Consider the following 72089-nt stretch of genomic DNA (forward strand, 5'->3'; position numbering starts at 1 on the left):
CATTATGAATAATGATAAACATATGTTTAAGATTAAAAGACGGTTGCTAAATAATGTTCTTCATAATGTTCTACACCACTATTGTGCTTAAAATCATCAAACACACATGGCAATTTCCCAGGAAGTTATGTGAAAAACAAAATGCACCACATCTAAAGGAACAATGGGGGCATATTTATGACACGTGGCGCTGCACCTAGTGCAATGCCACTTTTCTTGTGCCCCTTAGCGCCCCATAGCACCACCATCATAGCACTATATTTATAATACAGTGCACCATGGCGGTAGTTATGGTGACTAGTGTCATAATTTGTGACACTAGTTTGGCGCTTTGCAGGACTAGCATCACAAATGATGACGCTAATCCTGCAAAGCACGCAGAGGCCCAGTGTAATCAATGCACTTAGCAGGCATTAAAAAATGCAGATATAAAGGGCACAAAGGAATCTCGTAGATTCCTTTGTGACATTTTTACAGCCCTCCCGGTGCCAGAATGTCCCCCTTGCGTATATTATGCCTGACGCAGGCATAATGTGGTGCAAGGGGTTACAAAGTGGCACAATGCAAGCTTTGCGCCACTTTGTAAATAGGGTGTATGGGAAATGCCACCTTAATGGCACATTTGCATTGAAATAAGTGCCATAAATGTGGCGCAAGGTAGAGCTAGGAGTTCATAAGTATTCCCCTATGTGTACAGTCTCTTAATTGCACTTCATTTGGGCATATCAGATATACAGACAGCCACAGGTATATATGTAGCGTCTTTGGGTTGGCTGGCGCTATGTCCTAGATTCTACAAGATGAGTGTAAACACATGATGTTGTGAAAAGTATAAGTAATGGGGCATTATTATTACTCCCCATAAGTAAACCCATGTGGAGACCTCTATGCCCTTTCATATGAACATAAGAAAAAAGCCAGTTAAGAAGTCCTTTTTAAGCTAAAGCTCCAGTTGTTCACAGGCATACGTGAGCTTTGTGTTAAGGTGAATTACATCAGGTTCATCTCCGCAAGGGTTGTTGGGAATGGTATTACTCCAGGGCCGCCTGTGTTGTTTTCCAGAGATATGCTTTTTGTATACACTCTACATTTATAGTGTTAAAGAGTGGTATGTAGTAACGCTATGGGGTATTTTTAGAGCTACAGAGCTATATTTACAGCGGTTGCATCACTCTTATGCCACACAACATGGTGCAAGAGCAATGCAAACCCTAAGTGAAATTTTTGAAGCCATGCAAATCCATTTTGAGGGACTCTGAGTGGCTTCAAAAATCTGGAAAAAGGCTATGCAGTGCAAATCTCTGCATTGCCTTACTCCACGCTAAGGAGGCATTCCATGGGTGTTCTGATGCAACTCCCATGGATTTCGATGCATCATCAGTTTTACAAGAACTTGTACTTGTACTTAAATACTGCGCCTCCCCAGGCAAGGAGTAAGACAACGACATTTCTCTATTTCTCCCTGTTTCTTCTTCTTTCTCTGCATGCTGAACACATAGAAAGAGGAATGTGCCTTCCAGAATTGTTTTTTTGCAAGAAGGTGTCCCTTCTTGTACAAGAACAATCCTGAATGCAACACAAGCACCCTTGCACCATGGCACTAGGCAGCCCATTGTGCACCAGCACAGAGGAAAAAGTCAGGAATTCACTATGGGGGTCATTCCAACTTTGACGGGCGGCGGAGGCTGCCCGCCAAAGTTCCCCCAACAGAATACCGTTACGCGGTCAGAAGACCGCCGCGGTTATTCTGTGTTTCCCGCTGGGCTGGCGGGCGACTGCCAGAAGGCTGCCCGCCAGCCCAGCGGGAAACCCCTTCCCACAAGGAAGCCGGCTCCGAATGGAGCCGGCGGAGTGGGAAGGGTGCGACGGGTGCAGTAGCACCCGTCGCGATTTTCAGTGTCTGCAAGGCAGACACTGAAAATCTTAGTGGGGCCCCACGACACCCCTCACCGCCATCCTGTTCCTGGCGGTCAAAACCGCCAGGAACAGGATGGCGGTGAGGGGGTCGGAATCCCCATGGCGGCGCAGCAAGCAAGGAGGATTCCTCAGGGCAGCGGGTTTTCCCTTTCTGACCGCGGCCATACCGCCGCGGTCAGAATGCCCTTGGGAGCACCGCCAGCCTGTTGGCGGTGCTCCCGCGGTCGTTGACCCTGGCGGTCATTCAGAATGACCCCCTATATGCCTTAAATATGGTAGATTACTGCCCTTTCCCTCTCACACAGTGCAGTGCAGCACAGCACAGCAAGGTTAGTTGCTGTGCTGCACTGCATGACTATCTGATTAATATGTCCCTTAGGCCCATATTTATACTTTTTGACTCAAAACTGTGCAAATACAGTCTTGCATCAAAAGGTATAGTGCCAGGTTGTGTCATTCCAGAGCACCAGCCGGGCGCCACATTTACGGAACCCCGCAAGCCGACGCAAAGGGTGGACTAGCGTAAAAAACATGACATTAGCCGGGTCGGGATGTCAATATGGGAGAAGGGGGTTTTGCACCAAAAAATTGAAATATGCTGGTTAGAGGCAAACAAATGCCTTTAACCAGTCTAGCGTCATTTTCTGACGCAAAACCATCCATACCACATGACTCCTGTCTTTTAAAAGGGGCCCCTGTACCTGGCCATTGCACCCAGTGCCATGTAGAGGGTCCCATTTCAGGGCCCCAATGGCACTTTAAAAAAGTAAAAAATATACTTACCTCTACTTACCGTACTTACCTGGGATGGGGTCCCTCATCCTCCAATGTCCCTCTGGAGGGGGTGGGAGTGATCCTGAGGTTTGGAGAGGGCACCTATGGACCCATCCCATGCTCTCTTACCATGGAAATGGGTCCACAGTTCCCCTAACGCCTGGTCTGACCAGGTGCTAAAAATGGTGCAAGGCAAGTTTTGCACAATTATTTGGCCCCTCCTCCCACCCATGCGTCATTTTAGCATGGGTGATAAATATGGGGCTATCTCATTGACACAAGGTAGGTTCACGCATCTACAAAATGGTGCAGACTCCAATATTTTGACGTTAGATGTGCCTAACATCAAAATATAAATATGGAGTTAAGTTTGCACCACATTTGCAACCACATTTGCAACCAAAAAGTATAAATATGGGCCTTAATCTCTTTATGCAATTCAATGTGGGATGGGAACGGAGAGCCTCACTAAATGCTTGGACCACCTTGTAAATCAATCCATTCAACCTATTCCATGAGCAGCATATCATACTTGGCAGCTACATGAAGGTATTCCCAAAAAATTATAAAAATTATATTTATTGTTCCATCATGGAGAGTTTGTTAGGCTACAAATCACTGTTCATTGTGTGAGTATTCAAAAGATTTGAAATTAATAATTTAATGACAGAGACCCACCACAACTTCTTAAGTCAAAAATGTGGGGTTGGTTTACTAAACACTTATATGTCACCTTACTGTTTGCTGAGGTGACATATAAGTGTTGTATCAAACAATGTAGAGCTCATTTCATCACAACGTTCTAGGAGTATTTCAGCAAACAATTCCAGTTGGTTTTCACAATGATTATGGTAAGCAAAGTGTACAGTGAACTAAGCATTTTATATTTACATCTTATAGTGCTCCTGTGTTTATTGATTTGTGTTTTAATCTTTATTGCTGTCTATAGGCAAATGCTTATTTTTGAGTTCACCCCTATTTTCTGTGGACTGATGTTTTAGAAAATTGCCTGTTCCCTACCTAATGCCTCTGGAGGCTAATTAGCCTCCAATTACAACCCTTACGTCCTGAACACTTCTCCCAGAGCAGGAACAAACACCTAGATATGGGGAGATATAACTATTGTAACTGTTTCTCTGGCAGGATTAGAATTTGGGCAGTGCCCAGGAATTTGATTAACTTCAAAGAGGCCTTCCCTGTCACATGCAAAGATCATCTGACACATAGGCAGGCACATTTCTTCCCTTCCCCAGACAGTCAGGCTCCAATTCCAGTGGAGAATGAGCTGCTACCATAACTGGTGTGAAGTGAAAAAAGAGGAGGGGTTGCTCATTTCCCTTTCCACATTACTGGTGTGGGCACACAGCCTCTTCCCAAGAGGAGAAAGATTAGATTTAGGCAGAGAGGGGCACTGCAGGATTGTTTGCAGTAGGACACACAGAAACCGCAGCAAAAGTGGGTAGAGTTACTCCTGGGAACTAGTTTCCTCTTAGTTAGGAAGGAACCAGTACTCATTTACGCCTGCAATCTACTAATAGGCATAAATGGAGAATTCCCTGGCACCCTCTCCAGGACAGTCTGAACTTGTGGAAGAACCTGCTGTTTGAGATCGATTAGTAGCCCTGAAGGGTCGGGCCTGCTCCCACCTGTAGCCAGGACAAAGATGTGGACTTCAGCGGTCAGTTGAATGATCACTTGTAAATTGCAGGACCACAACAAGCTGCAAGAAGCCTTTTCCTGAAGAGCCCAGCTGGTTAGTTTCTATTTAACCTGCTGATGGCTTTTTGCTGGAGTGAGTCTTAACCCCCATGTGCTGATCCTGACGTCTGGGACCCTGCATGTATAAAAGTGTACTCTACCTAACATCCTGAAGAACCTAGGACTTTTTTTGGCTTGAAAGATCTGTGGAGGACGGGGACAAATCTGACAAATGGATCTGACCAAGGTGCGTTGTTCCTGAGATGAAGATTCAGGTTTCTGTTACTTGAAGTTTTCAGCAACAGTAAATCAATTTCAGTAGTTCCTAGCAGAGAAGGTGTTGGGCCTCATAGACCCCTCTTCAGCTACAGACTAGCCCCTCTAGAAGAATCAGAGCTCTAAAAAAGTGACTAAGTATGAATGTAGAAAACATGACTGGGTGCAGGTATCGAGCTAACGAGAGGACCTCAGAGGCACAATTTAGAATTTTTCCACTCAGAGCTCTTTCTGTCTAAACCAATGGCTTCACCAAGCCCACCTCCAATGCATATCAGGTGTTCCGGTGTCCTTTCCAGATACAGCATGCTGCCTTGCTCCACTGCAGTGTTTTGACTTCCATAAAAATCCCTGACAGCCCCATTTAGACTTTGGCAGAGAGGGTAATTTTTGGACTACCCTGTCCACCAAAGTGAAGTTCCTCCTGCATCATTCAGATTCGTGTAGAACTTTAGTTTGCAGACGTCGGAGATTACTCCATCTCCACTACCTACATACACCTTTAACAGCCAAACAGGGTAAGGGCCACCAAAGGTCTGGGAACATGTTTGCACGCTCTATTTATACATATATATATATATATATATATATATATATATATATATATATATATATATATATATATATATATATATATATATATATATATATATGTATATATATATATATAGATATATATATATATATACAGTTGATCCAGTTATACATTGTTATTATTATTATTATGATGATAATGATGATTATTATTATTATTATTATTATTATCATTATTATCATTATAATACATATCCAATTTCCACTGTCTGTCACTATCAGATGCAATTTGGCGGTAATGGCCAGTAAACCTCCAAAATGACCCCATAGTGAGGAGTAATTATTATTATTTTTTTCAAAAAGAAAATCCCACTTTAAGAATTTATTTTTGAAAATTAAACAAAAAGTTAAGAATTTGAAGTCCGGCTCCATCACAGAGCCATCTTTCAAACTTAATGCAATTACTTGGGCCACCATAACAATGGTCCCCGTAATTGCAAGAGATGTCCACTTTGTTGGTGGCTATAACTAAATTTGTTGGGCGGGAACTTTCTCAGGGCATGGAGAACCTTACTTTGTTGCCCTGATGCAGTAAATTCACATCCACCAAATAATAAATCAGTCTACCACCACCATTGACTACCATGGTGCTCTGTGCACCTTGGCACTATTTTTACTTACATTTTTAAAAATTCATATTGCCTATTCCCTTTATTTAATTTTTATTGATTTGGTATCATTTTCCGGGGCTGGAATTTTTATTATGTTCTTTTCAACTTTGTAACTGTTTTGGTACTTCTAAATACTTTAAACATTTTCTTTAGTTAAGCCTCTTTGCTCTGTGCCATAGCTACCATGGTTTGAGCTCAGGTTTAAATGATTGAACTCCTTACTGGACCTAACAATACAGTGACATTATTACTTGTGGTAGACTATCATTAACCCTAACTAATAATTCACTTTCACAAACAGTCATACAAATGTACTTAGGGTGGCAGGGACAGTGGATGACATAATTTACATTGATTGAGTTACAGTTCTTTACCACACATGAGCCCATATTTATCAAGTTTTTGTGTCACCCTTGTGTCACACAGTGAAGTGCAAGGGCAATACAAAACCCAAGTGAGATTTATCAAGCTATGCAAAACCACCTCGTGTGGCCCTGATAAACCTAGAGTAATGCAAGGCAGTGCTCCCTTGCGTTAGTTGCCCCAGGGAGGTAGTGGTAGACCTTGGAATGCCTCAAAAGGCTGCACCCTGCCCAGGTGAGTCATAGGTGGTCATTACAACCCTGGCGGTCAGTGTTAAAGCGGCGGTAAGACGCCTAACAAGCCGGCGGAAAAAAAATGGAACCACGACCGTGGCAGAAACCGCCAACAAAGACAGCCACTTTAACACTCCGACCGCCACGGCTGTACAAACAAACAGCTTGCCAGTCACCGCCAACAGACAGGCGGAGGACAATGTACCACCCACAGTATCACAACCTACCAATCCGCCACCTTTTCTGGGGCGGATTCACCGCGAACAAAAACACGGTGGAAACTGGACTTCGAAGGGAAAACGCTCACCTCAACACACCCCACGAGGAATCCGGATGCTATGGAACCCGAACTCCAGATCCTGCCAGCCCTCATCTTCCTGCTGCTCTAACAGGAGCACAAACGCCGGCGGTGAAGACCATGGTGAGTACTGCACCTATGACACAGGGGAGGGGTCACACACATGCAATACCCCCACCCTCACCCACGACAACACACACACTAATACTGCATGATACATTACAGTTACACCCCCCAACCCTCACTGGAAGAATGCAAGGACAAAAGGAAATGAGTATAACCATTGTAATATATTAGAATCCGGTACGCAAAAATATATATATACACTATAAACAAAATATACACCAAGAATAGTAGTCCAGGTAGTGCTCCATTTAAGTCAGTGGAACACTGGGCCCACACAGTATGGGCGAAGCCCACACTCAATCCCCGAACATGACAGAGAGAACACTGCAGGGGCATCAGATAGCAATAAAATAGGTACCTCAGGGGGAAGGGAAAGGGGGGCACCTCAGCCAGTTGAGTGCACAACGCCAAATCCACGAGGGGGCCACATGCCCACTGTTCCATCCTGGAGAGTGCAAAGCCACAGTCTCTCAAGTCTCTACAGTGGGTGGTTTGCCAACTGCTATATCCTGGGGAGTGCAAAGCCACAGTCTCTCAAGTCTCTACAGTGGGTGGTTTGCCCACTGTTCCATCCTGGGGAGTGCAAAGCCACAATCTCTCAAGTCTCTACAGTGGGTGGTTTTCCCACTGTTCAATCCTGGGGAGTGCAAATCCACAGTCTCTCAAGTGGATAACAGTCTCCACTGGTTCTGGAGGGGGCTTTGTGCCCAGAGTGCTTCATCCTGCCAAGGACAGAGGTAGTGGATGTGAATCTCTACTGGTTCTGAAGGGGGCTTTGTGCCCAGAGTGCTTCATCCTGCCAAGGACAGAGGTAGTGGATGTGATACTCCACTGGTTCTGGAGGGGGCTTTGTGCCCAGAGTACTTCATCCTGCCAAGGACTGAGGTAGTGGATGTCTTTCTCCACTGGTTCTGGAGGGGGCTTTGTGCCCAGAGCGCTTTATCCTGCCAAGGACTGAGGTAGTGGATGTGATACTCCACTGGTTCTGGAGGGGGCTTTGTGCCCAGAGTGCTTCATCCTGCCAAGGACTGAGGTAGTGGATGTCTTTCTCCACTGGTTCTGGAGGGGGCTTTGTGCCCAGAGTGCTTCATCCTGCTCGTGGCGGCCGCAGTAGTGTCTGAATCTTTGGCGCTCACTGGCCTGCCGTGCTGGTGGCGGTGGGGTCCTGGGCAGCGGTGCTGGTGGTGGCGGTGTCCTGGGCAGCGGTGCTGGTGGCGGCAGTGTCCTGGGCAGCGGTGCTGGTGTCGGCAGTGTCCTGGGCAGCGGGGCTGGTGGCAGCGGTGTCCTGGGCAGTGGAGCTGGTGGGTATATAGTCTTGTCCGCCGTGCAGATTTTCCCAGACTTGCCGGTTTTACTGTGCCCCTTCCCCACCTTGGATGGTGGCGCAGCTGTCTCCACACTCCCAACTATACCCCTGGGAGCGGCTTTGGTGGCTGATTTCTTTCCTCTCTCCCACCGGGCACTGGGCAACTTTTTGTGCTTTACAGGTGGGGACTGTCCGTGCTCTGGCTCTTTGCCACACTGGCTGCCCTGCTGCCTGGCGCACTCCAGAAGCTGGTTACTACTGGCACCACTGGTCCCGCAGATGTTGTCGCTGAGGTGCTGGGTTGGGACCTGGAGAGGTGGGCCGTAGGAGACTGAAAGGGTGGGGGAGGTGAGGGGAAGAGGTTAAGGTTGGACATTATAAGTTTTTGGGGAACGCTGGGACGGGTAGATGGAGGGGGTTTGTGAGTGGAGGAAGAGGTAGTGGTTGTAGGAGGTGTACGTTTGCTGACTTTGGGTGAAGGTGCATGGGTTGGAGGCTGTGAGGTAGATGGCTGTTGGGTGGGTGTGTGGCTGCGTTTGTGTACCTTGGGAATAGGGCTCACAGACACACTGGTACAGGACACAAGGGATGTGTGAATGGTAGTGGGGGTGGTGAGTACACGTGAGCGGGGTGTGGTGGTGGGTGTGCTGGTGATGGACGTAGTGGCTGAGGATGTAGTGCATGCAGGTATGAGTGGAGACGAGACAGGGAGGGAGGAGGGAGACATGGAGGAGGGGGACACAGTGGAGGCAGTGGATGTTGGTGTGTCTGCATGTGTATGATGCTTGCATGAGTGCCTATGGGATGTGTGGTGCTTATGTTTGCCTGAGCTTCCCTTGTGTGTTGAGGTGTGTGCATGCAGGTCTGATGGTGTGCTTGGGATAGGCTGAGGTACAGGGATTTGGGTCTGGGTGGAGGAAGTTGGAGGGGGAGGCTAGAGACAGGAACAATGGCTGCCATCAGTGTTGAGGCCAGAGTCTGAAAAGCTTGCTGATTGGCTGCTTGACCAGAACGAATGCCCTCCAGGTATGCATTGGTTTGTTGCAACTGCCTCTGTACACCCTGGATGGCATTCAAAATGATAGACTGCCCAACAGTGAGGGACCTGAGGATGTCAATGGCCTCCTCACTGAGGGCAGCAGGGGTGACTGGGGCCGGGGCTGAGGTGCCTGGGGCGAAGGAGATGCCCACCCTCCTGGGTGACTGGGCACGGAACACACGCTGAGGGGCTGCTGGGAGGGCGGTGCTGGTAGGGGGGGTGGCAGCTGTACCTGTAGATGCGGTGGGCACAGAGGTGCCCGCCACCGCAAGGGAGCTCCCATCAGAGGAGGAGTCCGTATCGCTGGTCTTAGCTCGTGTCCCCGCCGTGAAGCTCCCCTCGCCCTCTGTCCCACTGGTGAATTCAGACTCCATTGTGTCACCCTCCAGGGCCATGTGGGACGCAGCTCCCTCCTGCTCCAGTGCCACTGCTCCCCTGCCTGATGATGCTAATGCACACAAGAATAGGGAGACCACAAAAAGGGGGGAGGACAGAAGAAAGACATGTTGAGTGCATGCAATACCGCTACTGTTGGTGGGCACTACAGACACAAAAGCCCCCTGCACTATACCCTGCACTTCGAGTTCCCTAATCAATCTCAGGGAGATGGGTTACAAGGCTTTGCCCGATTGCTGCACACATTGATGTCACAGGAGCCTGACTAGGTGTAGTTGGCACTGTACATAGGTGGGGTGCCACACGGCCTGCCTTAAGAAGGGACCTTGCCCACTCAACTTGCCCTGGCCCACATCCCCCACCCAGACACCTCCACTGCGCGCTGAATCAGCACAATGAGAGTGTACTCACCCCCTTGTGCCCTCAAGCGCCCATCCAACTCCGAGTACGCCACCGCCAGGATCCTGAACATTAGGGGGGTCATGGTGCGACGGGCACCCCTTCCATGTTGGGAGGCCATCCCGAGCTGGGCCTCCGCTGTCTTCTTGCTCCAGCGGCGAATGTCCTCCCATCTTTTCTGGCAGTGGGTGCTCCGTCTGTGGTAGACCCCCAGGGTCCGGACTTCCTTAGCGATGGCATGCCAAATGCCCTTCTTCTGGTGGGTGCTGACCTACAGGAATAGTACAGGGGAAAAGGAGAAGACATTACCGTCCCCACCGTCACAGTCATTGGCCCGCATCCCTACCCTTGCCATGACGCACATGCACTCACCGTCGTTTCATGCACGCCTCATTCTCACCCCCACCCTATCTTTCATCCACACCACTCCACACAGGCATTGCCCATACAGCATGCTCACAGTGTACTTACCTGTTTGTCTGGAAGACCGTAGAGTAGCGTGTACTGGGGGAGGACCCCATCCACTAGTTTGTCCAACTCCACCGTGCTGAAGCCAAGGGGCCTTTCCCCAGACACACGAGGCATTGTCTCTTCCAGACTGAGGTCACAGCAGCACTTGCAGTGTAGGTCCTCTCCTGTTGAAGATCAGGTATTGAGTGATTGAACAGATAGAAAATGGTGGTCACGTCCACGGAAGTGCGTACCGTCACCGCCGGCGTACATCGTCATTGGCTCGTGGGACCCATAGGGTCCAACGTTAACCAATGTAGGATTGAGCCGCTGTCTTCGACCACCTACCGCAACAGTGTACAACGCCAGCGCAGTTACCTCATATCCCGTTGTCCCACTTTACAGGTGAGGCAGCCACCATTTCAGGGGGCCACATGGCATTATTTTTCACTGCTTCACATATATCTAGGCCTTGCTTAAACACTAATACAGGCATATGTGGATATGCTAATATTTTCCAATTAAGCTTTGTTTACGTACCTCAGAGTTGGTTGACTCTCTGCTCGCTGTTCTCCTCCATATGCACCGTCCGCTGGGGCATGTGAGGAGATGGCGGCATCCTCCGGTGTACAGACCGCTGGTGGACCTGTCGACAATGGAGGAGTGACATGTGATCATCACCTATAGACTTGATTGTACCACAATCCAGGAACTGTGTGCCCAGTTGGAGCTAGACCTGATGTTAGCTATCTACCATTCCACATGAATCCCTCCTCAAGTGCAGGTGCTGTCAGTTCTCGATTTCCTAGCAAGTGGGTTTTTTCAAACTACAGTGGCTATAGCATCAGGGATGTCCCAGCCTATGTTTTCCAGCGTGTTATCCAAAGTGTTGTCTGCCCTGCTGAAACACATGCAGAGCTACATCGTTTTCCTCAGATGGAGGATTTGCCTCCAGTGAAAGGTGATTTCTAGGCCCTGGGACATATCCCCAACATCATAGGTGCCATTGATGGGACACATGTGGCCTTGGTCTCACCATGCAGGAGTGAACAGGTGTACAGAAACCGGAAGATTTACCATTTGATGAATGTGTAGATGGTGTGTTTGGCAGACCAGTACATCTCCCATGTGAATGCCAAATTTCCTGGCTCAGTGCATGACGCTTACATTTTGAGGAATAGCAGCATCCCTTATGTGATGGGGCAACTACAGAGGCACCGTGTGTGGCTATTAGGTGAGGATATGGACCCAATATAGTGTGACTAGGTGTCTGCGTCTGGGGATGTCCCTATGAGTTAGTGTATGTCTAACAGTTGTCCCTCAACATTTGCAGGTGACTCTGGTTACACCAATCTGTCATGGGTACTGACCCCAGTGAGGAATCACAGGACAAGGGCAGAGGAACGCTACAATGAGGTCCATGAGCAAACTAGGAGGATTATAGAGCCGAACTTTGGCCTCCTGAAGGCCAGGTTCCGGTGCCTCCATATGACAGGTGGATCCCTATTCTACTCACCAAAGAAGGTGTGCCAGATCATCGTGGCCTGCTGTATGCTTCACAACTTAGCTTTGCGATGACAGGTGCCTTTTCTGCAGGAGGATGGTCCAGATGGCTGTGTTGTTGCAGCTGTGGAGCCTGTCGACAGTGAAGACAAGGAGGCAGAAGAAGAGGACATCGACAACAGGAACTCGGTGATCCTGCAATATTTCCCGTGAGACACAGGTAAGAATACAAACCTGCCTACTACATGTACTTTAACACTACTCCCTCTCTAATGTCTGTCATTTTCACTCAGTGTATGGTCACTGAGTTGTCACTTTCCCTTACGATTTCACAGATGTGGGTGCCACTGTGTGACATCTGCTTTGTTTCTGAATGGACTAGAGCTGTGTGACATAGGTATGTTGACATTACATTTGATATAGCATTTTGCCACTGTTATTGCTAATACACATTTTTGAAAGCACAAACAGACTCCTGATTGTTTTGTGAATAAAGGGTGTTTATTTAGGTGGTCAATAGTGGAGGGGGTTGTAAAATGGTCAGGGGTGATGGTGGAGAAACGTCCATGGCAGAGTCCAGTCTATTAGTCTCACAGGTGCATTGTCCAAAGGGGCATAGGAAGTGGAGCTGGGGCAGTTCAAGTATGGACAGGGTGACAAAGTGGGACAGAAGGACACAAAACCAATCCATAACAAAAAGGCAAGCAATGTCAGAGATATCCACGGATAATACTATGGATAAACCAAATAGTTATCTTTAAGCCATATATACAGCTCACGATTATTTTAAACAGTTTCAGTTGTAGGTGCAGATGAAGTTGAAGAAAAGTCATCTAGATCAATGAAATGACCAGAAGCAGTCTCTGTGAAAACAGGAGCCGGCGTATTACTGGTAGATAGATCCACTTCGCATGGAGGTTCATAGTAGAAGGTGTCGTCAATTTGGGTTGAATTGGATTAGAGACAGCCACATCTTGGACAGTTCTTGTTGGTAAGGTGGTAACAGGAATACGCAGAAGCTCATTCTTCGCCCTCCCCATGCTCAAGGAGGCATATGTAGGATTGTTGAACATGCTGGCATATTCAGAAGTGTTGTTGTTTCTTCTTTGAAGAGGAATGTCCTGTTGGGTAGTGAGAGGGAACCAGTGACTACCCAAGAGACCTCTGGGTCTACTGTGCCGGATCGGTCACATGATGCAATTTGATGTTGTCGATGGACACAAATCTGTTTCCTTTGGAACCTGGCAGCGGTGGTAGGATGACAGTTCTTGTTCCTTGTATTCCCAGGACGGGAACCAGTGCTCTGTAGGATGGGCCAAATTCCTTCTTCACAGCAATCTTCTCACAAACCAGATCCCCAAATTTAGGAATCCAGTCTGTAGAAGTTGTTGGCAAATCCCTTATTCCTAAGGTGGCAGCATTGGCAGATGAATTATCACAAAATTGATGATGCTCCAGTAAGACAGTGAGATGTTCATTTATTTCAAAAGGTGTGTCTGCTGCCACCATACCAGTGCCATCTAGATCTGGGACATACACATGTATCCCAAAGAAGACCTCATAAGGAGAGTGTCCTCCCAAGGACTGTCTTGGCAGATTATTCAGTGCTCTCTGGACCCCATATAGGTGATGAACCCAACTGCAGCCTGAACCTAATACTCTATCTGGTAAGGACTGCTTTAGTTCGTGATTCTTCTTCTCCGCAACAGAATTACCCTCAGGATGTTACAGGGAAGAGTAATGGAGTTCTTTACTCAGCATCTCAGCATCCTCATGGTGTCCCTGACTGCCCTAGAGGCAAAAGCAGGGCCCTGGCCCGAGTGGAATTCTGCAACCGCATATGTACCAATAAAGACCATAAAAATTATTTTGTAAGAATTTGTGCGTCAGCCAACCTCTGTGGCCATAACCACAGGAATCTAGAACAAGAATCTACTGTGACTGAGATGTATTGGTATGCACCATCAGGTTGTAAGGGACCACAATGATCCAGGTACATCCATTGTAGTGGCCTATTGACATTAAGAGAGATGTCTGCAGTGGGCGTTTGATGTTTGAGCCCTTTATTTGCTGGTAAATGTAGCAGCAAAGGAAATATTGCTTGGTTTGTTTGTATAGACCTGCCCACCAGAAGCGTTTCGTTAAGACTAATATTGTGACTGCGACACCAGCCTGAGCAGATGCAACACCCTCATGTGCTGCTATAATGAGATTGAATATCTGGTCCTGGTTGGGGATCACATGATCTCCAACCCCAGAATTGTCACAAGGGCAATAGTCTGTGCACTGACATGGTATGAATACGTAGTAGGGTATGCTTTTGGAAGAGGCTTGCCTTCAGCCAAAGCTTTCCCTGCAGACTGCATTTCATTATCCAGTCTTGTGTGGCAATGAGTCACTGCAGCAACAGAAGCTGTAGCTACTGCGAATTTGGCTGCTTCATCAGCCAAGGTGTTTCCAATATCGTGTACTTCTACACATTGATAGTCCAATGTATGAACTACATGAGCCTCAGGTAGCTTATTCTTAAGATGTGCCATCCTCCCCCACAGTGTTCTATGCTTTATGGTGTTCCCCTTTGAGTCTTTGAACCCGTTCAACCACCAATGATTGAGATAATCATTCTAGGACTGGACACAGTAGTACGAATCACACACAATCAATGTGAGCTGTTCTGGATCCGTGTGTTCTAGTGCAAGGTGAGAGCTTTAAGTTCAGCAATTGTGCTGTGCAGTCCCCCACGGTCTGCGTGTAAGTATTCTGAGTATGGAGTACACTATCCTTCATCACTCCGCTCATAGTTGTGCAAGCGGCTGAGTATTGATGTTTTGTACCTACAGCTGCTTGTTCTGAACCATCAGTGTAGATGACAGAATGATATCTGTCAAGTGGCAAGATGCTAAGAGGTGCAGGGTACTCCTGTTTGTATTGGAGAAATTCTTGTGTTTAAAGTTTTGGGTCAGAAATGTAATCAACATCAGTGGCAGTCAGGGAAGTTGCCTATTGAATCAAGCTTGAGTGTAATGCTTTTACATTAGGAACACTTGCTTTGGTGATAGCCTCTAAGGCTGGAACCTGGGTAACAACAATAATGTATTTCCCTTGAGCAACTGGCCTCTCAATGATGGCAGCAATCTGTACAGTAGTCAGAATTATTTTGGTGGGTGCAAAATGTTGTTCTGCATTAGAATATAAAATGTTATTTGTATGGTATGGGCACTGTGTAGCACTCATTAAAGGTGACATAGGTGAACGTGATGGTACCAGAATTATTCTGATGACCAAATTTGCTTGCTTTGTTGTCATGTATGTGGAAGTGTTTTGCTTCTAGCATGTCTTGTTACAATCCTCTAAGGATGCACATGTTTAACTGTCCAATGTCTTCTTGAGAAATCTTGGCAAGTTAAATCATAAAGGGGTTTGATGCATTGGGCAGACTCTGGAATGTAAGATCTGCCAAAATAAAGAAACCAAGTAAGACAGCAGTTTCTTCATAATGTTTGGTGGTTGGATTTTAGAACATTTTTCTAAAAAGTGCGGTTCCAGGCTCTTGCCCTCATTTAATAGCTCGTATCCCAGGAACAACACACTGAGAAAGGCTATTTTAGTTTTCCTAAAATTGAATTTGTAGCCAAGGGTTGTGAATCCTAGAGTGATCCCATCGATCCTAGCAAGCTGAATGTTGAGATTGTCATCTGTGAGATAGATATCATCCACATAGGACAACACCTTGGGATCAGTATCATGCAATATTGATGTTACACAGGCAGAAAAAACCCTGGACTGTTCTCATAACCCTGCGTCAAACAAAAGAAGCATATGTTTGAGCCAAATGAGAATATACTCTATTACGGACTTTCATGTGCTGAGTTTTGGCAGAAAAATGTTGGATAAATCCAAGTTTGTTTTGTATTTTGTTGTTGTTAATTAGTGCAGTGCTCTGTGGGTTTTGCATTGCATATGTGTGTACATAATTGTTTAAGTGTCTGTAATCTAAGACTATTCAATATGAATGGCCTCGTTTTGCAGCGGGGAATAACTAGTTATTAATTGCAGATTCACAGGGCTCTATTACTCCCTGGTACTCGAGCTGAGTGAGGATCTCTCTCACTGGAGCTTTAGCCTTGTGTTTAAGATGATATTGGGGCTGAGGCAAGGGGGTGTGGACCTAATTTGTGTTGCATGGTAGGGGGAATCCTTATCCCACCCGTTATGGTTGATGTATAGTGCCAAAGCCAAGTCGAAAGCATTGGCTTATTTTCTGCTTCCGGAACAAGATCAGAGAAAGAAGGCAAAATTACATCGCCCTTATGTAGGAGCTTACAGATGTGTTCCGGCGGCCAGTTTCTTTCTGCCAATAGGATATCACAATTAAGTTCATCCCAAAAAATTACACTAATAGTGCGCTCTATGTCTCCCTCAATCTGGATATTTAAATTATAAACCCTTCAGGTAGGAGAATGTGCCTGTCTGCAGTCTCAACTGCAAAAATGTCATTAGTTGCTGTCGCATCCAGATGATCTTTCAGACTCTGATGACATATCCTGACTTATGCTACGCTGTCTAGCAGGGTCACTGCCCACATCGTGTTCTTCAGTAATGCTCTCAAGTTTGCTGGCATGTTTAATTGAAGTTGCTGCCACCCTCTTCTTTTTAAAATGGGGCTTTTGTTGTGGGAATTTATCTTCTTTCTTGTCTGAAGGCTGCTGGAATTCTTTCTTCTGTTTCATGTAGTCAAGAGGTTTCTCTGACTGGCTCATTCTCTTACTACCTCTATCCTGTGTGTTCTGAAAGGAACGACAGGGATGTGAATCAGCATCCCTGTAAGGAGCCTCTAATGTGTCTCTGTTTTTGAAACTATGGCCCTCATTATGACATTGCTGGAAAATCCCACGTACCGCCATGCCAACTGCCGCCAACATACCGCTGCTGCGGCGGATATCCGCCAACCATATTATGACACACACATACCAATCCATCACTATAGAGCCACACACACAAGTCCACCAGCCCAAAGGTCAGTGATTAATCTGCGGTACCAAAACCAACACTGTTACGCCAACAGAACAACGCCCACAACATTATGACCCACGAATCACCATGTCGGACATTCAATGGTGGTAAACCATTGGCGGTACATACCGCTGCGCTCAAAATAGGCACACACATACAAAACAACACCTCATTGGACAATTCAAATTACACACATCTGACACCCGTACACACAAAACACCCACACACCCACACCACTATAAAACACACACCCACATTACCCACAACCCTTTACGACTACAAACAATTGCCACCAGAAAGAGAGACAGCAAGAGCATTCACACAACCAAAGACACATACCACCGTCACTTATACACCACCCATGCACCTCACAACACACCCCAACACATCACCCTACACACCCTCACCCACACCACTCACACCACACTCATGGCACCACAACAACACCCCAGGTTCTCTGAGGAGGAGCTAAGGGCCATGGTGGAGAAAATCATCAGAGAAGAGCCACAACTATTTGGATCACAGGTGCAGCAGATATCCATTGCTAGGAAGATGGAGCTATGGCAGAGAATCGTGGACAGGGTCAATGCCGTGGGACAGCACCACAGAACAAGGGATGACATGAGGAAGAGGTGGAACGACCTACAGGGGAAGGTGCGTTCCATAGCAGCAAAACACCAACTAATTGTACAGAGGACTGGCTCCCCCTACCTCCTCCCCCACAACTAACAACATGGGAGGAGCAAGTCTTGGCAATCATGCATCCTGAGGGACTGACTGGAGTAGGAGGAGGACTGGACTCTGTTAAGTCAATTCTCTATTACTATCACCTTCCCTACCTGCATGCCATCACATATCCCCACCCTCACCCTCACACCCATCACTCTACCACCTCCCACACACCCCAACATCATAACCCACTCATCGCAATGCCAAGCCCTGCATGCACCGGCAATGCATGGGCAGCCCTTACAGACCTGCATGGACACCTATCACCACAGCATGCACACTAGAGAGAATCACCTAGCCCACCAAATAACAACTCACACAAGCCAAAGCTGGCAGGGCAATAACAACCATAGAGGGCAACACACCCATGCGCAATATGTCACACGCAGAAATAATAATACTGCATTTACATCCTCACAGGTAACCTACCCAATGTTACTGGTGAAGAGGTGCCAGCAACATCCAGTCCCCCCACAGAAGAGGCCCACAGTGACAGCAGCAGCTCTGGTCGCCTGGATCTGGATGACCAACCTGGCCCATCAGGGACCTCCGGATAGTCGGTTACCCAGGCACACTCTCACACCACCACAGAGCCTCCCCCCTCAGGAAACACCAGCACAGCACCCACCCAGCGGGCCCATACCTCTGTCCCAGGACACGTAAATCAGCAGTGTGTCCACCACTACAGGGATCCCAGGACACCCCACAAACACAGGACAATCAGGGACCTGGTGTCAGTGGCAGTGGGCACACGGTCAGGGGACAGAGGCCCGGGACGACAGGGAAGCTGGGAGGACTGCTGTGCAGCAGGGGTAGGACAGGCCCAGGGAACCGAGCACTCACCGTGATCATCGGAGCATACCAACATTCCCAGGATATGCTGGGCCAGATCCTGGACAAGTTGCAGGAGAACATGCAGCTACAGGAGGGACAGTAACTGGGGATCAGGGAGGACTTGAAGGCCATCAACACCACCCTGGTCTCCATTGCAGGGGTACTGGCAGACATGGGCAACAGTATGAGGGAGGCAGTGGCACACCACCGGGCCCCTGACACTAGCCAAACCCCTGAATAGTCGTCCACCTCTACTCCCACTAGTGGACAGGAGGCCCCACCACAGGACCAACAGGCCACCAGCACCCCTCCCCCTGCAGAATGAGAACCACCCTGCAAATGTTCCCTGCGATCCAGGCAGAAGCCAGAGACTATTGCCAAGACCCCCGCCAAGAAATAAGACTCTCCTGATGGTCACCCTTGTCTCCCACTCTGTCACCCTGTTCACCCTGAACTGCCATTGCTCCCCTTCCTATGTCCAATTGGACAATGCATCAGTGATACAAATAGACTGGACTCTAACCTGGACCTTCCTCCATCATCACCCCAGCCCATTGCACTACCCCCTCTTCTTCAGAGCACTGCAATAAACACACTTTATTAAAATACAAGTATGCTGTATGTCGAATGTTTTAAAAATGTATTCGTTTAACCAGGTTCAAACATTGCAATTGAACTGTACAGTAATGTTTACATAGGAAAGACCTGTAGATGGCTGAACTGAGCACACCAGAAGCAATAGTGGGGCAACAACTTCTGCAGAAAGAGGTGCCAAATGGTAAAGTGAGTGGGCATAGAAGTAGGAATACACAGCCTGCCAGTGACAATGTCACACATCAAACTGTCAATTATATGTGTATTAACACTGTCTTACCTGTCTCTCATTGGAAGTATTGACAAATAATTGCACTTCTGTTTTCCTCATCCTCACCCTCTGCCTCCTCATCTTCACTTTCCACAGGGTCCACTGCTGCCACAAGGCCATCTCCAGCCTCCTCCTCCTTCAGAAAAGGCACATGACATTGCAAGGCAAGGTGGTCCAACATACAGCATGCCACGATGTTCTGGCAGACCTTCTTGAGTGTGTAGCACAGGGATCCACCTGTTAGATGGAGGTACCGAAACCTGGCCTTCAGGGGGCGAAGGTCCTTTCTATAATACTTCTTGTTCGCCCATGTGCCTCATTGTAACGTTCCTCTGCCCTAGTCCTGAGATTCCTCCTAGGGGTCAGTAGCCATGAGAGGTTGGGGTAACCAGAGTCACCTGCAAATATCGATGGACAACTGTTAGCTACACACTCACCCTTAGGGCCCACACCATACCCATACACCAACATCCACTGGGTAGGATCCAGGGCTCACCTATTAGCCACACCCTGTGCCTTTGGAGTTGGGCCATCACATTTGGGATGCTGCTATTCCTCAGGATAAAGGCATCATGCACAGTCCCAGGATACTTAGCATTGACGTGGGAGATGTACTTGTCCGCCAGGCACACTGTCTGCACATTCATGGAGTGAAAACTCTTTAGATTTCTGAACACCTGTTCTCTTCACCCGGGGGAGGGGGACAAATGCAATATGTGTTCCATCTATAGCCTCAATGATTTTGGGGATATGTTCCATTGCATAGAAGTCAGCTTTCACTGTGGTCAAAACCTCCACCTGGGGGAAAACTGATGTAGCTGCACATGTGTTTAATCAGGGCAGACAACACTCTGGTCAGCACTAATGAGAATATTGGCTGTGACATTCCTGATGCCAAGCTCACTGTCATTTGGAAAGAACCAGTTGCCAGGAAATGGAGCACTGATAGCACTTGCACAAGAGGGGGGATCCTGGTGGGGTGACGGATAGCAGATATTAGGTCAGGCTCCAATTGGGCACACAGCTCTGTGATTGTGGCCCTGTCAATTCTATAGGTGAGGATGATGTTCCTGTCCTCCATTGTTGCCAAGATCACCAGGGGTCTGTTCACGGGGGAATGTCTCCATCTCTTATTTATCCGCAGCAAGTACAATCTATGGGGCAAAAAAGTGAGCAGCTGGTCATTATCTCTACATTCCAACCACTACAGTTTAATACATATTGTGATTGTTTCATTATTTTGGTGGGATATGTCCAAACAGTGCATTTGTGAACTGTGATGCAGTTAGGATCCATGGCTCTCACCCCCCCTGAAATGGCATCTGCCTGTCCTGTATGGAGGGACAGGTGGAAATGAGGTAATTCCGCTGACGTTGTGCGCCATTGCGGGAAGCAGTCGAGAAATCCTCATTGGTTATCAATAGACCCTAAGGGGTACAGTGGCCAATGGTGATGTACGCCGGAGGTGACGGTATGCACCGCCGCAGACGTGACCGCAAATTTCTATCTGTTCTATCTGTTCACTCACTTACTAATTGACCTTCAACAGGAGAGGACCTACACAGCAAGTGCTGCTTTGACCAGTGTCCGGAACCAACCATGGCTCTTGTCACTGGGCAAAAGGGCCCCTGCCTTCACCACTGTGGAGCAGGAGATACTGGTGGATGGGGTCCTACCCCAGTACCGACTGCTGTTTGGGCCTCCAGACCAACAGGTGAGTACACTGTGAGCACGATGCATGGGGCATGAATGCATGGAGTGCTGTATGCGAGGGCCTCGTGTAAGGGGGGGTTGAAGGGTCTTGGGCAGTGTGCTGCATGTATGGTGGGCAACGTCTGTGCAAAAGGGGATGGGGAGGATATGGTGGGCCATGAGTGTAACAGGCTGGACGGTATGACTTATACATTTTTACTATGTTTATTTCTCTGCAGGTCGGCGCCCATCAGAAAAAGGGTATATGGCGTGCCATCGCCAAGGATGTGCAGACCCTGGGGGTCTAAGGCAGGTGAAGAACCCACTGTCGGAAACAGAGGGAGGACCTGAGACGCTGTGCAGGGAAGATGGTGGAGGCCCAGCTGGGGATGACCTCCCAATGAGGAAGGGGTGCGTGTCGAACCCTGACCCCCCTGATGGCCCACATACTGGCGGTGGCCTATCCGGAGCTAGATGGGCGATTGGGGGCATCACAGCAGCAACAAGGGGGTGAATACAGTGGCCTAATTCACAACTTACACCTGGTGGGGTGGTACCTGGGTGGGGGGCCTGGGCCCTGTCGGTGCCCCTAGGCCAGGCCTGGCATTGCAGAGTAGGTCCCATTTTGGGCAGGGTTCTGACGTGAAAGTCCTCCAACCAAGCTAGTAGGCATCCACTACTGGGCAGGGCTCTCTGGGTCTCAGGTATGCTGCAATTTGAATTAGGTATCTCTATCCATGGGCTGTTGACTAGCATTGGGACTGGTAGTGCTTTGCCTAATGCATAGGGCGGTTCCCTGTGTGTGTGTGTGTGTGTGTGTGTGTGTGTGTTGTGTACGTCAACAGTGGTGTTGTTGCCGCCATTGACCAAGTGTATCCTTTGTCTCTTCCCCCCTTTTTGTTTTGTCACCATGTCCTTATGTGGCACTGGCGACGGATGGAGCTACATCCCACAGGACCCAGGAGGCTTAATCCTCTGATGGTGAGGGCACCAGTGGGTTGGACGGCGATGGAAGCTCCCTGGTGGTGGCGGACACCTCTGTGCCCACCCCAGCTACAGGTACAGCCGCCATCCCCGTACCAGCACTACCCTCCCAGCAGCCCCTCAGCGAGTTTCCTATGCCCGCTCACCCAGGAGGGCGGCATCTCCTTTGCCTCAGGCACTTCAGGCCCTGCACCAGTTAGCCCTGCTGCCTGAATGAGGAGGCTATTGACCTCCTGTGATCCATCTCTGTTGGGCAGTCAACCACTGTGAATGCCATCCAGGGGCTGGCAGCCCAAATGCAACAGTCTAATGTATTTCTGGAGGGCATTCACACTGGCCTGGCAGCCCAACAGGGATCAATCCAGACTCTGGCCTCCTCTCTAATGGCAGCCATTGTCCCTGTTTCCACCCCTCCTCCAACTTCCTCTTCCCAATCCCATTCTCCTAAACCCCAACATATCCCAAGCACACAGTCAGACGAGCAGGCACCCAGGACAACACACAAAAGTGGGCATGGCAAACACAAGCACCACACTTCATCCCACAGGCACTCACACAAACACCATCCAGAAGCAGACATACCAACATCCACTGCCTCCACTGTGGCCCTCTCCTCCTCGTCATCCATCTCCCTCCCACTTGTGCCTCCATTCACACTTGCATGCACTACATCCTCATCCACTACCACCATCACCAGCACACATATCAGTACACACCCCTCACTGGCAGTCACCACCACCACATCCATGCACACGTCTCCTGTGTCCTCTCCCACTGTGTCTGTGCCCCCTCCTCCCAAGGTACACAAACACAAGCACTCAGACACCCAACAGCCATCCACCTCATAACAGCATCCAGTCCATGCACTTGCACCCAAACAAAGCAGACTGACACCTCCTACCACCACTCCCTCTTCCTCCAATCCCAAACCATCTCCCTCTTCCTACCCCAATGTCCCTAACAAGCTTTTCCTTGCCACCTTTGACCTCTTCCCTAGCCCTCCCACCGTCCCTCACATCAAGCCAGGGTGATCAAAACTCAGGCAAGCACCTCAATCACCCAGTCCATGGGTACCTTAGTGTCCCCAGCAATTCCAGGTGGGAAAGGATCCTGGCCATCAGCCAGCCAGACGGAAAGGGTCCCTGACACAAGTGCTTCAAAGAAGGGCGAGAAGCGAGTCCCAGCTGCAGGAAGGAAGGCAAAGGGGTCAGACCCAGCTGCAGGAGGGAAGGGCAAGGATCCAGACCCACTGCAGGGAGGAAAGGCAAGGGGCCAGACCATGCTGCCAGAAGAAATGGCAAGGAGCCAGCCTCACATGCAGGAAGGAAGGGCAAAAAGACAGCCCCAGCTGCAGGAAGGAAGGGCAAGGGGCCTGCAAGAGCAGGCAGTAGAGACAAGGAGCCTGGCGCTGAGACTCAGTCGGAGCCCCCACCACCAACCATGGTGGTGCACCTGTCCGAGGCTACAGGGCATGGGCTGGAGCCTCCCCCACCACTACAAGCACCGCCACCAGCATTGCTACCAGCACCGCCACCTTCCCCAGTGGGCAGCCATCAGAGGCTACAGGGGATGGGCTAGAGCCTCCCCCCACCAATATCAGCTCCAGTAGCAGCACCACACCTGCCACCACTGAGCAGTCATCACCGCCGGCGAACAGTGTATATTCCTGCATCCACTGGCTGTTGTGTGGCTTGGACCCTGCAAATCCTGTGGGTCTGACACCCAGCTGAGAGATTGTGACCTTGCACTCCCCAAGATCTGCATCAGCACAATGCCCTCTCCATAACCAGTGGAGATGACATCCACTCACCCCATCCTCCTTAGGATGAAGCTCACTGGGCACAATGCCCCCTCCAGAGGATGTGGGCAAGTCACCCACTTGAGAGACTGTGACCTTGCACTCCCCAGGACAGAGCACAGGGAATGTTGCCCCCTCCAGAGAAAGTGGGCAAGTCACCCACTTGGGAGACTGTGGTCTTCCACTCCCCAGGACAGAGTACAGGGCTTGTTGCCCCCTCCAGAACAAGTGAGCAAGTCACCCACTTGAGTGTCTGTGGCCTTGCACTCCCCAGGACAGAGCACAGGGCATGTTGACCCCTCCAGAGCAAGTGGGCAAGTCACCCTCTTGAGTGACTTTGGCCTTGCACTCCTCAGGACCAAGCACAAGGCATGTTGCCCCCTCCAGGACCTGTGGCGTTTTACCGTCTTCCGGCTGGTGACTGTGGCCTTGCACTCCCCAGGACCAAGCACAGGGCATGTTGCCCCCTCCAGGACCTGTGGCGTTGTACCATCTTCCGGCTGAGGTGACCCCCCATTCTCTGTTCCCCTGAGGGGGCTGGCTATTTTCAACCAGTTGCCCCTGCAGTGCTCTGTCCGTGTTGTTGCAGTGAGGTGGGGCCTTGGACTTTGTGATGTGGCACTGTGGCCCACGATCATTGAGGACTGGGCATTATCCCTTGATTTGTAAATATTTATATACCTTTGGTTTGGATGCACGTATTACTACTATAATTATCTTACCACACTCTTTTTACTCTATTTTTAGTTGTCCTTGAATTATTCCTAAGGGGTATGGGGTGAATATGTTATGTTACTGCATCTGCTTATGTGTATGGTGTTGGGGATGGGGGTGTTGCGTGTGTGTATCACTCTCTTTTTCCTCCCCCCTCCCCTGTGTGCTAGGCGGCAGTACTCACTGTGTTCGTCTTCGCCATCATTGGTGTTCGTAGTGGAGCAGGGCGTAGAAGAGTATGGGCAAAACATGCAACTCGGGCTCCATGGCTTCATGGTTGTTCCCTGAGTCTCCAGAGGTGAGTTCTTTCCCTTCTGTGCAGTGTTTCCACCAGTCTTTTGATGTTGTTGGTACCGCAACGGAAAAGGTGGCAAATTTGTGTCTCATAATACAGTGGGCGGAACATTGACTTCAGCGTGGCTGTAGGCAGGTACTGCCGTGGTGCCTGTTGATTCCACCCTGGCGGTCGGTGTGTTAAAGTGGCTGTCTGTCTGACCGGGATCCGCTGTGGTCATAATTTTGCAGTTATTACCGTCGGCCTGTTGGTGGTATTACCGCCACTTTATCACGACCACCAAAGTTGTAATGAGGGCCTATATCTCCTTTCGGAGTTTTCCGGATGCAGAGAGTCTGCTCTCTGACCATCTGTCTTTATTTTGTTTTTGGTTATCCCAGTGTTTTTTAGAACCCTCTTGTGCTTGTTTTGTACATTACTTAGGGGTAGTACTCTGAATTTCAGGCTTTTTCAGCTTGACTTCCAAACTATCCTGTTCTATGCTCGTATAGGTGTTGGAAATCATTTTCGATAGTTGATGTTCTGGTTCCAGCTGTGGAATCTCCCGGAGCCGCTGACGGATAGCCAACGCTACCACTTCCCCTTGTTACTTAGTATTATTGAGGAGACTGTGTCGAAGATGCACATCAGTTTCAACCCCAAATCTTGGAATGGAGAAGTCCCATGCTCATTTTGTATTTGTTCTAACATTTCTGGTAATTTGGGAAGTGTTGAGGTTCCATGCGTGGTGGTGTAAATTGCAAAAAAGACTGTACCCCGTGTGGTGCAGTTATCCACTGAGGGAACCATTTTGAATAGCAAGCACAATGTGATAATTCTATATTTATCTTGAGCTCTCATATGGGGAAACAGTGCTTCCAGCTGGTTAGTTTTTTGTGCTATCAAGAACAGAATCTTCTCATTTTCTTTAGGCACTTTGCCTATGATAGAATGCATCATTTGTGGGTTAATCCCACTAATGGCCAATTGGTGACCAGCTAGTGCAGCCCGTGCTGGGGCGGTGTTCAAGGTCCGCATAACAAATTGTATTAATCGTGTGTATAATTGTACAGCTCATTGTAAAGTGCACGTATGTCAGATACTTGCAGTGCGTGTACACTAGGATGTTGTGTGTATGTGGCATACATGGGCCATATTGGTCGGTCATTACTTAAGGGACCTAATCTCTTGGGTTGTATTACATGTGGTAGGGCGCCCTTGAACCAATTTTGAAGTTATTTCTAGATACTGATATGCTCCGTACCGCTGTGGTATGTTTGCTATTTTATATGTATGAAATGTATATGTTGTCTCATCTTCTTCAGGAAAGGTGACCCAGGAATAGAATGTTTTTGTTTGGTAAGCTTCATGAGCTTCCACGATAAATGTGACATCCCCACCCTCATCTGTTAAGCCATGGGCTATTAAATCTTGTGTTAAAGTATGTCTGACATATTTCAGAATGTCTGTGGCGCTAGCTATGTTGAATAATTGGTACAGAGATTGAACACCAAATGCGGAGAAAGTATTTTTAAGAGTTCAAACTTGAACAACCTACAGTCTAGGTAGGTGCTCCCTGTTCAGCTGAGGACTATTATCCTTGTTAGCCCTGGCATCCTTGGCGTGGTCTCCCCTAACATTTTGCCTCTACTTCCCAGGTTGTTGCTGTGTGCTGGACTCTGTGCTGTTTTTGTCACTAGTAGAGTGCTCTGGGAGTGTCCAGGTCCTGTAAAGCAAATGCTACTAGTGGGCCTGTAGCACTGATTGTGACACCCACATGAGTAGCCCTGTAAACAGGGCTTAGACCTGCCACAGCAGTGTCTGTGTGGGCAGTGTTAAACTGCCAATTCGACCTGGCAAGAGTACCTTCTTGACTGGTCCTAACCTTCCCTTTTTGTGCATGTAGGAAACCCCTAAGGTAGGCCCTAGGTAGTCCTAAGGGCAGGGTGCATTGTATGTTAAAGGTGGGACAAGTACCACTGTGTTTTATATGTCTTAACAGTCAAAAACTGCCAAATTCTGTTTCACTGTTGCAAGGCCCATCTCTATCATAGGTTAATATGGGGGCTGCCTTTAAATATCCTTAAAGTGCAGTTTCCCTTTGAGAGCAGATAGAAATAGAGAGTTTGGGATTTCTGAACTCACAATTTAAAAATGCATCTTTTAGTGAAGGTAGTTTTTAGATTGTTAGTTTGAAAATGCTACTTTTAGAATGTGGACAGTTTCTTGCTTAAACCATTCTGTGACTCTGCCTGTTTGTGGATTCCTTGTCTGGGTCAGACTGACAGTTGGGCTGTTTGTGCATCTCCACTAGACAGTGACACAAAGGGACCTGGGATGAAACCTGCATATCCTAATGGGGCATCTAGGCTAGAGTGGAGAAGGGAGTGGCCACGTACACTTCAATGAGCTGTGCCTGCCCTCACACAATGTAGTCGCCAAGCCCCTTGTCTGTCCGGAGCCAGGCATGGGAAAAGCAGGATCCTGTGAACAACAGAGACTTTTCTTTGAAATTGGGCATCTTCAAAAGCAGAAATAGTTATAAGTATTAGACCTAAAACCCCAGACCTCAGATTACTTCAAGGATTCAAGAGGAACCTCTCCCAGGAGAAGACCTGAAGAGCTGAGGAGAAGTGCTGCCCCTGCCTGTGACTGTGGTTTGTTGGGCTATCCTGCAGTTGCTGCTGCGGCCTGTGAAAGGGGACAAAGACTGGAGTTTGTAGTATATTCCTGCTTGAGAGGAACCTCCAAGGGCTTAGATTGAGTGTGCTTCCTGTTTTTGAAGCCTCAGGGACAGCAAAGGCTTCAACAACCAGTCTCTGAGTCTGCATGCTGTGGCCTCTATCTTGCTAGAGGGTGCCATTCCAGTTCCTGGGCCCCTCTAAGTGAATTTCTGGTGAAAATCCTGCGAAACAGTGCCAGATGACTCAATGCGGCTTCGTGAGGGACATCGCTGCACGAAGCCTGCAGCACCACCTACACCTAGATCAGTGGACCTCTCTGAGGCGCAAGGACCCCACCGTCAACGTAGGCCCAATGTGGCTGCAGCCGCTGACATCTGAATGAACTCGTGAATTGGAGTGTCATACCCCCGACGTTCATGACACCCAACTCAATCGCAGCGACTGTGACCCTGCAACGTGTTTGCAACCCTGTGAGGTCGCCCAGCAGCATCGGACTTAGGGGGTTATTACAACATTGGTGGTAAAAGCCACTTACCGCCGTGCAGAAGACCGCCAATCCACCGCTGCGGCCGCGGAATTCCGCCACAGCTATTATGACCCACAGCTCGGAATCCACCAAAATTCAGACACCCACACAAATCCGCCACACCAAAGGTCAGTGATAAACTGGCGAAAACAAAACCTCCACCGTCACACCAACAGAAATACGCCCACACTATCATGACACACGAATCCACGCGGCGGTCTTTCAACTGCGGTATTCCATTGGCGGTACACACCACCGTGCTCAAAATACACACACTTCTACAAAACACTGCCACATTGGACAATTTGAAATACACACACCTAATACACATACACACACCACTCCCACACACCCAATACAATATAAAACACACACCCACATCACCCACAAACCCCTACAACAAAAATTGAGAACGAAGCACAGAGAGAGACACCAGCATCCACAAACTACCATCCACAGGCACTCAACACCATCACCCACACAACTTCCACGCACAAAACACCACACACCACTACATATCACCACACATATCACCACACACACAACCCAACATATCACCCACACCACCCCATGGCACGGCAAAGACACCCCAGGTTCTCAGAGGAGGAGCTCAGGGTCATGGTGGAGGAAATCGTCCAGGTAGAGCCACAGCTATTCGGATCACAGGTGCAGCACACCTCAATTGCAAGGAAGATGGAGCTATGGCGAAGAATAGTCGACAGGGTCAACGCAGTGGGACAGCACCCAAGAAATCGGGACAACATCAGGAAGAGATGGAACGACCTACGGGGAAAGGTGCGTTCCGTGGTCTCCAGACACCACCTGGCAGTACAGCGGACTGGCGGCGGACCCCCACCTCCTCAACCACAACTAACAACATGGGAGGAGCAGGACTTGGCGATTCTGCATCCTGAAGGCCTCGCAGGAGTCGGTGGAGGAATGGACTCTGGTAAGTCAAAGCTTTAACTACCATATCCCCCACCCTACCTGCATGCTATCAGAGACCCCCACCCTCACCCCCTCCCCTATCACTCCAACTCCTCCCAAATGTACTAATAACACAAACCTCACATCCCAACACCAAGCCCTGCATGACACAACAAATCATAGACACCCATCACTAAAGCCTGCCCACTGCACATACCCATAATACCCCCCTCAACCATCATCACACAAGCCCCCACACAGGAATGCTAGCACTGGGGTACACGTCACCCACCTATTGCACACCATGACACATACAGATGCAATAATCATGTTTTTCCACCCCTGCAGGACCCCTACCCAACGTCACCAGACAGGAAGGAGGGTCCAGACATCTCCACCCCACCCACAGAAGAGGCCCACAGTGATGACAGCAGCTCTGTCCAACTGGATCCAGATGACCAGCCCGGACCATAGTGGGCCTCGGGACAGTCGGTTCCCCTCACACAGGCACAGCCCACCACAGACCTTCCACCCTCTGGTAACACCAGCACAGCACCCACCCAGTGGGCCCATACTCCGTCCCCAGGACACGTCAATCAGCTGTGTGTCCACCACTACAGGGAACCCAGGATAACCCACCACCCCAACAACAACAGGGACCTGGGGGCAGTGGCAGTGGGCACACGGTCCAGGGGACGGAGGCACAGGAACACAGGGGAACTGGGAGGGCTGCCGTGCGACAGGGGGTGGACAGGCCAAGGGAACCCACTCTCCACGAGGCCCTCTCCTCCATCATGGGAGCATACCACCTCTCCCAGGAGACGATGGCAACGGTCCCGGCCAAGTTTCAGGAGACCCAGCGCATGCAAGAGGAACAGTATTTGGGCCTCAGGGAGGAACTCAGAACCATCAGCTCCGCCCTGGGCACCATCATAGGGGTGCTGAAGGAAATACTTAACACCAGGAGGGACACTGTGGCACTCCAAGGGGCCCCTGACACTAGCATGGACGATGAACAGCCCACCACCTCCGCTGGCGCTAGTGGACAGGACGCCCCACCACAGGACCACCACACCAGCACCCCACCCCCTGCAGACGGAGAACCACCCCGCAAGCGGTCCCTGAGATCCAGGAAGAAGACAGAGCACGATGCCAAGACCCCCGCCAAGAAATGAGACCACCCTGATTGTCATCCCACTGTCCCACTTTGTCACCCTGTCCATATTTAAACTACCCCAGCTCCACTTCCTTTGCCCATATGGGCAATGCACCTGAGAGACTAATAGACTGGACTCTGCCATGGACATTCCTCCACCATCACCCCTCACCATGTTACAACCCCCCTCCAATATTTAGCACTTTAATAAACACCCTTGAAGCACAAAACAATCTGGAGTCAGTCTGTGATTTCGAAAATGTGTATTAGCAATGAGTGACAAAATGCGTTTTCAAATGTAATGTCAACATACCTATGTCACACATCTCAAGTCCATGAGGAATCTAAGAAGATGACACACATTGGAAACCACACCAGTGAAACCGTAAGGGAAATGTACAACTCAGTTACCATATACTGGTTGAAATCGACAGACAGGAGAGAGGTAGAAGTGTGAAAGTACTTGTTGTAGGCAGGAATGTGTTCTCACCTGTGTGTCACTGGAAATATTGCTGGATAACTGAGTCCCTGTTGTCAATGTTTTCTTCGTCTGCTTCCTCCTCATCACTGTCCGCAGGCTCCACAGCTGCCACAACACCGTCATCTGGACCATCCACCTGCAGAAAAGGCACCTGTTGTCGCAAAGCCAAGTTGTGAAGCATACAGCAGGCCACGATGATCTGGCACACCTACTTTGGTGAGTAGAATAGGGATCCAGGCACCTGAACCTGGCATTCAGGAGGCCGAAGGTGCGTTCGATCACCCTCCTAGTCCGCCCATGGGCCTCATTGTAGCGTTCCTCTGCCCTGATCATGGGATTCCTCACTGGGGTCAGTAGACATGACAGGTTGGGGTAACCAGAGTCCCCTAATAACCACACCCGGTGCCTCTGGAGTTGACCCATCGTAAGGGACGCTGTTACTCCGCAGGATGTAGGCGTCATGCACAGAGCCAGGGAACATAGCATTTACCTGGGAGATGTACTGGTCTGCCAAACATACCATCTGTACATTCATCGAATGATAACTCTTCCGATTCCTGTACACCTGTTCACTCCTGTGGGGGGGGGGACCAGAGCTACATGGGTCCCATCAGAGGCACCTATGATGTTGGGGATATGTCCAAGGGCATAGAAGTCACCTTTAACTGTAGGCAAATCCTTCACCTGAGGGAAAACGATGTAGCTCCGCATGTGTTTCAGATGGGCAGACAACAATCTGGACAACACGTTGGAAAAATAGGCTGGGACATCCCTGATGCCATGGCCACTGTAGTTTGAAATCGGCCAGAAATGACAAGGAAATGGAGCACTGATAGCACCTGCACTTGAGGGGGGATCCCTGTGGGATGGCGGATTGCTGACATCAGGTCAGCCTCCAACTGGGCACACAGTTCCTGGATTGTGGCACGGTCAAACCTGTAGGTGATGATCAAATGTCTTTCTTCCATTGTCGACAGGTCCACCAGCGGTTGGTACACCGGAGGATTCCGCCATCTCCTCACATGTCCCAGCAGACGGTGTCTAGGAATGACAACAGCGACCACAGTCCACAGAGAACACCATTCATACACAAAATGTGGCCTGTATTTGTGTTGTGCGACAAGGCCTAGGTCTGTGTGACGCAGTTGGTAATTAGGGCATGTGGGCCCCTAAAATGGAGGCTGCCTGACCTCTAAAGTGGGACAATGGGATGTGAGGTAACTGCGCTGGCGTTGTACACTGTTGCAGTAGGCGGTCAAAGACCGCGGCGCAATGCTGCATTGGTTAACATTGGACCATATGGGTCCCAGGAGCCAATGACGATGTACGCCGGCGGTGACGATACGCACCGCAACGGACGTGACCGCCATTTTCTATCTGTTCAATCACTCGATACCTGATCTTCGACAGGAGAGGACCTACACTGCGAGTGCTGCTGTGACCTCGGTCTGGAAGAGACAATGGCAGGTGCATCTGGGGAAAGGGCCCCTGCCTTCACTGCAGAGGAGTTGGAGAAGCTCGTGGACGGGGTCCTCCCCCAGTACACGCTACTCTACGGTCCTCCAGACCAACAGGTAAGTACTCAGGGAGCATGTTGTATGGGCTATGCCTGTGTGGAGAGGGCTGGTTGTAAGAAAGAAGGGGGCACAGTTCTGCGTGCATGAAGGACTGTGAATGCATGTGCCAGATGGCTAGGGTAGGGATGTGGGCCACTCATTTAGACGGTACAGTGGGTAATGACTTCTCTTCTTCCCCTGTACATGTCATGTAGGTAAGCACCCACCAGAAGAAGGATATTTGGCGTGCCATCACCAAGGACGTCCGGATCATGGGGGTCCACCACAGATGGAGCACCCACTACCGGGAAAGATGGAAGGACATTCGCCGCTGGAGCAAGAAGACGGCGTAGGCTCAGCTGGGGATGGCCTCCCAATGTGGGAGGGGTGCCGGTCGAACCATGACCCCCCTGATGTTCCAGATCCTAGCGGTGGCCTACCCTGAGTTGGATGGGCACTTGAGGGCATCACAGCAGACACAAGGGGGTGAGTATAACATCATTCAGCGGACTTTGTATGCAGTGAAGGTGTCTGGGTGGGGGAGGAGGGTTGTGGGTTTCCCAAGGCCAGGGCGAGTTCCTTAGGCTAGGCCCCTCCGTAATGCAGGCCATGTGGCACCCCACCCCACCTCTGATGAGTGCCAAGTACAGGTATTTATGCCCCTGTGTCATCTATGTGTGCAGATGTCGACCATAGCCATGTAGGCCATATCCCAGGAATTGCATCTGTAGAGCCCAACAGCCCGACGTAGTGCAGGGGGCTGCTGTGTCTGTATTGTCCGCCAACGGTAGCGGTAAGCCATGCACTCAACCTGTCTTTCTTCTGTCGTCTCCCCCCTTTTTGTGGTCTCCCTGTTCTTGTGTGCATCAGCATCATCGGGCGGAGGTACAGTGGCACCGGAGCACGAGGGAGCTGCATCCCACATGGCCATGGAGGCCCACACCACAGACTCAGAACACACCAGTGGGACGGAGGGCGAGGGGAGCACCATGGCGGTCACAGGATCTGCAACCAGCGACACAGACTTGTCTTCCGATGGGAGCTCCCTTGTGGTGGCGGCAAAATCTGTGCCCCCCACTTTTACAGGTACAGCTTCCACCCCCCCTTCCAGCACCGCCCTCCCAGCAGCCCTTCAGCCTTCGCCCCGTGCCCGCTCGCCCAGGAGGGTGGCCATCACCTTCGCCCCAGGCACCTCAGCCCCTGCCCCTGTCACCTCTGCTGCCCTCAGTGAGGAAGCCATTGACCTCCGCAGGTCCCTCACTGTTGGGCAGTCTACCATTTTGAATGCCATCCAGGGTGTAGAAAGGGAATTGCAACACACAAATGCATTCCTGGAGGGCATTAATTCTGGTCAGGCTGCCCTTCATCGAACCCTGCAAACTCTGGCCTCAGCACTGATGGCAGCCATTGTCCCTGTGTCTAGCCTCCCCCTCCAACTTCCTCCAACTTCCTCCACCCTGACCCAATCCCCTGTACCTCAGCCTATCCCAAGCACACCTACAGACCAGCATGCACACACGTCAACACCCAAGGGAAGCTCAGGCAAACATAAGCATCACACACTCACGCAAGCATCACACACATACAGACACACCAACATCCACTGCCTCCACTGTGTCCCCCTCCTCGTCGTCTCCCTCCTCCCTCCCAGTCTCGTCTACACTCACACCTGCATGTACTACAACTACAGCCACTACGTCCCACACCAGCACACCCACCACCACACCCCGCTCACGTGCAGTCACCACCCCCACTCCCATTTACACGTCCCGTGTGTCCTCTCCCAGTGTGTTTGTGACGCCCCCTCCGAAGATACACAAACGCAGGCACACACCCATCGAATAGCCATCCACCTCACGACAGCCTCCAGCCCATGCACCTGCAACCAAATCCACAAAACTTACACCTCCTACAACCACCACCTCTTCCTCCACTCCCAAACCACCTCCATCTACCCGTCCCAGTGTCTCCCAAAAACATATCCTGGCCCCCCTTAACCTATTTCCCACCACCATTGTCCAACTCATAGGTCCCGTACTGGGAACAGTGGTGCCTGTTGATCCAGGTATGTGGAGTGCACCGGCCACCAGGACAGCCAGTGTGGCACGGAGCCACGGCACAGCCAGTCCCCCCCCCTGTGAAGCACCAGAAGTTGGACAGTGCCCGGCGGGAGAGGGTGAAGACTCCAGGCAGCAAAGCCGCTCACAAGGGTCCCGGGGGGAGTGTCGACTCAGCTGTGACTCCTCCCAAGGTGGGGAAGGGGCAGAAGAAATCTCCAAAGTCTGGGAGGAGCAGCACGCCGGAGAGGACCGCCATCATCCCCGCTGCCCAGGAGGCCACCGCCAGCCCCATCGTCACTGGCCAGGAGGCCACTGCCAGAGACACTGGCTAGGAGGCCAGCCCCATCGTCACTGGCCAGGAGGCCACCACCAGAGTCACTGCCCAGGAGGCCAACCCCATTGTCACTGGCCAGGAGGCCACCGCCAGCCCCATCGTCACTGCCCAGGAGGCCAGCACCATCGTCACTGGCCAGGAAGCCACCGCCAGCCCCAGAGTCACTGGCCAGGAGGCCACCGCCAGACACAGCCCAGCTGGCCAGGAGGGCCCCGCAAGCCACAGCCCAGCTGACCCATGAAGGACCGCCAGCCACAGCCCTGCTGGGCAATGAAGGGCCGCCTTGGCAAGCACCGCTGAACAGGCCAGGGACTGCTGAACAAGGCAAAAACAGCCATGGAATGTACCGCTGAACAGGTCTGACACTGGCAACGCAAGCACCGCTGAACAGGCCAGGGACCGCTGAACAGGGCAAAGACCGCTATGGAATGCACCGCTGAACAGGTCTGACACTGGCAACGCAAGAACCGCTGAACAGGCCAGGGACCGCTGAACAGGGCAAAGACCGCCATGGAATGCACCGCTGAACAGGTCTGACACTGTCAACGCAAGCACCGCTGAACAGGCCAGGGACCGCTGAACAGGGCAAAGACTGCCATGGAATGCACCGCTAGCCCATTTGCGGCAGGGGCAGAGACGCAACTGGGACCGTCACGGGGTGTGTGCTGCACTCTGGGCACCAGTCCCCCTCCAGAACCAGTGGAGACTGTTATCCACTTGAGAGACTGTGGCTTTGCACTCCACAGGATTGAACAGTCGGCAACCCACCCACTGCAGAGACTTGAGAGACTGTGGCTTGGCAGTCCCCAGTATTGAACAGTGGGCAAACCACCCACTGCAGAGACTTGAGAGACTCTGGTTTTGCACTCCCCAGGATACAACAATGGGCAAGGAGCCCCCTCGTGGATCTGGCGTGGTGCACTCATCTGGCTGAGGTGCCTGTTGTATTTCTATCTGATGCCCCTGCAGTGTTCTCTCCGTTTTGATCAGGTATCTTGAGTGGGCCTCGCCCATGCATTTTGGGCCCAGTGGTCCACGGACAATGAATGGTGCATTACCTGCACTACTAATCGTGGTGTATATTTTGTTAATGTGTATATATATATGCTAGATAAACAGACATTTGAGGTGAGCAAATCTAGAGTGTCGCTGGTGTTGCAGGGTGCTCCTTACTAGAGCTGCTCTCCACCTAAACTTGGGAACTACCCAGAGTTCTCTATTCTCTTTTTTGCATAATTTATGCGTCACTCTAACCCTGAAAGGGATTTGTTTTGATATATATATATATGTATATATTTGCTTCCTGTATTTTGATATATTAGAATGGTTCAACTCATTTCCTTTTGTCTGTGCATTCTTCCAGGGGTTTGGGGGGTGTTACTGTAATGTATAGATATGCATTGGTGTGTGTGTTATAGTGGGTGAGGTTCGGGGTGGGGGTTGGGATATTGGTTGTGTGGGTCCCTGTGTTTTTGGCTCCCCCCTCCCCTATGTCGTAGGTGCAGTACTCACTGTGGTCTGCGCCGCCGACGTTGATGATCCTCGTATAGGAGCAGGAAGACTATCGCTGGCAGAATATGGAGTTCCGGCTCCATGGTGTCGTCGTTCCTCATGGAGTGTGTAGAGGTGAGCGCTTTCCCTTTGAAATGCCTGTTTCCCCCGTGTTTTTATCCGTGGTGAATCCGCCTCGGAAAAGGTGGCAGATTGATAGGTTGTGATACTGTGGGCGGTACATTGTCCTCTGCCTGTCTGTTGGCGGTGACCGCTGCGCTGTTTGTCTGTGCCGCCGTGGCGGTCAGAGTGTTAAAGTGCCTGTTGTTGGCAGTTTCCGCCACGGTCATAATTCATTTTTTTTTTACACCGTACTTAATTTGCGCTTGTTGTGTCCGGTGCGGAGCACCGGCACTTATTTCTGAGGACAGGTGCTTAATTTTCTGTCTCAAGCACTTACTGCGAGCAAACAACACTTGGGAAAGACGGAGGAAGAGAAAAACAAAAAAGCGACAGAAAGGGGAAAGGCAGGAAGCTGCAAGAGTGAGCTGAAAGGTCAGGGAGTGGCTGTAAATGGATTGAAGGGGATCGAGGAGGCTTCAGGATTACGCTGTCTCAGTATTATGTGTTCACAATTTTAATTGCAGCTCCCGAGTGTTTAAGAGGAGAGCTTTGAGCACCAGCACCTTTTTATTGATAAATTAAGCACTGGGGAAACGACTCCGTCAAGACCCTGCTTTAACATCAAATTTCAGCACTTGTGCCTCTAGGTACTATTTTTGTGTTTTTAATTGCTAAAGTCATATTTTTAATTGTGAATTTTTATCATATTTGGTGTTGCTTGATTTAGATAAATATTGGCTAATTTTCTAAACTGGTGTGGTGCCCATTTTGTAGTTTTTTCACTGTATTACTGCATGTGCTGGTACAAATTCTTTACACATTGCCTCTGGCCTAAGCCTTTCTTCTTGGGCCAAGTTATTAAGGGGGTGAACAGGAGTTTACCTGGTGTGTTTCTCCCTTATTCTTGACTACAGTGAGGGCCTTTGCTTGGACAGGGGGCAACCTGACTGCCAACGAAAGACCCCATTTCTAACAATCCCCAAAACCACAGACCTCTCTGTATGATGCTACTTAGGGAACCTGTGGTGTGTGAGACAAAGATACTTAGAATATCCATAAATTAGTGCCAAAAAACCATTGTTGGTGGCGCCATGTCGTATTTGGACTTTTGCTCCTAGGCAATTTAGGAGGCTGGCCTGGCTTATAGTGGGTACCGTGTGGTACTTACACCTTTTGCCAGGTCCAGTTATCCAGTATTGGAATATTAGAGGTGTTCTAGCAGCTTGGGCTGATAGAGATAGCTATAGCAGAGCAGCTTAGGCTGAACCAGGAAACATGCAAAGCTCCTACTATACCACTTATCTCACTTAGTACTATATCATAAGAAAACACAATACTCAGAGTTACTAAAAATAAAGGAACTTTATTTTAGTGACAATATGCCAAAAGCATCTCAGAGGATATACTCCCTTAGGAGGTAAGTAATATACCCAAAAATACACACACAAACCAAAATCAGGTAAGTAACAGTTAGAAAAGTAGTGCAAACACTGTAATATACAATAGAATGCAATAGGGATAAATAGGCCTAGGGGCAACACAAACCATATACTCCAAAAGTGGAATGCGAACCACGAATGGACCCCAGGCCTATTGTAGTGTGTAGAGGGTCACTTGGAGTGTAAGAAAACACTAAGGGTGTCCAAGATACCCCACCCCAAGACCCTGAAAAGTAGGAGTAAAGTTACCCTACTACCTCAGAAAGACAGTGAAGTTGAGATAGGGGATTCTGCAAGGACAACAAGTGACTGCAAAGCACTGAAGATGGATTCCTGGACCTGAGGACCTGTAGAGGAAGGGGACCAAGTCCAAGAGTCACGCAAGTGTCCCGGGGGACAGGAGCCCACTAAACCCCGGATGAAGGTGCAAAAGGGCTGCCTCTGGGTGGAAGAAGCCAAAGACTCTGGAACAATGGAAGGTGCCAGGAACTTCTCCTTTGGTCAGAAAATGAAAATGGACGCTGGAGGATGCAGAGTTGTTTCCACGCAGAAAGACCACAAACAAACCTTTCTATCTGCAAGAGTTGTGGTTGAGGATTTTAGGTGCTGCCAGGGCCCAGGAAGGACCAGGAGGTCGTCCCTTGGAGGAGGAGACAGAGGGGGCACTCAACAACACAGAGAGCCCATGCATAAACAGGCAGCACCCACAGAAGCACCTCAACAGGAACTTAGAAGATCTAAAGATGACAGTTGACTCAGAACAACAAAAGAGGGTCCCATGATGTTGGAGTCCAACTCAGTGAGTTGGGCAATGCGGGACGGAGTGCTGGGGACCTGGGCTAGGCTGTGCTTAAAGGAAGTCTTGCAAAAGTGTACAGAAGCCTGAGCAGCCGCAGTTCACACAGTACACAGGATTATTGTCTGGCGTGGGGAGGCAAGGACTTACTTCCACCAAATTCGGACAGAAGGGCCACTGGACTGTCGAAGAAACTTGGACCTAGCTCCTGTGTTCCAGGGACCACGCTCGTCAGGATGAGAGGGGACCCAGTGGACCGGTGATGCAGAAGTTTGGTGCCTGCGTTGGCAGGGGGAAGATTCAGTCGACTGACGGGAGATTTCTTCTTGGCTTCCAGTGCAGGGTGAAGGCAGACTGCCCTCAGAGCATGCACCACCAGGAAACAGTTGAGAAAGCAGTCAGGATGAGGCGCTACAATGTTGCTGGTATTCTTCTTGCTACTTTGTTGCGGTTATGCACGAGTCCTGGAGCAGTCAGCGGTCGATCCTTGGCAGAAGTCTAAGAAGGAAGTGCAGAGGAACTTTGGTGAGCTCTTGCATTTGTTATCTAGTGAGATACCCACAGTAGAGACCCTAAATAGTCCACAGAGGAGGATTGGCTACAGAGAAAGGTAATCACCTATCAGGAGGGATCTCTGACGTCACCTGCTGGCACTGGCCACTCAGAGCTGTCCATTGTGCCCTCACACCTCTGCATCCAAGATGGCAGAGGTCTGGGACACACTGGAGGAGCTCTGAGCACCTCCCCTGGGAGGTGCTGGTCAGGGGAGTGGTCACACCCCTTTCCTTTGTTCAGTTTCACACCAGAGCAGGGCTGGGGGGATCCCTGAGCCGGTGTAGACTGGCTTTTGCAAGAAGGGCACCATCTGTACCCTTCAAAGCATTTCCAGAGGCCAAGAGAGGCGACTCCTCTCAGGCCCTTCACACTTATTTTAAAAGGGAGAGGGTATAACACCCTCTCTCCGAGGAAATCCTTTGTTCTGCCTTCCTGGGACTGGGCTGCCCTGGCCCCAGGGGGGCAGAAACCTGTCTGAGGGGTTGGCAGCAGCGGTAGCTGCAGAGGAGACTCTGGAAAGTTAGTTTGGTAGTACCCGGGCTCTGTGCTGGAGACCCGGGGATGCATGGAATTGTCCCCCCAATACCAGAATGGTATTGGGGTGACAATTCCATGATCCTAGGCATGTTACGTGGCCATGTTCGGAGTTACCATTGTGACGCTACATATAGGTATTGATCTATATGTAGTGCACACGTGTAATGGTGTCCCCGCACTCACAAAGTCTGGGGAATTTGCCCTGAACAATGTGGGGGCACCTTGGCTAGTGCCAGGATGCCCTCACACTAAGTAACTTTGCACCTAACCTTCGCTAAGTGAAGGTTAGACATATAGGTAACTTATAGGTTACCTAAGTGCACGTGGACGTTATTTCACTCAGGCTGCAGTGGCAGTCCGGTGTAAGAATTGTCTGAGCTCCCTAAGGGTGGCAAAAGAAATGCTGCAGCGCATAGGGATCTCCTGGAACCCCAATACCCTGGGTACCTAGGTACTATATACTAGGGAATTATAAGGGTGTTCCAGTGTGCCCATCAGAATGGGTAAAATTAGTCACTAGCCTGCAGTGACAATTTTAAAAGCAGAGAGAGCATAAACACTGAGGTTCTGGTTGGCAGAGCCTCAGTGATACAGTTAGGCACCACACAGGCAACACATATAGGCCACAAACGTATGAGCACTGGGGTCCTGGCTAGCAGGATCCCAGTGACCCATATCAAACACACTGACAACATAAGGGTTTCACTATGAGCACTGGGCCCTGGCTAGCAGGATCCCAGTGAGACAGTAAAAACACCCTGACATATACTCACAAACAGGCCAAAGGTGGAGGTAACAAGGCTAGAAAGAGGCTACCTTCCTACAGGCGAGAGGTCAGAACTTTTATTTGTAGGTGACTAAGCCATTCCTACACCAAGTCACACCTGTCAGTCCAACCCTCCTGGCTCACAAGCAGTACTTCACTAAAAACCCAGACAGTAAAAGGTGATTTCTAGCTGCCTTACGCATGGGCTCTAGATTGCAACATCTCAGGGGAATTGTGGTGGAATGGAAGCTACCCTTTTCTCTTTTTAGCAATAAGTCTCAGTCACACACAGGAAATGAAGAAGATGCAGGAGCCTTTTCAATAGATTTATTGAAAAGACTGCAATCTGTGGAAAATGCATGCGCTGCAATGATTAGGATAACAAACAATAAAAGAAGCATAATTGTAAAGATGAGATTTGTGAATATAAAGACCCTCACCATCTTGCAATAATCATGAAATGTAACATGAAGAACCTAATCTCTAACCTAATGAAAGCTAGGTGTGATACACCTAATCTGGCCGTATCATGTCCATGAGAAGCACCCTACTAACCTTGTTACTCTAGAATAAGGTCTCTAGATAAGACTCTGTGGTGACAAAAAGTCTTATTTCTGCAGAAAGGTAATGTGCAGCATGGATGGCGTGGATGGCATCCGGTAGGAATCCCTCTGACAACCTTGTCAGTGTGAGATGTATTTATGCAGATCATGTAGGACCCCTGACAATGGCATGTTCCAAAACAGAAGATAAGGGGCAGGCTTGCAGCAGCAATTTCGGAAACAATTCCCACCAGATGTACATAATGTTCCTGTCACAATTAAATCGAAAGAGACATGATGTGAATACCTGCGTACATCACTTGATTATGACGCCTTAACAGCATCGCACTGATAACTGTAAACAATAGCAGCCATCTTAAAATCAATAATAAAATAAATGTGCTAAGACAGAGCAAGCTAAGTAGGTTAAAAGTCACTGGATGACAGGAGCACAGGCTTGCAAGCCAAAGGGCTAAAATAATCTCCTGCATCCCAATAAAAACTAATATGGATTCACCACAATATGTGGTATCCTGTCTCCTTACTTTAAAGGTTTGTAGGAGTTGTTCCTGGGAGCTGTTAATGCACATTGTGTTGCTTGGTGGCCATCTGTGTAACAACTGGGTGGTCTTTATCTAACAGTTCCATATTAAGTTTCTCTGCGTGTCTTTTGTATTCTTGTCTGTCAATACAGTTCCTTCTTAGCCTAAGAAACTAGCCCAAAGGGAGATTCTCCTTGAGAGATCTTGGGTGAATACTATGAAAGCTTACTAAATTGTCTGGTGCAGTTAGACTATAATAAACTTTGAATTTCAAGGTTTCTTTGTGTGTAGTGATTTCTAAATCTAGAAAGAACAGTTCGCTGAGACTGAGGCTGATGATGACTGTAAATAATAAGGAACTCATTCCTCTCATTTAGTGAGTTAGTGAATTCATGAGAAATTTGTTCATTCCCTCTCCAGAGAAGAAAAACCTTATTAATATGTTTTAAATTTGGATACTTTCCATATATGGGTTGATGATATTTAGGACATTCCTCATTTCACAGTCATGGCCATAAAGAGAGGACACACTTAGCATAAATGTGGTACCCACTGAAGTGCCATAAGTCTCAAGAAAAAATTAAAGAAGTTTCTTGTAAGGGCCACATATACACAGTCACACACAACATCATTAGGAACGGTGGCATTTAATTCAAGATTAGATGTTATAGTTAGGTGAAAAACATAATCAAAATGTAGTCTTTAAAAAAAAGAAAAAAACACTATAATGTAGCAGTTATAATTTATTCATCTAATTATAATTTCCACCTCGTCATGCATTAGTTATGAACTCAGATATTATAACACTTATGATACCTTAAATTACATCACCTATGTCATCATCGAGAATATAACAAATTACATCATTCAGTCATTTAATTTTTGGTCTTCATAGCACCCTGAATGTGCCTACAGCAGGCATATAATAATGTACATCTCTGGAGATGTATTCCTTTAACCCATATTTCATCTGTCTAGATAATTCCCATATTTAACATGCAGCCCAAAGTCTTCTTACTATAAATGACCATAAGGTGTAATCATTCAACCATGTTACGTAATCAAGACTCATTCTGTTGCATAGGTTCTCATTATCCTAATGAGACTACTGGCGTCAGAATCACCTGACCTGCGGGGGACTGAGTCTGAACCCACACCAGGTGACACCTGTCGGCCTAATTTGGGTTTCTTCCAGCCAACTAGCAGTGCTTCATCTCCACACAAGAGCAGGGATGATTCAGCAACCGGGTGCATGACACAAATGACTCCCCGGGGAAATCGTGGTCACTCAGATCTCATCCGTTTCTCTCAGTTACATTAGTCTCACATATGCAAGGACAATCAGAGGCAGAATAAAGTTCAATGAGGTTTTCTTGAAGTAACTGCATCTTAGATAATAAAGCATGAATTGCAATAACTAGGACGATGAAGCACAATAGGATTAAGATTGTGACAAGGAGAGTAAAACACAAAAATAACACTACCATTCGGTCACTAAGATTGTGAAGGATAGTTCCTACATAGAGTATGTCAGAAAGTACATGAAAGTGAAGCATTAAACGTGCCATTTTGGACCCATTCATCGAGCTGATCTTCAGTTGCATTTATATACTTTTGCCCTTTGTAAAAGTTTGCAGGGGCTGGAATACTGGGCGCATTCAAATCCTTAATTTTTGCTAAGCCTAAACAACTTTTCTGTTGTACAGTTTCATTCAAAAATATCATTTGAACAGGTATCAGGCATGCTCTAAATAAAGCTTCCTTTCCCCTTATTTGCCAATGTTTTGTTCTCCACTCACTTTTTAATTCAATTGAATTCAGCCAATACTCACAGTCTTCTATAGCCAAACGGGAAACAAAAGAATGCAAAAAAATGAATTTTGTATCTGTCAATAATATATGTACATTTTCCATAAATGGCAATTTGAAATAATATTACTCAGCATTTTTAACATTGTGTCCCGAAAAATATGCACATTTTTCAGAATAAATTTTAGAACTCCCTTGTAGTGGAGATGGACAATGTTCCCATTGTGTGTAATTAAAAAAAGTGTTCAGGGTATGGTAAAACATGTCACCATAATTTTCTTTGGATGGATAAACATCCTCACTTTCAAATACAATAAAATATTGTAACTCAGTCATCATAGAATCAATTGTTTTCACACCCCAGTCATCAGAAACAACTCTGGGTATTATTACATCTTTCATAGAAGGTTTAAACACATATAGGGGGTCATTACAACATTGGCGGTAAAAGCCGCTTACCGCCGTGCAGAAGACCGCCAATACACCGCAGAAGCCGCGGAATTCCGCCACAGCTATTATGACACACATCTCGGAAACCTCCAAAATTCAGACACCCACACAACTCTGCCACACCAAAGGTCAGTGTTAAACTGGTGAAAACAAAACCTCCACCGCCACACCAACAGAAACACGCCCATGCTATTACGACCCACGAATCCACGCGGTGGTCTTTCAACCGCAGTATTCCATTGGCGGTACACACTGCTGTGCTCAAAATGCACACACATCTCCAAAACACCGCCACATTGGACAATTCGAAATACACACACCTTATACACATACAAACATCACTCCCACACACCCAATACAATATAAAACACACACCCACATCACCCACAAACCCTTACGACCAAAAATTAGTCACGAAAGGCAGAGAGACAGCACTGATTAGACAATCCCACCACACAGAGGCACACAACACCATCACCCACACACCATCCACGCACAAAACACCACACACCACTACACATCACTGCACTCATCACCACATACACCACCCCAAACATCACACACACCACCCCATGGCACGCCAAAGACACCCCCGCTTTTCCGAGGAGGAGCTCAGGGTCATGGTGGAGGAAATCCTACGGGTAGAGCCACAGCTATTTGGCTCACAGGTGCAGCACACATCCATAGCCAGAAAGATGGAGTTATGGCGCAGAATAGTCGACAGGGTCAACGCAGTGGGACAGCACCCAACAAATCGGGAGGACATCAGGAAGAGGTGGAACGACCTACGGGGGAAAGTGCGTTCAGCGGTCTCCAGGCACAACATCACGGTACAGCGGACTGGCGGCGGACCCCCACCTCCTCCCTCACAACTAACAACATGGGAGGAGCAAGTCTTGACCATCATGCATCCAGAGGGCCTCGAAGTCGGTGGAGGAATGGACACTGGTAAGTCAAATCTTAACTATCATATACCCCACCTGCATGCTATCACACACCCCCACCCTCACCCCCTCACCTATCACTCCAACTCCTCACTGATGTACTAATAACACAAACCACCCATCCCAACACCAAGCCCTGCATGATACAACTAAGCATGGTCACCCCTCACTAAAGCATGCTCACTGCACATACCCAGAACAACCCCCTAACCATCATCACACAAGCCCGCACACAGGAATGCTAGCACTGGGGTACACAAACACCCACCCATTGCACACCATGACACACACAGATGCAATAATCATGCTCTTATGCCCCTGCAGGATCATGAAGGACCGTCACCACACCGGAGGGTCCAGACATCTCCACTCCACCCACAGAAGAGGCCCACAGTGACGATAGCAGCTCTGCCCTACTGGAGCCTGATGACCAGCCCGGACCATTGTGGGCCTCGGGACAGTCGGTTCCCCTTGCACAGGCACAGCCCAACACTGACCTTCCATCCTCTGGTAACACCAGTACAGCACCCACCCAGCGGGCCCAAACCTCCGTACCCAGGAGAGGTCAATCAGCTGTGTGTCCACCACTACAGGGAACCCAGGATAACCCACCACCCCAACAACAACATGGACCTGGGGGCAGTGGTAGTGGGCCCACAGTCCAGGGGACAGAGGCACAGGAACACAGGGGAACTGGGAGGGCTGCTGTGCGACAGGGGGCGGCCAGGCCAAGGGAACCCACTCTCCACGAGGCCCTATCCTCCATCATGGGAGCATACCACCACTCCCAGGAGACGATGGCGACAGTCCTGGTCAAGTTTCAGGAGACCCAGCGCAGCAGGAGGAACAGTATTTGGGCTTCAGGGAGGAGCTCAGGACCATCAGCTCCCCCTTGGGCACCATCGTAGGGGTGCTGAAGGACATACAGCAGACCTTGAGAGACACTGTGGCAATCCAAGGGGTCCCTGACACTAGCCAGGACGATGAACTGCCCACCACCTCCGCCGGCCTAGTGGACAGGATGCCCCGCCACAGGACCACCAGCACCCCACCCCCTGCAGACGGACAACCACCACGCAAGCGGTCCCTGAGATCCAGGAACAGGACAGAGCACGATGGCAAGACCCCCGCCAGGAAATGAGACCACCCTGATTGTCCTCCCACCGTCCCACTTTGTTACCCTGTCCATACTTAAACTGCCCCAGCTTCACTTCCTATGCCCAGATGGGCAGTGCACCTGTGAGACTAATAGACTGGACTCTGCCATGGACATTCCTCCACCATCACCCATCACCATTTTACAACCCCCCTCCATTATTGAGCACTTAAATAAACACCCTTGAACCAAAAAACTTTCTGGAGTCAGTCTATGATTTTGCAAAATGTATTATCAATGACAGTCTCAAAATGCTTTTTTAGTTGTTAAGGCAACATACCAATGTCACACATCACAAGTCCTTGAAGGATGCATGCAGATGACACATGTTGGTAACCACACCTGTGAAACCGTAATGGAAAGGAACAACTCAGTTACCAAATAATCCCATTAAATTACACACAGGATAGAGTAAGACGTGTGACAATGAATGTAATGTTAAAAATGAAAATGTTCGCACCTGTGTGTCACTGGAAATATTGCTGTATGACTGACTCCCTGTTGTCGTTGTCTTCTTCTTCAGCTTCCTCCTCATCACTGTACACAGGCTCCACAGGCTCCACAGCTGCCACAATACCGTCATATGGACCATCCTCCTGCACAAAAGGCACCTGGCGTCGCAAAGCAAGATTGTGAAGCATCGAGCAGGTGATGATGATCTGGCACACCTTCTTCGGTGAGTAGAATAGGGAACCACCTGTAATTTGGAGGCACCTGAACCTGGCCATCAGGAGGCCGAAGGTGCGTTCGATCACCCTCCTAGTCCGCCCATGGGCCTCATTGTAGTGACCTCCGCCCTGGTCCTGGGATTCCTCACTGGGGTCAATAGCCAGGACAGGTTGGGGTAACCAGAGTCCCCCAATAGCCACACACGGTGCCTCTGGAGTTGACCCATCATATCAGGGATGCTGCTATTCCGCAGGATGTAGGCGTCATGCACTGAGCCAGGGAACATAGCATTAACCTGGGAGATGTACTGGTCTGCCAAACAGACCATCTGTACATTCATGGAATTATAACTCTTCCGGTTCCTGTACACCTGTTCACTTCTGTGGGGGGGGACCAGAGCTACATGGGTCCCATCAATAGCACCTATTACGTTGGGGATATGTCCAAGGGCATAGAAGTCACCTTTAACTGTAGCCAAATCTTCCACCTCAGGAAAAATGATGTATCTCCTTACGTGTTTCAGCAGGGCAGACAACACTCTGGACAGTACGTTGGAAAACATAGGCTGGGACATCCCTGATGCCATGGCCACTGTTGTCTGAAAAGACCCACTAGCAAGGAAATGGAGCACTGACAGCACCTGTACGTCAGGGGGGATTCCAGTGGGATGGCGGATTGGTGACATCAGGTCTGGCTCCAACAGGGTACATAGTTCCAGGATTGTGGCACGGTCAAACCTGTAGGTGACGATTAAATGTTGCTCCTCCATTGTCAACAGGTCCACCAGCGGTCGGTACACCGGAGGATTCCACCATCTTCTCAAATGTCCCAGCTGACGGCGCCTAGGAAGGACAACAGCGAGGATCGAGTCAACTTTTTTCCAGGTATGTACCCACAGTTACACAGAAGACGACACCAAGCACAAAACCCTTCCTGTATGTGTGTTGAGTGTAGGCCTAGCTATGTGTGACAGAGAAGTAAATGAAGCCATGTGGGCCCCTGAAATGGCGGCTGCCTAACCTCTAAACTGGGACAATGGGATTGTGGGGTAACTGCGTTGCCGTTGCACACCGTTGCGGAAGGCAGTCGTAGACCGCGGCACAATGCTGCATTGGTTAACATTGGACCCTATGGTTTCCAGGAGCCAATGAGGAAGTGCGCCGGCGGTGATGATACGCACTGCTGCGGACGTCACCGCCGTGGACGTCACTACCATTTTCTAGCTGTTCAATCACTAGATACCTGATCTTCGACAGGAGAGGACCTACACTGCAAGTGCTGCTGTGACCTCGGTCTGGAAGCGACGATGGCTGCTGCGTTTGGGGAAAGGGCCCCTGCCTTCACTGCTCAGGAGTTGGAGAAACTGGTAGACGGTGTCCTCCCCCAGTACATGCTACTCTACGGTCCTCTAGACCAACAGGTTAGCACACATGTAGCACATTGTATGGGCTAGGCCTGGTTGTAAGATGGAAGGGAGCAGAGTTCAGGGAAGATGAATGCATGTGCCACATGGCAAGGGTAGGGATGGGGGCCACTCACATCGGTGGTGCAGTTGGTAATGACTTCTCTTCTTCCCTTGTGCATGTCATGTAGGTCAGCGCCCACCAGAAGAAGGACATTTGGCGTGCCATCGCCAAGGAAGTCCGGACCCTGGGGGCCCACCAGAGACGGGGCACCCACTGCCGGAAAAGATAGGAAGACATTCACCGCTGCAGCAAGAAGACGGCGGAGGCTCAGCTGGGGATGGCCTCCCAACGTCGCACCATGACCCACCTGATGTTCTGGATCCTGGCGGTGGTCTACCCTGATTTGGATGGGGGCTTGAGGGCATCACAGCAGACACACGGGGTGAGTACAACATCATTCTGTGGACATAGCGCGCAGTGGAGGGGTCTGGGTGGGGGAGGAGGCCTGTGGGTGTACCTAGGCCAGGCAGAAATAGGTAGACTAGGCCCCTCCGTAATGCAGGCCATGTGGCACTCTACCCCACCGCATTAGAGTGCCAAGTACAGGTATAGATGCCCCTGTGGCATCCATGTGTGCAGATGTCCACCATAGCCATTTAGGCCATATCCCAGAAATTGCATCTGCAGAGGGCAGGAGCACAGCGTAGTGCAGGGGGCTGCTGTGTCTGTATTGTCCGCCAACGGTAGCGGTATGCCATGCACTCAACCTGTCTTTCTTCTGTTCCCCCCCTCTTTTTTTTCTCTCCCTGTTCTTTTGTGCATCAGCATCATCAGGCGGAGGTACAGTGGCACCGGAGCACGAGGGAGCTGCATCCCACATGGCCATGGAGGGCCACACCATGGACTCAGAATGCACCAGTGGGACGGAGGGCGAGGGGAGCTTCACGTCGGCCACTGGATCACCAACCAGCGACACGGACTCGTCCGGCGATGGGAGCTCCCTTGTGGTGGCGGCACCATCTGTGCGCCCCACTTCTACAGGTACAGCCACTACCTCCCCTACCAGCACCCCCCTCCCAGCAGCCCCTCAGCATTCGCCCCATGCCCGCTCGCCCAGGAGGGTGGGCATCACCTTCACCCCAGGCACCTGTGGCCCTGCCCCTGTCACCCCTGCTGCCCTCAGTGAGGAGGCCATTGACCTCCTCAGGTCACTCACTGTTGGGCAGTTTACCATTGTGAATGCCATCCAGGGTATAGAAAGGGAGTTGCAACACGGTAATGCATTTGAGGAGGGCATTCATTCTGGTCAGGCTGTCCTTCAGCAAACCCTGCAATCTCTGGCCTCAGCACTGATGGCAGCCATTGTCCCAGTGTCTAGCCTCCCCCCTCCAACCTCCTCCATCCAGACCCAATCCTCTGTACCCCAGCCCATCCGAAGCACACTTGCAGACCAGCATGCACACACGTCAACACACAAGGGAAGCTCAGGCAAACGTAGGTACCACACAAACCCACAGGCACACACACAAGCATCACCCATGTGCAGACACAGCAACATCCATTGCCTCCACTGTGTCCCCCTCCTCGTCGTCTCCCTCCTCCCTCCCAGTGTCGTATACACTGTCACCTGCATGCACTACCACTACAGGCACTGGGACTCGCACCAGAACACCCAGCACCACACCCCGCTCACCTGCAATCACCACCTCCACTCCCATTTACACATCCCCTGTGTCCTCTCCCAGTGTGTCTGTGACGCCCCCTCCCAAAGTACACAAACGCGGACACCCACACACCCAATATCCATCCACCTCACGACAGCCTCCGGTACCTGCACTTGCACCCAAAACACCTAAAATGACACCTCCTACAACCACCTCCTCTTCCTCCACTCTCAGACCCCCTCCAACTACCCACCCCAGTGTTCGTCAGAAACTGTCCCTGTGTAAAGTTGACCTTTTTGCCCCCACCCCCCCCCCTCCAATTCATCAGTCCCGTCGTAGCGCCTCAGCCAAAAAGCCTCCAATACCAGTGGTGCCTGTTCAAGGTGTGTGGAGTGCACCGGCCACCAGGACAGGCAGTGTGACCCGGAGCCAAGGCACTGGCAGCCCACCCCCTGAAAAGGCTCTGAAATTGGAAAGTGGCCGACGGGACCCTGTGAGACTCCTGGAGGCAAAACAACTCACAGGGGTTCAAGGGGGATTGCAGAGTCAGCTGTGACTCCTCCAAAGGTGGGGAAGGGCCGGAGGAAGTGTGCACAGCCTAGTGTGAGCAGCACGGCGGAGAAGGGCGGCATCCTTCCCGGCGGTCCGGACGCCACCGCCAGCACCATCGTCACTGGTCAGGAGACCACCGCCGGAGTCAGTGCCCAGGAGGACCCAAGTATCGTCACTGGTCAGGAGACCACCGCCACCGCCGGAGTCAGTGCCCAGGTGGGCCCAAGTATCGTCACTGGTCAGGAGACCACCGCCGGAGTCAGTGCCCAGGAGGGCCCAAGTATCGTCAATGGTCAGGAGACCACCGCCACCACCGGAGTCAGTGCCCAGGAGGGCCCAAGTATCGTCACTGGTCAGGAGACCACCGCCGGAGTCAGTGCTCAGGAGGGCCCAAGTATCGTCACTGGTCAGGAGACCACCACCGGAGTCAGTGCCCAGGAGGGCCCAAGTATCGTCAATGGTCAGGAGACCACCGCCACCGCTGGAGGGCCCCGGTTGCCACAGCCCCGCTGGGCAATGAGGGAACGTCATGCCACACACCAATGCCCAGTCCAGAGAATGTCATGCCACACACCAATGCCCAGTCCAGAGACCGCCATGGCAAAGAACCGCTGAACAGTACAGACACCGTCATGGCAAAAACACCGCTGAACAGTCCAGAACTGCCATGGCAAAGCACCACTGAACAGTCCAGAGACCGCCATGGCAAAGCACCGCTGAACAGTCCAGAGACCGCCATGGCAAAGCACCGCTGAACAGTCCAGACACCCCCATGGCAAAGCACTGCTGACCAGTCCAGACACCGCCATGGCAAGGCACCGCTGAACAGTCCAGAACCGCCATGGCAAAACACCGCTGAACAGTCCAGAACCGCCATGGCAAAGCACCGCTGAACAGTCCAGAGACCGCCATGGCAAAGCACCGCTGAACAGTCCAGAACCACCATGGCAAAGCACCGCTGAACAGTCCAGAGACCGCCATGGCAAAGCACCGCTGAACAGTCCAGAGACCGCCATGGCAAAGCACCGCTGAACAGTCCAGACACCGCCATGGCAAAGCACCGCTGAACAGGGCATGCACCGGGGAAGAATGAAAAGCCTGCCACATCAAGCATCGTTATCCCATGTGCAGGTGGGACAGTGACGGGACAGGAACTTCGACGGGGAGACTAATCCAGTCTGGGCACCAGTCCCCCTCCAGAACCAGTGGAGAACAGCATCCACTCTGTCTGTCCTTAACAGGATGAAGCACTCTGGGCACCAGTCCCCTTCCAGAACCAGTGGAGACATGCATCCACTACCTCAGTCCTTGGCAGGATGAAGCACTCTGGGCACCAGTCCCCCTCCAGAACCAGTGGAGAACAGCATCCACTCTGTCTGTCCTTAACAGTATTACGCACTCTGGGCACCAGTCCCCCTCCAGAACCAGTGGAGACATGCATCCACTACCTCAGTCCTTGGCAGGATGAAGCACTCTGGGCACCAGTCCCCCTCCAGAACCAGTGGAGACTGTTATCAACTTGAGATACTGTGGCTTTGCACTCCCCAGGATTGAACAGTGGGCAACCCACCCACTGTAGAGACTTGAGAGACTGTGGTTTTGCACTTCCCAGGATGGTACAGTGGGCAATCCACCCACAGTAGAGACTTGAGAGACTGTGTCTTTGCACTCCCCAGGATGGTACAGTGGGCAACCCACCCACTGTAGAGACTTGAGAGACTGTGGCTTTGCACTCCCCAGGATGGTAGAGTGGGCAACCCACCCACTGAAGAGACTTGAGAGACTGTGGCTTTGCACTCCCCAGGATGGTACAGTGGGCAAGCCACCCACTGTAGAGACTTGAGAGACTGTGGCTTTGCACTCCCCAGGATACATCAATGGGCATGGAGCCCCGTTGTGGATCTGGCTTTGCACTCCTCCGGCTGAGGTGCCCCCCCTTCCCTTCCCCCTGAGGTGCCTGTAGTATTTCTATCTGATGCCCCGGCAGTGTGCTCTCCGTGTGTGGACAGGTATCTTTGTGGGCCTCGCTCATGCATTTTTGGACTAGTGGTGCACGGACATTGATATGTGCATATCTGCACTACTTCTCGGAATGTATATACTTTTTTATGATTTTCTAATATATCTGTATATTTTTGAGACATGTATATTGATACATTACAATGTTTGGACTGATTTTGTTTTGTCTTTGCATTCTTCCGGGGGGTTGTGGGTTGTTACTGTGATTTTTGTGAATGCATTGGTGTGTGTGTTGTAATATACGAGGGTGGGGTGGGGGTGGGGGTATTGCGTGTGTGTCCCCCTAACTTTTGCCTCCCCCTCCCCTATGTCATAGGTGCAGTACTCACCGTTGCCGTCGGCGGCGCAGGCGTTGCTCTTCGTAGATGAGTAGGAATGCAAGGGCCGGTAGAATTTGGAGTACCGGCTCCATGGAGTCCTCCTTCCTCGTGGGATGTGTTCAGGTGAGCGTTTTACCATTGCAGTAACTGTTTCCGCCGTGTTTTTATCCACAGTGAATCCGCCCCGGAAAAGGTGGGGGATTGGCGGGTTGTGATACTATGGGCGGTACATTGTCTTCCTCCTGTCTGTTGGCGGTGACCGCCGCGCTGCTTGTCTGTACCGCCGTGGCGGGCGGTGTGTTAAAGTGGCTGTCCTTGTTGGGGGTTTCCGGCAGGGTCATGATTCCCTTTTTTTGTCCGCCGGTTCCGTGTGCTGTATTACCGCACCTTTAACACCGTCCGCCAGGGTTGTAATGAGCCCCATAGTATTATAATGACCTCCATCGGTCAATATATATCAAATGTGAATTTATCCCGAGCAATCCCATGAGGAATTGGTGTAGCAGAAATGTTCATGAAAGACAAGTCTCTGTGGACCTTGTGAGAAGAAAAATTGGGTTTTAGGACCTCATCCACCAGTTCAAATGTTGATCGTTCAGGAAGGTAATAACCATGTGTTCATAAAAAGAAAATAATGACAAAGCCAATCCAAAGGAGGAAAGCTGATGCAATCAAAGAAAGCCACTGGTAGTTCCATGGAAAAATAAAGTAATTTGTATTAAGCCAATTTATCAGAATGCGTGTTTTTGGTAATTCAGATGCAGAAGAGGCAAATGAGTCCTAAAAGGTGTCATTGATGTTGGCAAGGTATCCAGAAGCAGTTCGGGCAAAAACTGGAGCTGTATTTGAAGGAGGAGAAATGGTAGGAGTCTCCCGCTGTGGATCACTGTAAATGATGCCATCCATTTGTGTAGAAGTCGAATCAAATCAATCAGCAATTTCGGTGTTACTTGTTGCAATTGATATTAGTGGAACTAATGAAAGACCATTTTCCACCCTCCCCAAGCTCAGAGAGATGTCAGCGTTGCTGCTCAAAACTTGTAGAGGGACATCTTGACCAGTAGTGAGAGAGATTCGGGTACTACTGGTTTTTCCTCCTGGTCTGCTGTACAGGATCGGCCACACAATGTAACTTGACATTGTCAATGGAGACAAATCGGTTTTCTTTAGAATGAGGCAGCGGTGGTAAAATGACAGTTATGGTAAAGTGTATTCCCAGGACTGGAACCAGTGCACGATAGGGAGGACCAAACTCTTTTTTCACAGCAACTTTTTCACATGCTAGATCCCCAACCTTTGGAATCCAGCCGGTAGATGTTATTGGTACATCCTTAATACCAACAGAGGCAGCACTGGCAGAAGCAATGTCATCACAGAACTGTTGTAATTCCTGCAAGACAGTGACATGTTCATTTATGTCTCCACGCCAGGATCATCAAGATCTGGAACATACATATGAGTTCCAAACAGGCAGATCATTAAGTGGTCTCTGGACTCCATGCAGGTGATTAAGCCAACTAAGACCCGTACCTAATACTCTGGCTGTTAAGGATTGCTTTAAATCTCAGTCTTGTCACTCCACAACACTATTTGCTCCAGGATGAAATGGAGAGGAGTAATGGAGTTAGACCTCTAACGAAAACATGGCGTCCCTGAATGCCCTTGAGGCAAAAGCAGGGCCCTGGTCCAAGTGGAAACCACAACTGCATATGTGCCGATAAAGACTTGCAAATCTGTAATAACAGTCCGAACGTCAGCCGAGCATTGTGGACACACCCACAGAAATCTGGAGCAAGAGTCAAGAGTGACTAAGATGTATTTGTATGCACTGCTTGGTGTCAGGGGACCACAATGGTCCAAGTACACACATTGCAATGGTTTGTTAGAAATTAAGAGTGGTGTCTGCAGTGGACGTTTGATGGTGGACCTTTTAATTTGTTGGCAGATATCAAAACAAAGGACATACTGATTGGTCTATTTATATAGACCTGGCCACCAATAACATGCTTGCAATAATGATATTGTAGCCTCCACACCAGCATGGTCAGAGGCAACTCCCTCATGCGCTGCTTTGATCAATTCTGGTCTTAGGTCTTTATTGGGAATTACTCGAACTCCCATGCCTGGTAATTTTACTTCTGCGTCAAGGAAGCCTCCCATCCGGGAGTAATATTTAGCAGGAAATGCTTTTGGTAAGGGCGTGCCTTCAGCTGTGGCTTTCACGGCAGCCCATATGTCATCGTCCTGTTTCATCCTAGAAGGAGTTACTGCAGCAACAGAAGCCGTAGCTACTGCTGATTTGGCTGCTTCATCAGCCAGCATATTCCCAGCAACATGTATTCCAGTGCACTGGTGTCCAAGTGTTTGTACAACATGGACATTTGGTAGCGCTTCCTTTAGATCCGCTACTTTCTCCCCACAGAAGTCTGTGTTTAATGGTGTTACCTTCTGGATCTCTGAACCCATTCTGGCACCAGTAATGCAGATATTCATTTCAGGACTGGACACAATTGTACGATTCACAGTCAATCAGCGTTAACTGGCCAGGATCCATATGTTCCAGTGCCATCATCAGAGCCTTTAGCTCTGCTAGTTGTGCAGTGCAATCCTCTAGAGTTTGCGTAAAGGTATGTTGTGGATAGAATTTACTACCCTCCACATAGCCGCTTACGACTGCGCAAGCAGCAGCCTATTGATGGTTTGTGCCTATTGCAGGTTGTGCTGAGCCATCGGTGTACATGACTATTTGATATTGATCAATAGGCAATGTATTTGCCGGAACTGGGTATTCTAGTTCATATTGCAAAAATTCTTGAGTTTGTAACTTTGGGTCAAAAATATAGTCAACATCAGTGGCTGTCAAAGACGTTGCCCATTGTATCCAACGTGGATGTAATGCTTTAGCGTTTGGAATGCTGGCTTTGGTAACAGCCTTGAGGGCTGGGATTGGAGATATTACAATATTGTGTTTCCCCTCGGCCAGTGGTCTTTCTTTAATGACAGCCATCTGAACAGCAGTGAGAACTTTCACAGTGGGAGCAAAACGTTGTTCTGCTGTTCAATATAGATGATTTGTATGCAATCGGAACTGTCTCACCCTCATTGAATGTTACATAGGGGAAATCAATGGCACCAGCAATTAATCTGATGACCAGATGCTTTTTATTGTCCCTTGTGTGTAAATGTTGTGCTGCAAGCATGTCTTGTTGCAATGCTCTGGGAATGCGTGTGTGTTCAACTGTCCAGAATTTAATAGAAAAGTCAGGAAGTATTAAGTCATACAAGGGTTTTATGCATGATGCGTAATCTGGAATGTATGTTCTGCCAACATTTAGAAAACACATTAGGAATTGGAGTTTAATAGTATTTGGAGGTTCTAACTGCACGCAATTTTCAAAGAATTGTGGCACTAGGCTCTTTCCTTCGCTTGATCATTTGTATCCCAGAAACAGGACGCTAAAGAAGGCTATTTTTGTTTTCTTTAAGTTTATAGCCGAATGTGCAAATCCCTCAACAATGGAGGCCACCCGTCTTAGATGTTGCAGTAATTCATCGACCCCGAGGTAGATATCATCTACATAGGACAATGCTTCAGGGTCACTGTCGTGCAATATTACACGAGGCAAGAACAGTCCTGGACTGTTCTTATACCCATGTGGTAAAAGACAGAATGGTTTCTGGGAGCCTAGTGCACTGAAACTTGTAAGGTCTCTACTCTCAGTTACTATATTTTGGCAGAAGAAACCATTGGAAATATCCAGCGTTGTTTTGTATTTTTTGCGCATTATGTTGTTCATAAGTGCTGTGCTATGAGAGTTTTGGATAGCATATGTGCCTATGTTTAAGAGTCTGTAGTCTAAGACTATTCTGTATGAATGGCCTGGTTTAGCTACAGGGAATAGAGGATTATTCATTGGTGAGACACAGGGTTTGATTACACCCTGGAACTCTAGTTGTGTGAGGATTTCCCTCACAGGTGCTTTAGCATCATGTTTTATTGGGTATTGTGGTTGAGGTTGGGGTTGATTTTGAATCAGAATTACACGATTGGTGGAATGTTTATCCCATACAATGTGGTTGCGCTATAACGCAGATACCTCCACCGATGCCCAATCAATGGCGTGGGACTCTGCAAACTTATCGGGAACAAGAGGCAAGAAAGGTTTGCTAATCTCTTGCCCATATGGGCAAGCACGGACAAATTCAAGTGGCCAGTCCTTTTCGGCCAGTAGAATATCATATATGTTTACGAAACGGTCCCAAAAATTGCATTGAATGTGCGTTCAATGTCTCTTATGTTACTTTGTACAACTTGTCAGGCGTGGAGACACGCATGCTCACAGTTTCAACTTGTAAGAAGTCATCAGTTGCTTTCACCTCCAGATGCTCATGAAGATTCCGGCTAACTATTGTGACCTCTGCTGCGCTGTCTAGCAGAGCTAGTGCCCACGTCTTGTTCTTCAATAGAGCCCTTATGTTGAGTGGCACGACGAATCAGGAATGCTGCCACTTTTTTCTTTTTAAATTGGGGTTTTTGTTGGGGAAGTTTCTCTTCTTTTTTAACAGAAACTTCTCACATCCTCAGTTCTTTACTCTGACCGCCCACCTCTCTCACTTCATTTTTCCAGTGAGCCCTGAAAGGAACAAGATTGGTGTGTATCAGTATATTGATATCTGTCAAGGTGATTTTACATTATCTCTATTTCTGAGACTGTATCTATTCTGTAGGGTCTGCATATGCAGAGATTCTCCCCTTTCTTTTTTAGCGTGTGTTGTTTTTTATCCCATTGTTTTTTAGAACCCTCAGGTGCTTGCTTGGTAGAATCTTTATTAGATTTACCCTGAAACTGTGGCTCTGTGAGTCTGGCCCCCAGACTATCTTGACCAATACTAGAGTAGGTCTCCGCAATAATCTTTGGCAGCTCACATTCTTGATCCTGTGGAGGAACATTCCCGAGACGCATGTGCACTGCTAGCGCAACTGCTTCTCCTTTACGGTTACTTAATATGATTGAAAATACTGTGGCAAAATTGCCCATAAGTTGCAGCTCCATGTCCAGGGCCGGGGCAGCAGCGTCTTCATCTTGAATTTGTTTGAACACTTCCTGTAGATTGGCAAGTGTCAGTGTACTGTGTGCGGTAGTATAGAGCGCAGCAAGTACCATACCCCAAGTATTGCAGTTATCTACTGTGGAAATTATCTGAAATAGCAAACCCATAGTTAATATTCTATGCTTATCCTGAGGTCCTGTATGGGGAAATACTGCTTCCAGTGCATTTATTTTTTGAGCTAACCAAAACAGAATCTCTTCCCATTTGGTGGGTACCTTACCCACGATCGAATGTACAATGGCAGGATTAATGCCAGGTGTTACTGCATGTGGTTGTGACGGGGCAGCACGTGCTGGGTTTGTATTTAATGTTTGCATTACAAATTGTACTAACCGTCTGTATATTGCCGTAAGCTCAGTATATAAGCGACGAACCTCAGCTATCTTCAAGATTGCTGCATCAGGGTGCGGTGTATATGTGGCCAATAAAGGCCAGGTAGGACCATTATTACTTAGAGGACCTAACCTAATGTATAAGATTGTATGTGGTAGGGTGCTATCAAGCCATTTATTATGGTCTTGATAAGATAGAGGTATTTCTAGATATGCATATGCTCTAGATTGTGCAGATATGTTTGCAGGTGTATAATGGTTAAATACAGTTGTGTTCCCATTAGCTCCTGGACATGTGACCCAGGAATAAACAAAGTTGGTTCTGTAGGCTGGATGTGCCTCAACAACAAATGAAACTGGACCCCCCTGAGCCATTAGGCCATGTGCCAATAAATGTGCGATAAGGGGTGGTCGCATATTGACTGCAATTGCTAACCATTGTGGGTCCGCCATAATGAATGGTAAATTTTGTTCAGAGATAAGCACACCAAATGGGGATTATCCTTTTATGGTTCAAGCTTGAACAACCTACACCGTTAGTTATGTACTCCCTACTTAATTGAGGAGGAAAATCCTCAATATCACGGACATCTCCGTATATAGTACTGAAGTGTCTTTGCATGTAGTGAGACAGATATATCAACAGGACCCGAAAATGAGTGCCCGACCAAATGTTGATGGCGCCATGTCATGTAGGTTCTCATTATTCTAATGAGACTACTGGATTTGGGTGGCAGAAATCATGGTCACTCAGATCTCATCCGTTTAACTCAGTTATATTATTCTGACATATACAAGGAAAATCAGAGGCAGAGTATAGTTCAATAAGTTTTTATTTAGGTAACTGCATCTTAGATAATAAAGCATGAATTGCAATAACTAGGACGATGAAGCACAATAAGATTAAGATTGTGACAAGAAGAGTAGAACACAAAAATAACACTACCATTGTGTCACTAAGATTGTGAAGGATAGTTCCTACCTAGGTTATGTCAGAGCACAGCATGTTAAGCTCTAATTCTGCCATTCAGGTTTCCCCTGTGAAGACATCGGGCCTCATTCTGACCCTGGCGGACGGCGGAGGCCGTCCGCCAGGGTACCGCCGCTGAATGACCGCACCGCGGTCAAAAGACCATTCAGACATTTCCTCTGGGCCGGCGGGCGCTCTCCAAAAGAGCGCCCGCCGGCCCAGAGGAAATGCCCCTGCAACGAGGACGCCGGCTCAGAATTGAGCCGGCGTAGTTGCAGGGGTGCGACGGGTGCAGTTGCACCCGTCGCGTATTTCAGTGTCTGCTTAGTAGACACTGAAATACTTTTCGGGGCCCCCAGGGGCTCCGCGGCACCCCCTACCGCCATCCTGTTCCTGGCGGGCGAACCGCCAGGAACAGGATGGCGGTAGGGGGTGTCAGAATCCCCCATGGCGGCGCAGCAAGCTGCGCCGCCATGGGGGATTGTAAGGGCAGTGGTAAACCGGCGGGAGACCGCCGGTTTGCCTCTTCTGACCGCGGCCGAACCGCCGCAGTCAGAATGTCCTGCGGGGCACCGCCGGCCTGTCGGCGGTGCTCCCGCCGACCCTAAGACCGCCGGGGTCAGAATGACCCCCATCATCCCTCATACCTGAGCAAGAGGCCTGTAGTCTACATAAGTAGCTGCAGAGAAGCACTCGCAATCAGCATACAGTCGTGGTCATCTGGCTGGGATCTCCCTCTAACGTAGAAGAGTCAAAGTAGTGTTTTTATAATTAAACAGCTGATGCTCCAAGAAAGGATCCCCACATAAGAGTATGTGTGTTTCTGTGAACATTGGAGACAAAGCGTACCACTTTTGGAGGCAACCTATCTTACTACTACCTTGATAAAAGCACAGAGTGAAAGAAATTACTTGTTTAAGAACGCAGAGCTGACCTAGGTGAAGAACAGTGACATAGAGAGATTAAACAAGACCGTAAATGTGGCTATGGTTAAAATAATAAAAACAAAGATGAATAAAATATATCTAGGTTAAAGTGCACAGCGGCAGGCATAGTATGCTAAAACAACATGTTTAAAGCTATAGCTAAAATGGTTACACAACGTCTTTTTCAAACTTAAAGAGGTTTCTTGTAAGGGCCATATATACACAGTCATACACAATATTATAAGGAGCGATCGCATTCAATTCACGATTAGATGTTTTAGTTAGGTGAAAAAGTTAATCAAGATGTAGTCTTTGAAATCCGAAAAAAACTAAAATGTGGTAGTCATAGTTTATTGACCAAACTATAATTTCCACCCGCCATGCACTACTTATGAACTCAGATATTATATCAGTTATGATACTTCAAATTACATCAGTGATGACATCATTGAGGACATAACTAATGACATCCTTCAGTCATTTTATTTTTGGTCTTCATAGCACCCTAGGTGTACCAACAACGCATATAATAATGTACATCTCCAGAGATGTATTCCATTACCCCATATTTCATCTCTCTAAATAATTCACATATTTAACATGCAGCCCAGAGTCTTCTTACTATAAATGACCGAAGGTGTAATCATTCAACCAAGGTACGTAATTAAGACTCATTCCACCATCTCTCAAAAGGAATCCAAAATGTTTCACTTCAGGTCATGGTACAAGACCTATTTAGGTTGCAAATGTTACAGAAATATTGCTCGATACATATTGAACACTTTGATCCTCAATACAACTTTGGCGGTCGGTGATAAAGCGGCGGTAACACCGAGCAACAAGCCTGTGGTAAAAAAAAATAGAATTACGACCACAGCGGAAACCGCTCACACAAACAGCCACTTTCACACATGGACCCCCACGGCGGTAGCAACAAGCACTGCAACGGTAATCGCCAACAGCCAGGTGGAAGACAATGGACCGCCCACCGTATTACAACAGGCCTATCTGTCACCTTTTCCAGGGTGGTACCAACGACATCCAAAGCACAGCAGAAACAGTACACAGAAGGGAAACGACTCACCTCTGGACACTCAGGGAAGAACCATGCCGCCAGGGAGCACGAACTGCAGGTGTTCCCCATGCTAGTCTACCTCCTCCTACAACATGAATACCAACTCCAGCGAAGACGACCCCAGTTAGTACTGCCTCCTAGCACACAAGGGAGGGGGAGGAAAAAGAGAGTGACACACATGCAACACACAACAGCCCCACACCCAGCACCATACACACAACCAGATGCAACAACATTACATATCCACCCAGTACCACTCAGGAATAATGCAAGGACAAAAGTAAGTGATTAAAGTGAGTGTAATAAGATAAAATACTAGAAATACGTCCTTAAAAATCAAAACAGTATATCCATATACAAATCGAGGGACACTGCCCAGTCCACAATGTCCCTGGGCCACAGGGCCACATCACATAGGCCATCTCCCCACTTGACTCCTACATCAACACGGAGAGAACACTGCAGGGGCATCAGGTCAAAAATACACAGGCACCCCAGGGTGTTGGCGAATGGGGGCACCTCAGATGGAAGATGGTACAACACCACTGGTCCTAGAGGGGCCAACATGCCCTGTGCAATGTCCTGGGGAGTGGAAAGCTACAGTCTCTCAAGTGGGTGGTTTGCGCACTGCTTGGTCCTGGGGAGTGCAAGGCCACAGTCTCTCAAGTGGGTGGTTTGCCCAATGCTTGGTCCTGGGGAGTGCAAAGCCATAGTCTCTCAAGCGGGTGGTCTGCCCACTGCTTGGTCCTGGGGAGTGCAAGGCCACAGTCTCTCAGGTAGATGGCTTCTCCACTGGTTCTGGTGGGGGCTTTGTGCCCACTGTGCTTCATCCTGGCAAGGAGGGGGTGCCTTCTTCCACTGATTCTGGAGGGGGCCTAGCATGATGAAATTTCTGTCAGTTTTTGGAGCTTTTTTGTTCCTCAAGATAATACCCAAGGTTGTTGTGAGGAATTGGGGTATGGATGAGTGGAGTGTTAACCTCAATGCAGAAAGTGTATTGGGCCTGGTAGGTGCTTTCTTTCAGACTTAGAAGAAATTTCAGCCTGAGAAGGTAAAGTTAAGCAGGGAAGTCTTCAGGCACTTTCCGAGAAAAGTTGTCGCCCTCGTTGGGTAGCCACTTGATGAAGTTCTAATGAAGAGTTCTTCATTCGGACTTAGGGGCATATTTATCATTGTGTTGCATCACGCTACCACCATGCAAGGGGGTGCAAGAGAAAGACAACATCAAAGTCAGATTTACCAAGCCACACAACACCACTTTGCGTGGCCCTGGATGGCTTGATAAATCTGGAGTAACACAAGGCCGCACAAATCATTGCTTTGAATTACTTTGTCCAAAGGAGGCGTTCAAAGGATGGAATGTGGGTGTTCCCACTCATCCACCCATGGATTTTGGAGCATTCACAGATTAACCAACACTGGTATACCTGGGAGTGTGTCAAAATCCTACGTCCTACCAAGTGAGGTGCAACAAGCAGAAATATCTTTATTTTTTCTTGTTATTTCCTCTTTCTAACTGTGCTTTTATCTGCAGCACACTTAGAAAGAGAAAAATGCCTCTGAGGATTATTTTTGTGCGAGACGTTGTCTCTTCCTGCACAAAAACAATCATGCCTGCAATTCAGGCACCCTTGCACCATGGAGCAAAGGTGCTTGCTTTGGAGAAAGGCAGCACATTGTGCGCAAGCACAAGGAATGGACAGGAATGCGGTATATCATGTTAAATATGGTGCTTTCCCAGCCCCTTCCCTATCACACAGTGCAGTAAATGGCTTGCTCTGCTGTTCTACATGATATAATAATAAATCTCCCTTTTAGTCTTTTTTTTAGAAGTCGGAAATCCCCTGCTGGACAAACCTGCAGGCAGTACCCGATGAGAGTTTTATGAGGCTGCAAATCCCTTTGGTGAAGGACTGCTGAAAAGGATTAGCTACTGCAGAGAAGAATGTTGTAGGAGCTGCTGTGAAATCAAGTGATACACCTTGGGCAGTTAGATGAGCAGGTTGGTCCCGGTCTCCTCTTGTTTCTCAGAGCAGACTTTAGCCAAACTTCTTAAGTCCCAAGTTTTGGATTTTGGCTATAAGGACACCTTTAACACCACTGCAGAGGGTCCAGGACTGGATGGCATCACTTGGGAGGTTACGATTCACTCAGGCTGGGTCCAGTTGCGGGTTCAAAATGGTTGAAGCTTTTTCTGTCACTTGGGCTCTAATCAGGAGGCCAGACAAATAGCCCTCAGAGTCACTCTTGTAGCCATAGGTTCAAGCAGTGGAACAGTGCTCAAGGAGAAGGGCAGGCTGCTGAGGGTTCAAGGCAGGCTTCAGGCAGCAGAGCAGTCCTTTCGGGTGTAGCACAGCAGTCCTCTGAAGTACACAGCAGGCCACAGCAGCAGGCAGTCCTCTGACAGTCATTTCGTAGGTCCAGAATGTAAACGTAAGAGTGGGTCTGATGATCTTACTTTTATACCTGGTGCCTTCTTTCAAGTGGAAGAAGATTCTAGAGAAATCCCTTTGAAGTGCTTGAAGTGTCCTGTCTCCCCTGCCCTGTCCCCAAGCTGACTGCATTAACAATGCAGTGGTGGCAGGTTGTGTGTGAAGGCAGGGCAGAGCCTATTCAGTTGCACTTAGGGCTGTGCCCAGCTTTCCTCTCCACCTCTATCCTGCCAGTGTAGACCCATCCAAATGTACCTAATCCCTCTATTGTGTGACTGTCTGGAAGAAATAAACAAAGCTCCACGGCCACCTATACCCAGTCAAGTAACCCAGGAACAGGCTGCAGGCACAAAATAGTTGTGGGAGGAAAATTTAAACTTTTTTAAAAGTGGCATTTTCAAAATTGAAACTCAAAATCCAACTTTACTTTAAAGAGGATTTCAAATTACAATTTCTCAGACACCAAATATGAAACTTTTACCTGTTCCTAATCAAATGTCAGCACTTATTAAACATAATACTCAACCCAATGTTATTCAAAAGGAGAGGGAGGCCTCACAATAGTGAAAAACAAACTTACAGGTTTTTCACCACCAGGATATGTAAAACTTAAAAGTACACGTCAAACATTTTAATTACAATGTATCCTGCACTACAGGCTGACAAAGATATTTCTTAGAGGTAATGTATAATTAATAAAAATGGGAATTCATGGCTTGGCATGAGGTTTGTTTCAACAAGTTGAAAAAGCAGTTGAAGGCTGCATCCAGGCTTCAATGGCAGAACTGGGGCTTGTATTAAAGGGCTTCTTAAGTGGGTGACAATATAAGTGGTGCAGGCCTACAAGTAGCATTCAATTTATAATTTATCACCAAAACCACCCAAAACGACTAAAGAGAAGGTAATGCAGCACCCAGACAAGACTGCAAAAAACTAGTGGAGGATTCCTGAAGAGGAAGATCTGTGGAAGAAGGGGACGAGGTCCAGACATTTCAGGAGTGTCTGGTGGTGGCAGGAGCCACTACCCACTCGTCTGTGGTTGCAGGAGTTGGTCGACGGTAGAACGAAGATGGTCAGCAATGCAGCCCTGGAGCTGGAGAAGAGTTCCTGGAGGATGCAGTTGATGTCCCATGCCGGATGTAAGATTGCAGTCAGTCAGTGGCATGGAGAAGTCACCAACAAGCCTTGGCAAAGGCTGAAGTCATGATGAAGCAAAAGTGGAGCTGCTGGGGACCAGCAAGGTCCAGGAGGACTCAACCCATGGGCAGAGTCCTGGGGGGACCCTCATCAAGGCAAAGAATCCACAGAATGCAGCCCCCACAGGAGACCCACTGGAAGAGGAACCAGGAGTCGCAAAGGAGCCTAGGCAGCACAAATGGAGAAGGGTACCACGCCACAGGAAAAGCATGCAGATGGCTGTGCATTGCAGGAATGAGTGCTGGGGGCCTGGGCTATACGGACCGTAAAGACACCTTGGAATGCCTACAAGCCTTGGTAGATGCAAGCGGTGGGGTGCACAGGGGTACTGTCCTGCGATGGAAGGCTAGGGTTTATCTCAACCAAACTTGGACACCTGACAGACAGGAACCCAGAGGACTACTCAAGACCACCACCCGTGATGCAGGATCCAGGAAGCTCGGGATGAGAGGAGATCCACTCAGCCAGTCGTCATTGCAGTTGGTGCCTGCAAATGGAGGGGAGTGACTCCTTCACTCTAAGGGAGATTTCTTCTTTCTTCTCATGCAGGCTGAAGACTTGCCACCCTCAGAGGATGTACAGCCAGGGAAATGTTGCAGAAGCTGGAAGGAGCCATGGAAACAATGTTGCAAGCAGAGTCTTTGTTGTGGATGCCAGAAGTCGAAGTAGAGGTTGCAGAGGTGTCCTGTTGGAATCTTAAAAGCTGAATTGGAGGACCCACTCCAGATGAAAAGCCTAAATAGTCTTGAAAGGGGATTGTCACCTAGTCAGGTGACCACCTATCAGGATGGGCTCTGATGTCACATGCCTGAAATGGCCATTCAGATGCTCCCAGAGGCCTCTGCCCACCTTGGATTCAATATGGCAGAATAAAGGGACCCTCTGGAGAAGCTCTGTGCACCGTCACTGGAATGGTGATGGAGGGGGGAGTGGTCACTGACCTTCCCATTGTCCAGTTTCACTCCAGAGCGGGGATTGGGGAAACAAAACTGGTGTAGACTAGTTTATGCAAGGAGGGCACTAAATGTGCCTTTCAAAGCATACTAGTGGTTTGGGGAGGCTACCCCTCCCAAACCATGTAACACCTATTTCCAAAGGGAGAGGGTGTTACCCCCCCTCTCCCAGAGGAAATCCGTTCTTCTGCCTTCCGGGGCTTGAGCTGGAGAAGCAGCAGGAGGGCATAAAACTGTCTGATGGGTGACAGCGGCTTGGGCTGTCTGGAAAACCCAGAAGGCTGGTAGGAGCAATGCTGGGGGACCTCTAAGGAGCCCCAAGAGTGAATGGAATCCTACTCCCAAAACTGGCAAAAGAATTGGGGTATGATTCCAACATGTTTTTCATCAAACATGACCAGGCTCGGAGTTACCATTATATAGCTGGACATAGGTAGTGACCTATGTCCAGTACACGCATAACATGGCATCCCTGCACTCACGAAGTCCAGGAAAATACAGGTACTTCCACTCTGCCCTCTGGGCGAGGAGGGCCTAACATAGGCGTGACTTACAGTGACCTGCAGTGAAAAGGTGTGTGCACCTTTTCATGCAGGTTGCAATGGCAGACCTGCAGTCACATTTTATTTGGGCTCCTTATTGGGGGCATAATACCTGCTCCAGCACACGGGGATCCCCTGGAACCCCTTTGTCCTGGGTACCATGTACTAGGGACTCACAAGGGGGTACCAGTATGCGAAGTGTGGGCTGTGTTGGTCAAGCAACCAAATTTACAGGGAGAGAGCATAATCACTGCGTCCTTATGGACAGAATCCCAGTCAACACAGTCAAACACACTGACATCAGAAAATGGGGATAACCATGCCAAGAAAGAAGGTACTTTCCTACACACACAAAAGCAAGAGTGCAATAAAATCTTCATTGCTAACTGAATAAGTAAAACAAAATTATCATATAATGGGAGCCTTAATTTGAGTCCTATGTGTGTTTCTGTGTGAACTGATGGTCTGAAAACAAAGGAGTCTTCAATTTTTGTTTATTTTTCTATAATTTAGAGACACATAAAGGCTTACCTGCCAAAGGCTTAAAAAACATAAAAATTCCACCACAGTGGAGGTACAGAGAAGCTTTTGGGAGCTGAAAGAGACTCAAAAATATGCAATCTTGTGAGACTTCAGGATGCCCACCTTGGAGTTAGGCTGTCCCAATGTGTACAGCGAAAAGCAACGGGAAGGCCATATTAGAGTCACAGTGTCAGTAAATCCTGACAAACATATGCCTTTGCTTCAAGTGCTGCAGTGTAAAAATATGCATTGTGTTAAGAACCCATCTGTGGCTTAAAGAATAGAATGTTACAAAAATGATGATGATTCTCTGTAGTTAGGATATGTAAAATAGCCAAAATTGCATTATGTTGCAAGCACACTTTAGGTAGAGGAATATTATACTAAAAAGTCAGTAGCATGAGGTTACAGCTTTTTTCATCTCTGAAGCCTACAAAATGTATATTTTTAGAAGAGTAGTGACAAAAGCTCTGGCAGACAACTGCACTGTTAAGCAAAAGGTACAAAAAACAATATTCTCCATCTGACTCACAAACCCTTCTGAGACAAAAGCCTCAAACACCAATAGAAGCAATTCAGAAATTATAGATCAGCAGGAGACTTGGGTACAAAACAAGAAACGGTGAACATGTTCAGCTGTGCACTTATGCCAAAGCAAAACCTCAAAACAAGCCAAAAAATTAAAAACAGCACTCTTCCAATATAATTTCCCAACCGTGGAAGCGAAAAATAGATCATGGAGTATGGGAGATCCTGTCAGCAGGAAGCCCGAAAAATATTGTGGCCCATATTTATACTTTTTGACGCAAAACTGCGCTAAAGCAGTTTTGCGTCAAAAAAATTAGCGCCGGCTAACGCCATTCTGAAGCACCATGCGGGCGCCGTATTTAAGCAATGACGTTAGCCGGCGTTAGCCGCCGGCGCTGCCTGGTGTGCGTTGAAAAAAACGACGTACACCAGGCAGCGTCGGCGTAGGGGGATATGGAGCTTGGGCGTGAAAAAATGGGGCAAGTCAGGCTGAGGCAAATTTTTCGCCTCAACCCGATTTGCGCCATTTATTTCCACTCACAACCCCCATAGAAATGACTCCTGTCTTAGCAAAGACAGGAGTCATGCCCCCTTGCCCAATGGCCATGCCCAGGGGACTTCTGTCCCCTGGGCATGGTCATTGGGCATAGTGGCATGTAGGGGGGCACGAATCAGGCCCCCCTATGCCACAAAAAAATTAAAAAAAAATACTTACCAGAACTTACCTTATTGTCCCTGGTATGGGTCCCTCCAGCCTTGGGTGTCCTCCTGGGGTGGGCAAGGGTGACAGGGGGGTCCCTGGGGGCATGGGAGGGCACCTCTGGGCTCCTTCCGAGCCCACAGGTCCCTTAACGCCTGCCTTTTCCAGGCGCTGAAAAACGGCGCAAAAGCGGCTGTACGTCATTTTTTTGGACCCGCCCACTCCCGGGCGTGAATTTTGCCCGGGAGTGTAAATACGGCGCACATGCCGCGGAGTCACTTTTTTAGACGGGAATGCCTACCTTGCATATAATTAACGCAAAGTAGGTGTCCACGCTAAAAAAGGACGCAAACTCCATGGACTTTGGCGCTAGACGCCTCTAACGCCAAAGTATAAATATAGAGTTAGTATTGCGTCAAAAAAAATGACGCAATTCCAGCGCAAACGGAGTATAAATATGCCCCTGTATGTCCACACCATTCTACGCAGGAAAAGATATCCCTCTGTTATCAGACGCCTTCACTTCGCACATTGCAAAAATAATTTTTTTTTTTTACGTCTACAGGTCCGAAGAATGGTGGTCATTTATTTACAAAATGCAAAAACATGCCTACTTCCATAAAGATGTAGTTTAATGTTAAATAATATGTGAGAAAGCACTGAAATTTAAGAAAAGAATATGCAAGTATGTTGTGGATTTATTTTACCACAATAATGCTTTTTTGATTTTTGTTCTGTATGTTTTTCCCAATTGTTTATAATGTTGTGAAAAATCATTACTCAGACATGCTTCCTCTCTTTAAATATAATATTAGCAAGTCTTCTCCCTGCTAGTAGATATGTGGTCATGCCACTCATGGTAGATTAGTTGCAGTATGGGTTTGAGGATGCATTGTAAAAACTCAACCTCTCTATTGGATAAAGGGGTTATCGGCTAAATAAATTGAAGAAATAATATACCTAGCTTACAGCCATGTATGCATGCATATTTCACGGGTTTCTGATCATTAAGGGCCTGATTTATAGTTTGGAGAAGGGTTCCTCCATCACAAATGTGATAGATATTTCGTCCACCATATTACAGTTGCATTATATCCAATGACAATTGTAATGCAGCGGCAGGGACATCCATCATGGTTGTGATGGGGCAACCCTTCCATTGCACTCTAAATCAGTCCTACGTGCCTTAGTAGCAACTACATCTTACAGTCTGAGGGCATGTTATGGGTTCCCCTGCATAAGACAGTTCAGATGCATAGCATTTTTCTACCATGTCTCTTCTCAATAGAGTATTTTGGACCTTAGATCACCAAAATCAAAGTAGATTTTCCTCTTAAGTTAAAACTCTATGGTCCTTATTATGACTTCAGCAGTCTTTTCTGGAGCCACGGGTGCCAGAAGACCACCAGTGCTGGCGGTCTTCTCACGCCATTTTATGAGTACTGAAGGATTTCTGGCACAATTCAGGTGAAAATCCTCCGGTAGTTGTCCTGGCGGTCGGAGGCTCAGAGTTGGTTCCACTCCCAGCCCCCCACAAGGACTCGCCAGGCTTATTATGACCTGTATTATCGCCTGGCATTGTACTGTTGGCGGGGCGCTGCTGGCAGTGGGAGTGCCAGGTCCCGTCCCCTCAGGAAGGAGCACCTCGTCGGACTAGATAAGTGTCCTCCGCAAGGTGAGGGGGTGGGGTGTGTGAATGGATGTGTTTGAGTGTGTGTATGTGTGTTATGAATGGAGGTGGAAGGGGAAGTGTGTGTGCATGTGTGCATGTGTGTCTGTGTGTAAATGTGGTGATGGCAATGTGTCTGGGTGAATGTGAATGTGAATGCTGGGTCAGGGTGAGTGTTTGTGCATGCATGTAGACAGGGGTGAGGGTTGGGTGTGTATGTATGTTAAGGAAAGGAGGGGTGGGGGATGGAGTGTGTATGTGTGTCAATGGGGATGAATGTAGTGAGTGTATGTGTGAGTGGGGGTGTTGTGCTTGTGTGCGTGTAAGTGTGTTTGGATTTGGGCGGTATTGCATGAGTGTGTGAGCATAAGGGTGTTGTGAGAGTGAGTGAGTGTCAGGGTGTGTGTGTCCGTGGGTGAGTGTGGGTGCGTGCATGTATGCTGGGGTGAGGGGTAAGTATGGGGATCGGGAATAATTAAGTGTATGCAGGGGTAGAGGGTCACTACTGGGAGCGAAGACTGGGTGGTTACTGGGGGTTTCAGGAGGTGGGGGTGGGAATGTTGTAATGGAGGGGAGGTAGGGGCTCTTGGGTAGGTAGGGGGATGGGGGAATCATCTACCAGCGACAGTCATCTACCAGTGACAGAACTGTGCTGCGTGGGGTTTGTGTCGTTTTCATCCTCCTTTAGTGGTGTTGCACGTCGTTTCTCGAGTCCAAGCTGTGTTGATCTTCCAGCCGCGATGCAGGAGGAGCGTTGATTTCAGCTGCAAAGCCAGTGGCATATGGTTTATCAGCCGCATCATGGAAGGTGTGTCACAACGTTCCTCACACAGCAGTCTGTGCATGGATTTTCAGTTCTTGTTTGCCAGCTTCACCTTTCAAGGGCCCAGGACCTGGATAGGGCACTACTTGGAAGGGCAGGAGTCTCAGCAGAGAGTCCAGGTGCTGTCAGGAGAAGACTTTGATGGCCCTGAAACTTCAACAACTGGGGGAAAGCTCAGTTCAAGCCCTTGGAGATTCTTCTCAAGCAGGAATGCACAACAAAGTCCTGTCTTTCTCCTCTTTCACAGGCAGAAGTAGCAACTGCCAGATAGCCCAACAAAGCATAGTCACTGGCAGGGACAGCACTTCTCCTCAGCTCTTCAGCTCTTCTCCTTGGTAGAGGTTCCTCTTGATTCCAGAAGTGATCTAATTCTCAGGGGTTTTGGTGGTTCTACTTATAACCCTGTCTGCCTTTGAAGATGGACTACTTCAAAGCGAAGACTCTGTTGTTTTCAACATCCAGCCTTGCCCGGGCAAGGCCCCAGACACACACCAGGGGGTTGGGAACTGCTTTGTGTGAGGGCAGGTTCAGCCCTTTCAGGGGTGATTGACCACTCCTCTCCTCCCTCCTAGCACAGATGGCTCATCAGGATATGCAGGCTACACCCCAGCTCCCTTCGTGTTACTGTCTAGAGATAGGTGCAAACAGCCCACCTGTCAAACTGACCCAGACAGGGAATCCACAAACAAGCAGAGTCACAGAATGGTTTAAGCAAAGAAAATGCCTGCTTTCTAAAAGTGGCATTTTCAAACACACAATCTAAAAACAAACTTTACTAAAAGATGTATTTTAAAACTATGAGTTCAGCAACCCCTAAATTCCATATTTCTATCTGCTCCTCAAGGGAAACTGCACTATAATAATATTTAAAGGCAGCCCCATGTTAAACTATGAAAGAGATAGGCCTTTTAACAATGAAAACCAAATTTGACAGTATTTCACTGTTATGAGATATAAAACACACAACACATGTCCCACCTTTAACATACACTGCACCCTGCCCATGGGGCTACCTAGGGCCTACCTTAGGGGTGCCTCACATGTACACAAAGGGACGATTTAGGCCTGGCAAGTGGGTACACTTGCCAAGCCGAATAGGCAGTTTAAAACTGTGCACACATACACTGCAGTGACAGGTCTGAGCCATGTTTACAGGGCCACCTATGTGTGTGGCACAAGCAGTGCTGAAGGCCCACTAGTAGCATTTGACTTACAGGTCCTGGGCACCTCTAGTGCACAGTACTAGGGACTTACTAGTAAATGAAATATGTCAATAATGGAAATCCAATTACACATACATTTTGTATGTAGCACTAGCACTTTAGCACTGGATAGCAGTGGTAAGTTTACCAGAGTAACAAAAACAGCAAAAACAGAGTCCAGAATACATCAACAACCTGGGAAACAGAGGCCAAAAAGTTAGGGGAGACCACACCAAGGATACCAAGTCTAACACGAGTCCACCCCCAGCGGAAAGTGTGGAGAAACTACCCAACCTCATGGGAGTACTCATGACTAAGGTGGAAGAATCTGGACAGACCATTAGCATTGTCTTGGCCTGTACCAGGGTGGTGTTCCACCATAAAGTCCATTCCCTGTAGGGAGATGGACCACCTCAACATCCTCTGCATTAACCATCTGAGGGGCCTGTGGTCTGTCTGAACCCATAAGTGAGTCCCAAACAAATAGGGTCTTAGCTTCTTCAGTGCCTAGACTACAGCAAAAGCTTCAAGTTCATTTGCACTCCACCTATGTTTCCTGAGAAGTAACCTCCTGCTAATGAAGGCTAAAGGTTTATCTAGGCCCTCATCATTTAGCTGCAAGAGTACTGCTCCTATACCATGTTCTGAAGTGTCTATTTGCACAACAAACTCCTTGGAGTAGTCAGGTGCCTTCAGCACAGGTGTGGTGCACATGG

The sequence above is a fragment of the Pleurodeles waltl genome, chromosome 3_1, assembly GCF_031143425.1.
Source record: "Pleurodeles waltl isolate 20211129_DDA chromosome 3_1, aPleWal1.hap1.20221129, whole genome shotgun sequence".
Taxonomy (NCBI): Eukaryota; Metazoa; Chordata; class Amphibia; order Caudata; family Salamandridae; genus Pleurodeles; species Pleurodeles waltl.